The 72,089-nt window shown below is 38.1% G+C and overlaps 2 protein-coding genes across 4 annotated transcripts; one reads left to right on the top strand and one right to left on the bottom strand.

Moving 5' to 3' along the window:
• Positions 1 to 21,757: 21,757 nt before the first annotated feature.
• LOC145008119 (Transducin/WD40 repeat-like superfamily protein) lies at positions 21,758 to 25,190 on the bottom strand. 3 transcript variants are annotated; one of them, XM_078966736.1, is made up of 12 exons: positions 24,996 to 25,190; positions 24,773 to 24,909; positions 24,558 to 24,686; positions 24,345 to 24,475; positions 24,027 to 24,248; positions 23,750 to 23,922; positions 23,553 to 23,653; positions 23,322 to 23,477; positions 23,054 to 23,109; positions 22,446 to 22,503; positions 22,229 to 22,346; positions 21,758 to 22,162 (listed from the first exon to the last, which is right to left on the bottom strand). In XM_078966736.1, exons 1-12 carry the CDS (start codon positions 25,003 to 25,005, stop codon positions 21,981 to 21,983), a joined length of 1,473 nt encoding a protein of 490 aa, XP_078822862.1. In that variant the 5' UTR covers positions 25,006 to 25,190; the 3' UTR covers positions 21,758 to 21,980. The 3 variants fall into 3 exon arrangements, 1 of the variants encoding a protein (XP_078822862.1); XR_013663275.1 differs by having other exon boundaries at positions 22,027 to 22,162; positions 22,438 to 22,503; XR_013663276.1 differs by having other exon boundaries at positions 22,027 to 22,162; positions 22,442 to 22,503.
• Positions 25,191 to 27,831: 2,641 nt separating this feature from the next.
• Positions 27,832 to 29,318, top strand: LOC145011759 (pentatricopeptide repeat-containing protein At5g66520-like). Its single transcript, XM_078970491.1, has one exon. It carries the CDS (start codon positions 27,885 to 27,887, stop codon positions 29,226 to 29,228), a length of 1,344 nt encoding a protein of 447 aa, XP_078826617.1. The 5' UTR covers positions 27,832 to 27,884; the 3' UTR covers positions 29,229 to 29,318.
• Positions 29,319 to 72,089: the final 42,771 nt, after the last annotated feature.

The following is a 72,089-nucleotide window of genomic DNA, read 5'->3' as shown; positions in this document are numbered from 1 at the left end:
GATTGTTAACGATAATTCCAATCCAAGTAACAATTAAGTACCACAACGAGCAACAAACTACCACGACACCCCGAATCCCAAGCCCAAGAATAACAAACAAAAGTTTTGGGCTAAAGCTAAAGGCAAATCACCCCTAGGGGCGAGCAAAACACAACAAACTGTGGCAGCCTTCACGGCCACTACTTCTGTAGCTCCTACTACCATCTCTTCTAGTATCCCAATTATTTCTAACCCGGCCAGACAGTATGCTGGCAACCACCCAAAGTGCAACAAATGCAACTATCACCATCATGGACCTTGTCGGAAAATGCAGTGCTTAAACTGCAATAAAAAGGGACACACCGTCCGTTACTGCAAGACTCGGATCCAACACATTACTTCAACCACCAATGTCGGAATCTCTCGAATGTGCCATCTATGTGGCGTAATGGGACACTTCAAGAGGGACTGTCCAACAAAGGAGAATGACGGTGAATCTGGAGGAGTTTGACCTCTTAATGGAGAGAGGCAATGAAGGAACCTACTATAGTATAGGTTCACTTCCAATCGTCAGTATTATGTATGTTTTTAAAACACGTTTAAAACTAGTGCAACTCGAGTCTTATCTTTTGCGAGATCCCGTCAGGTAAGGGACCCTCATGCTGCATATACTTTCCTTTTATAGTATACTCTGTTCACAACAGTATTCTTGTAGTTACTCTAAAGTATTGTAACTCTGTTAAAAAGTTGCACTGTTGTGTTTTGTCTGTAACGCCTTTATGATCAAATCTAGTGCATTTATTTCCAAGTGATACCGATTTCATCATACGATCAGAGTCTATTTGATCCTCATAATACTAGTTTCGTGCGTAAATCTCTTTCTCCGAAATCATCTTTCTAACGAAACTATCACTTCAGAACTCTGAAGTACTCATGCGTAGAGTACCTCATGTTTCTTAAGTACTCATGCGTAGAGTACCTCATGTTTCTTATCCTTTCCAAAGAAACCTCAGCAAACCTCCCCGAAGTACCACTCGTGCAGTACGTCAAGTTCAATCCAAAGACCCACAGTTTCAATCTTAATTATATACGAATCGTATACCTGAGACTGTGATTGATGAACCTGGTATGGGTTCTACTATGAACTTCAGGGCGGGGACTGCCCAAGGCTAAGAGTGATCGTGCTTCCGTGAGAATAAACTTAGAAATACCTATCCTTTTCCCTAATTCATGAGTAGTCTTACTTTCTTTTAGATCTTCAGGACATCTAATCCACCCCCAAGGTTTTGACATCATAATCAGTAGGAGTTGGTTAAGTCTACATCGAGCCGACATCAGGTGCTTTGATAAAGCAGTTCATCTTAACCTCCCTATCAAAGAACCTCTTGTTATTTACATAGACAAATCAAGTACGAACCTTCGCATCATTTCGTGTATTTAGGCTCAAAAGTGCTTGCGAAGGGAATATCACACATTCCTTGCACACATCGTCGATACAAGCCAAGAAGTGAAGGACAGAACATCCCAAAAGTACGCGACTTTCCCAACACCTTTCCAGAAGAACTACCGGGATTACCACCACAACGTCAATTCGAGTTCAAATCGACTTAGTTACAAGGGCTACCCCAGTAGCCAAATCACCTTATCGTCTAGCTCCAACTGAGATGCAACAACTTCCTAGTGAGCTTAACAAACTCCTCAGAAGAGGATTCTTCAGGCCAAGTTTCTCACTTGGAGGAGCACCGCACTTGTCTGTAAACAAGAAAGAGCGTTCCAAACGCTAAAGTGAGCCTGGTGCACCGCACTGATATTATCCCTCTCAAAGGGGATAGAAGATTCCGTGGTGAAAGGCGATGCATCCAACCAAGGGCTTGGTTGTGTTCTTAAGCAAGAGGAAAGGTCGCTACATATACCTCAAGATAGCTTAAGACACAGGAAGTTAACTATTCAACACGTGATCTTGAGTCATGAGCAGCGGTAATTGCTTTGAAGATCTGGAGACACCACTTGTATGGTATACTCTCACAAACCACAAAACATTCAACATACATTCGACCAAGAAGAGTTTGCACACCAGTGAAGTCAAACGAAAGAAGCAAAGCCATATCCCGATAGCGAAAGGTTCGCTGGAATGCCAAGCGAGGACTTGATTTCACTTAAGAATGCGAGGATCAAATAAAACTTCTAACCGTAGCATGATTATCAATTCTTCTTAAACTCTAATTTCGGGATGAAATTCTCTCTAACGGGGGGATGATGTGACAACTCGATATTTAGAGACAATGTAATGTAAAACCAGTCAAATTTAGGTCAAAATATAACTTTACTAAAATCTTAGTTGGGTTAAATCAAGTGGTAGTAATCGTAACAAGGTTTTCATACATATAAAGAACACAAAAATCCGACTTATAACGAGGAAGTTATAACCATTCTAAAATTTTCGACAAAACCGGCAATACTGATTAAACGAAAAACGCAAAGTTTCAATACAATAGTTTTTAGCCTTAAATATCTAAATGAAAGTTGTAGATAACATTAAACCGCGATCGTACATAAAAAGAACGTCCAAATCTGACTTCATATGATGAAGTTATAATTTTTCCAAGATCTGGATATAGCAGTAGACAACTAAAAACTCGAAACAGAGATCGAGAGACTTTTGGCCTAAACAACCTAAATGAGAATCGAAGGTCTCAACAATAGTAGTGCAACGATGAAAAGTCTGACGAAAACGGACATTGGATGAAGAAGTTATGGATTTTTAACGGAATTTTCATGTCCCGGCCCGTTAAAAATAAATAATTAAAAATAAAGTCAAAATTAGCCGATGAAGTCTAAACGAGAGTTGTAGAGAATATTTTCAGCTACGCGTGCATATAAAGAACGTTGAAAATGGAGCTCGTATGCGAATGTTACGGATTTTACAAGTTCGAGGCCCGAAATCCGAGGCTGTCAGGTTTGCCACGACGTGGCATAGTTTTTCCGCGACCCGGCAAGTGACTGAGGGCGTACAATCAATGGAAGAGGATAAGACTTTCTCCCCACAACGTGGCCAGCCTTAGCCACGACGTGGCACACCAGAAATGCCCCTATAAATATATTTCAAGGGCTCTGAGTTTCATTGCTCAGTTCCCTTCTTTGTCGCGCCGAAACTCTGCGTTTAAGCCCTCGAGACCCTCCCAAAGCCCCGGTTTTCACCTTTAAGTCCTGAAGGAAGGTTTCGCATTCCTGAGATTCCCGTGATTTCCGAGATTCTCGAGAATCCCGAGAAAATCAACTTTTCCGAGTCGAAGTTCTACTCGATTTTCATCTCGCTTTCTTCAATCAATCAGGTGAGTTCATACCCCTATAACTACGTTTTCAAATGTTTTGTAAATGCTTTTATACACTTTTAGGGGGGGGGGGGGAGTACAATTAAACACACGACAAAAATCGTGTGAAACATCGATCTTTTTCTATACTTTTCATACTGTTGTTTTAACTATCTTATGAAGTTATTATCATGAAAAATACCTCACAACACAACTTTACCCTCTTGGGATACAATATATTTTATAAATAGAAATATGTTTTATTTATACTTTTGCATACTACATCATATCAAGGGTAACCATTTCAACTATAACATGATGCTTTTACAAGAAAACTCAACTCATCATTACGTCTTTGTAACACGGTAGAAAAGGAAATCATTTCATACAAACGATTTTTCATCATATTACTCGTGAACTCGTTGTTAGCAATCATGTGGTGTCATATGGATTTGTTTGTACCAAATGAAAGTCCCCACCTATAACCAGAGTCTCTTGCAAGGAGAGCGTGACAAGTGTGGATAGATCTATACGGGGCTGACAACTTCGCACCCTGACTGTTAACTACAGCCCGTCATTAGGGGTGACAAATGTCAACATAGGTATTGCGTCTAGTATGGTTATGAGGAACTCACAACACGCGGAAACAATGAATCAAGCACGTAGTAATACATAACTCAATCATGCTTGGGGGGCAATAACTATATTCTAGGGTATTATCAGCATAATGAAAAACTCAGGATAAACACTTCCACAACTAGTTTTACTTAACAATAAAACTATACATCTTCTGTTTTTGCATGTCAGAATTACTTACAGGTTACGGTCTTGGTAATTTGAGACTTCATTTCACATTTAGGAAGATATAGGATTTTCCTGGTCCATATACATTCATTTTGTACAATAACGATTTACAACATCATTCTTTTGAGCATGTCATAGTTGCTTACAGCTTACAGTCTTGGTCATTTGAGACAGCATTTCACTTTTAGGAAAATAAGGGATTTTCCTGGTGTAAATACATACAATTTATACAACAAATATTCTCATGCATTTCATACTTGTATAAGAAAATATCGGATTTTCTGGAAAACACACACGCACTTTCGAATGGCATACATTTCCTCAAAACACTACTTATGAACTCACCAACTTAAATGTTGACACTTTTTCTTTGAAATAACTTGTATTCTCATGAAACCGCTAAACCAGGTAGCAACTACTTTTGAAGAGTAATGCGCTGGCGTTAGTAACATATATTGGGTCACCATATTGTATTTGATTTCTTATGCAAACATGTAACACATACAATCATGTAAACTTTTCAAATATATTTATATTATGGTGGTATGTGCTTTCTTTACTATTCAGTTGTTATGATACTTGACATGATGTCCTCCGCCCCTGAACGTTCCGCCGTTCTGGTTTGGTGGTGTGACATTTGGGTAAGGCCTATATGGGTTTGACCTAATTTGGAAAATTAGGCCATTAATGGTCTTTTATGGATCCTATAGTTTTGGGCCTAGTTGGTTTTGGGCTTAGGCATTGGTTTTGAGACTTGATTAGCCAGGGGTAAAATGGTCATTTTACCCCAGGGTTGGTTTATGGATCATGGTTTGGAATTCAGTTGCTAATTGTATGTTGTTTTGGTAATTTTTAGTTTGGGAAATCGTCAGGGCAGCAGCTAGGGATTTCGTGTTCAAAATTCGAGGTCAGTCTTCCTAGTTTTACATTTGGGTCAAAGGCACCAAGGCCGGCCCATTGGATTGATATTACAGTAGTGATTGATATGCTCAGTATGAATTAGATATGCATGCTAGTTTGATATGTTAGTCTGGTAGATCTGTAGGACTACCTATGATATTGTGTGATTATCTGTATGTGTATTTATATGTTACATGTCGACATGCTGTGTGGGTTAGGTTGAGGTTGTATTGCTCCTTGTTGTAACCAACAAACCCTGGAGTGTGCCAAATATGTGTTGGATTAGTTTCTAAAGTCCATAACTATAATTCATATGTACTTGACCCGACTCGACATGGTCCATTTAGGTTGCATGACATCGAAACATTTGGATAGATCGTTTATGAGAACAAGACATTTGTGACATATTAATATATTATAAGTTCTAATATATTAATATGATATCATGTTATTTAATTAGTATTTATCAAGAATTAATTTGGACTTAATTTAGTGATCAAAAAGAGAATAATTAAATATTTGGGGATTGATTGTGTAAACCATTCATTCTTATATATGTGCGCTTATGATCCATGATTCCTTATGTTGGGTTTAACTCATGTGGTGACCCATGGATACTCCATGGAGGTTAAAACTCATGGATCATAAGGAATGGGTAAAGTCATGGGTTACATGGTGTAACCCTAATGTGACATTATATAAGGACCCCTTTAGTTCAATAAATTGGCACTAGTGCATAAAATGGAGGGCAGCCAATCCCATGTTTCATGTCTTCTTCTCATGGTTATTCTAAGTGTTGATGATGGTGTGTGAACCATTGAGGTGTCACACTTGGGGCACTAAGCTCTCCAGCTTCATGGAGTAGTAAAGCTACATCAACAAGGTATGTATTCTATCTATGTTATTTCCCAAGTATCATAAAGATTGTATGCTGGTTAGGGTAATACCTTGGAATATTTATATTTGCATGTATAATAGAGAAACATTAGATCCAAGGTATTTAGGGTTGCATGTTCACTTAGGAGTGTTAGAATGCTCCAACCCCAACAGTGGTATCAGAGCCATGGGTTGTTTTATGTTATAATGATGCAAATGTTTTATTTTCAAAGTTGAAAAAAAATATGATGTTTGTCAAATTTTAAGATAATTACTTGTTTTGTGAAAAACTAATTATTTGTAAAATTTGAATCATTTGCTCTATGAGTTGAATTAGGTCAAATTTAGTAAAAAAAATCAAATGATATGAATATTTTATTAGTTTTAAAAGTTTGAACTAAAGAGTTTTTTTTAAACCTCCATAAGTTATGGTTATGAAAAGGTTTTAAAAAAAATTGATTCAAAGTTTTTATGGAGTTACAAAATTTGGTGTTGATGTTTTAAAGAAATCCATAACTTATTCTTAACTTATGGAACATGAAAAGTTTCATCATAAAACAAGCATTCAACTCCATACGTTATGGATTACCAAAAGTTTTATATTTCCTTGATTTATGAGTTAGTTTAGATTAATGGAAAAAAATTGTGTTTTAGTTGTTTTCAATCCTAATTAATCTAGAGGTAGTTCATAAAATGTGTTTTTGTAACTTGTCCTCAAGTTACATATAAGGTCACATTTATGAATCTTAAAACTCATAAAAGTGTCATAGGTCACATAGAAAATGAAGAGTCTTTTTCATTAAATAGAATTATGACTTCATAACTTGTCCTCAAGTTATGGATGTTTAAGAGTCACTTCTTTAAAAGTGTTAATAAAGAATAAGAGGTTACATAAAAAAATGAAGACTCTTCATTTTAATGAACCATTAAACTCATAAGTTATGAAATGAAAAGTTTTGAATAGTTTCAAAAACTTGCCCTGAAGTTTAGGAATTTGTAATGTTTTCCCACGAATACTTTAATTCCAAGTTAATCCCTTACAATTTCAAAACTTAAAATTCAACCCCTATACTTTATAATATTATAAGTTAATAATATTTATATATATGTATAAGTGCAAGTCGTCTTACCATTAGTAGGTCTCATTCACGAAGCCGGTCTATAAGGGGGTATAAGGTTACTGCCTATAAAATGGTAGTTTAATGAGTATCCACTCTCACCCACTGCTTCCTTGACTGGTAGAGGGTTTTTAGCCAAACAGGTAGGACAAATACTTTAATTCTCCCTTCATTAAAAGTATTAATGATAATTATAAAGTAACTAAATGTTTTTTTATAATTCCCAATCTTAGTTACTTTAGGAAAATGGTGCTAATCCATGAAATTACACTTTGCACTTTGTTTAAGTCGGTTAGTGGAGCATGTATGGTTAACCGGCACACTAACTCGTATTTAACAAGGTAGGCAAAGGGTAACTTAATGTTTATCATAGTATCGATGGAGTGTGTGTGGTTAAACGGCACATCGATTGAGGGGTAAACACTTAAGAGTACCAAGTAATTTGCATGGTTGCTTCACACCTTGTTTTGTGATCCTCGGCATCCCAGTCACAAAACCTGAAGGGCACACTCGAGATTTAAATATGTCATTGAACAGTTCAATGAATCTAAAAAGGTCTACGAGTTTCAAATAAAAACCAAATAAATTATTTCGTTTTTCATGGTGGAAATTGGTGAATCGCCATTCACCTACCTTCAAATATTCTATAGCTTGGATTATGGCATCCCTCTTCCAAGATATAAAATATTGTGTTGGGTCCTAGCCTTAATACTTCATATTAAGTGTTATATTAAGGACTTTAAATCAACTATCTTGAATATCTCCCAAAAGATGTCTAATTCAGACATCTATGATCTTCCTAAATCTCTTGGAACTTCACTTCCTCCATCTCCTCCAATTATTCTCCCTAACCCACAAGTTCAAGGTCACTCAAGCCTATTGGCAAGAATAGTCTATGTGTGATCACATCTTAGAGATAAATTCACATATTGACAAGCCTTGAGAGTTGAGTGTCAAAGTCTTGAGAAAGTTGGATGTTCAATCACTTTCTATGTCACATAGTGATTTCTATTGGGACTACTATGGAACAGACTATGACATGACCGTTAATGATCTTATCTATTTGCTTGGTGCTTCTAAATCAACAATGATTAGGAGGACTAGTAAAGCAAATTTTATTAGAAGATCAACTTCCCAAACTTCCACGGACATTGACAATGGTACATGGTTAGGGGCATTGGTTATGAAGCTACCAAATTTATCTGAAAGATCTTCAAGTAAAGTCCACTATCAAACCCTGTTAAGTTTCTATTCTGAGATTCTTATTACATGATGTGACTGGGTCACATATTGATGTTTTAAGAATCAAAGAAAAAGTGAAGAAGGAAGTATATGTTGATTATGATCGCGAAGATGGATTTCGATCGCATGGTTCGGTGATCAAAATTTTGAGTTGTTACTTAGGAGTTATGTAATATTGCTTAGGAATAGATAACAACAAGTTTTTCATATGCTTTTGCATTGTAAGGATAAGGTTTCTGCAAAGTTTTAAAATAAAATTTCTGGTTTTATTTATTCTAAGTATCCTTAAAATGGCATTTGTGAAAATAATTGTTGTTTATATGATTCCATTGATAGCAATATTGGAAAGTGGATTTGATTCTTTCATTTGTGGTAGTGTCTAAATTTACCAAACAAGGAAAGATTCTCATCACCCAAGTTTCAGTTGGATAGAAACTTGGAATCATGAAATTTGTATGATGAATGAGAATTTTCATCTTTGGAAAATTAAGACTAATTCCTTGTTCACATGTTTAAGTGAATCAAGTGAAGGACTAAGGGATTGAGTACACATTCTTCTGCACTGGTCAGGTCCACCATAAAAGATCGATAAGACTATTCAGCATGATTTACTAAAGCTTGGTAAATATGTTTATACTTACAAGTTTAAAGTATAATTCTGAAACATTGGAAAAGTTTCGATGTATGGCAGAACGAAAGAGAAGAATCAACTTAAGAAGAAAGATAAAAGTTTCTCAAATCTGAAAAGATGGGAGAGTACTTTAGCATCATGTTTTGTGATCGTCTTAATGATTTAGAAATCATGTCAAAATTAGTCCTCTAGAGTCATCTTAGTGTTTTCTTATGACTAAGAGGAGGAATCTTGAATTGTTGAAATGATTAAATCAAGAAGATGAGTCATGCTTTGTTCCGAAAACAATTCTTAGAGTCATACTCCAAGATTGTAACTTGAATGACATATCTTAAAGGAAGGTTTCTTAATACTAGTCAAATGGAAGAGTAGAAGTATCATACTCTTGTACATTTGAAATTGGTAAGTTGTGATGTTTTGGATAAAACAAAGACCAACTAAGACCAATTGGGTGAAGTGTTTGTCTTGATAAATAATCCAAACTATCTCTTGAATATTTGACAAGTGAGTCTTATGTGTCAAGAGGATAGTGGGAGTCTTAAAGATCCTGGAAGAATTTCAAGATCTAATCAAGAATAAAAACATGTAGTTTAACATTATCACATGACGTGAGGTTTATGTAACGTCTGTGTTTCTGGGCTTGCCATTTTTTAGCAATGTAATAGTCTAGGTTAACCTTTGTAACCCAATTTGAAATATTAAGAACGTATTATTTGAGTATTATGTGTTTCGTGCTTAATTGCTTAATTATGTGATATGATTAATTAAGAATAAAATGAGCGTCAAAATTGAAGTGTAAAATAAACTCGATATCTTTGGATAATGTTGTAGTAGTTGAAACGAGATTTCCGAATATCTATATATATATATATATATATATATATATATATATATATATATATATATATATATATATAGAACGCCCAAATCTGACTTCGTATGTGGAAGTTATGATTTTCTGAAGTTTCGACTTGGCAGTATGCAGCCCGAATACTCGATTTGAGATCGAGCGGTTTTTAGCCGAAACAATCTAAACGAGAATCGAAGATCTCGTTGTTAGTAGCGAAACGATGAAAAGTTAGGTGAGAACGGATGTCGGACGAAGAAGTTATGAATTTATAATGAAGTTTTTCTGTCTCGGCCTCCTAAAAATAAATAATAAAAATAAATTCAAAATTAGCCGACGAAGTCTAAACGAACGTTGTAGAGCGTAGTCTCACCTACGCGTGGATATAAAGAACGTCGAAAACGGAGTTCGTATGAAGAAGATATGAATTTTCAAAGTTTATTAAATAATTAATATTTAAATTTATTTATTATATCTGATATTATCCGAAGGGGAGTCACCGGACTCATCCGAGTACGCCCAACGTACAGCGAAGCGTGACGAAGCCCAGCACTCGAGTACCTCCGATGACGCAAGCGCTGACGATCCGAGGCGTACGCCCCGCGTAGCCCTGTACGCCCAGCGTACGCGCGAAGGTCCAACCTCCTATAAAAGGAGATACGAAGGCAGCCTTAATCCTTTGCAAACTCTTCCTTTTTCTCTCATCATTTGCCTCGTTTATTGTGCCGTTTATACCCCGAAGCCCCGGTAATATTCCCGAGCCCCGAAGCAAGTCCCGAAGACCCGAAGATCCCAAGAAGTGCGATTCCGAGCCGAAGCTCTGCCCGCGAGGAACCCGGTTTTGTGAAGATCTTCCAGATCTACGGAGAAATACTACTTCTACAAGTCGTAGTGCTGCCCGATCATCTTCAGATCAAGTGAGTGTGTAGTTACCTTCTTCTAACGCATAATTATGAAGTATTTTATACGAAATATGTGTTATGTGTATATTTGGTTGTTATATGCGTGAATGCATATTCACTTTCTTCTATCTAATAGATCCGATTTATTCTCTATAAAATATGTGTTATGTGTGTGCCTCATTTGTTATGCGGAATATGTATTGATTGAACATGCTATACAGGTTTTAAACTATGTATAAAAAAAATATATATTTTTATCTACTAATATGTTGGGTAGAACATGGGTAGATAGTTGATGTGTGATAAACATATGAGAGGCCTCGATGATGTTGTTGTTGACCTAGTTATTCAGCGGAGTATGGATAATGATCACAGACTCCTTCTAGACAGTCTTGTGGAACGCTACCAAGTTCATAACTTGTAGGTATTGTGAACGATGCGTTCACCTGTGTACTCTATCCCCCTCATGGTTGCCTTTAGGATATCTATTGTTGAGGAAACCCCTTAGCAGTAATGTCCGTCCCGATGAAAATCCTAGATTAGGTCCCTTGAGATAGATGTTGTTTTAGGGACGTAAAGTGAGGATAACGGGAATGGGTAATCGGGTTATTGTTGGTTGGTGAAATTAAATATAATTTATTTATTGTGGGTTGAAAACCCTATATGCTCACCAGGCTCCCAAGCCTAACCCACTCAGTTTTATTTGTATTACAGGAAGTGGTGCAAGAGCATAAGATGGATGAATCATTGAGTTGTTTTGTTTACAAGTCTGTATATGTATATATTTTTTGAATGACTTGTAATGTTATCGTTTATGCTTTATGGTCTGTATCAGAACATGACATCCCGAGTTTTGATTATGTAATGAAAATGCATCTCTTGATGAAATGCTTTGATAAATATTATTTTATCATATTTTGTTTTTGGGAATAAATTCCGCAACTCTTTTAAATCAAAAGGATTTACTCTGAAATTATTTTAAAAAGCATAAATGACACGGTCTTTACAAGCCGTGATTTTGGGGATGTCACAGTTGGTATCAGAGCATTAGTTTAAGCGAACTAGGAATTTGTAGGATTTCTAGACTTAAACTTAGAATGCTAAGTGAAGTTTTGAGATATGTGTTTGTTATGTTTTAGACATGAGCACTAGTTTATTTTAGGAAAGTTTCCTAAAATGCTTTTATGTGCTAAATGTTATATGTTGCCATATATGATATTATGTGTTCGGATCTACGGTTTGTTGCCAACCGGATTTGAAGGTTTATGTGTTTAGGATTCTAAGTGTATGTCTACGATATTAGAACTAGCATGTAATCGTCTCAGAGTGATAAGTATGATTTGAATATCTATCGTGAATGAAGATCTAAATTTCACCTTATTCGGTGTATAGATCAAAAATGGTGAGAACAAGAAGCGGTGTTGGAAACGCAAATGAGAACAGGAATCAACCGCTTGTAATTCAACAAGTAGCTGTTGAAGCTGCTGTACCAGAACAGATCACCATGGCTGGAGTGCAAGCCATGATTCGGGCTATGTTAGCCGAACAAAGGGAGGAAATGTGGCAGATGTTGCATGGAAATAGGGACGAACCTATCATACCTAACGTGGAACCCGAACCGATTCCCGAATGATCGGAGGAAGGGAACAATAGTCACATTGTGAGTCAAATTGGGACTCAAGAAGAACGAAGGAACAATCCGGAAGGGAGAAACAACAACGATGGGCAAATGTACAAGAATTTCTTGGGTGCCAAAACGCCAAGTCTTTCTGGGAGCCCAAAGCCTGTTGAAATTATGGATTGGATCTCCAAAATGGAGATGGTATTTGAAAGTTGCAACTGTAGCAACAAATAGAAGACTATTTTCACAGTTAGACAACTGAAGACTGGAGTCTTGAGTTGGTGGAAGTTGTTGGCAGATACTATGCCATAAGGGGAAGCCCTGAAAATGTTATGGGAGGAGTTCTTGGAACGGTTAAGGGTGCAATATTGTTCAGAGATAGATCTGATTGATCTGAACAATGAGTTCCAAAACTTGAAGAAGGGGAGGATGAGCATAGATGACTATGCTACCGCGTTCACTGAGAAAATGAAGTTATTTCCATACCTAGTGCCAACGGAACTCTCCAATATTGAGAGGTTTGCTAATGGACTGCCTGTCGACTTTGGTCCGACAGTCAAGATGGCAATTACTCTGAAAACGGTTGTTTGAGCAGCTAAGAATGCGGAGGTCCAATAGAAGGAAAAGGGTCTCGAAAGGATAGATGTTGGTGAAAAGAGGAAGTTCGAGGGATCTTCAGGATCCAGCAAGAAAAGTAAATTCTCGAAATCTGGTTCGAGAGGAAGTGGAGGAAAGGTAGAGGCGAAATGGTGCGACAAGTGCAAGAAGAAGCATCATGGGAAATGTGATGGGGAAGTGGTCACATGCTTCAAATGTGGAAAGCCAGGGCACTATGCCAATGAATGCACCCTCTCTAAGAAAGTTTGCTATGGTTGTGGTGAGGAGGGACACATGTCGAGGGACTGCCCGAAAAAGAAGGAAGCAGCTAGACCCAACATTCCACCAAAGCCGAAGGCGAGAGCATTCCAGATGGCACTGGAAGCTGCTAAAGATGAAGCTAACTATGGTTTTGATAATTCACATGGATAAGAACACATACAACGTAAAATCTAAGGGTCATAAGGTTTCTCTCCAATTCATGAAAATGATGGTGAGGAAACACTTCCAGCAAATAGATTTAAAGTAGATAGCAAAGATCTAAACAACTGAGACTATGATTATAGCATCCCTTTTCATAATTCTAAAATTTTTTAGACACGCTTGTAAGCTATCTAAGATAAGGTGTATGATTTTGATAAAGTCTTATCCAGGTAATCTCGTCTCAGAAATCTAAACTTTGGTAAGAAAGTCAGTAAAGTATTAACTTCTAGAAGTCCAGTTGCTTTCTGAGTACATGTCAAAGCTAGTGGGAACATAAGTGTTATGCTAATAATCATCATGTTAGTGGGAGCATGATAATTATGATAATGGTCGCAAGTTAGCAATCTTAATTATAGAAAACAAAAGTTTCAATTCGTGGAGTTGTAGGGGTTGAAAAGTTGTTTTGTTATAATTAAGGGAGAGGAAATTATACTTCATTTCAATTCTAAAAGCTTAGATTGAAATTTTAATCATCTTTAGTCAAGAATATATAACGAATTTTATGTTGGTTTGGTTCAACTTAAGAAAATTCTATATATTGCGTTCTTAAAATTCGATTATGATTACGACATCCCTCTTTATAATCAAATTTTGAGAACATGGAAAATAAAAATATTGTAGCAAAAGACTGGTCTAGAATCATGTCTTTATGTGAGACATCATGAATCAGTCCCATTTGCTTTGGGTACAAGATCGATTGCATGTGTTATAATATTCATCCTTTCTAAAATTTTCCAAATGCATGGGGCATTAAGAAGGGAAAAGGTCTAGAATTGGATAAGACTAAAATGATTAAGCAATTGTCGAGGATAATTTAAGGTTTACCAAAGATTGGTTGCTCAGGGACAGTTGGAAGTATAGTGTTAATTTTTGGAAGGACCATATTGACATATTCGTAAAAAAGGCAACTCTTGTTCAGAAGTGATAGTCAAAATGGGAATATGGAAATGATTCCATAGGTGGAAGTTGTTCAATTTATGTAAGATTAGGAAAACATAATGCAAGAAGGTTGTTTCCATGGATTTGATCTCCATTGGAATACTCAGTAATGTCTGTTGACAAGTCTTTGTGACTTTGTGCATAATCATTACAAGAGGATCAATGCATATGAGTTTAAAATCTAACGGATTTCGATAAATGATAGGAATTTGGAATTCTTACATTTACGATAAGGATTTGGGAGTGTGAAAAGAGAATCATTCAAATTATGTTCAATCGATCTAGTTCACAAAGTAAGGATCATAGACGAACATAGAGTGCATACTTGGTATATGGAAAAGCTATTGTTTAGAAAAACATAGTGTACATGCTTGAAGCATAGGACAACTAGTGTTTTTAATTCAAGTATAAAGTTGATAGTTTAAAACAGTATACAATAAATAATGTGTAATCAATATGGTGATAAATAAAAGGTGTTTTATTTATGCTCATAAGTTCTGAGACCATATGTGATTTGATTATTATTGTGTTTCATTTTGCATGTTTTGACTTCCAAAATAAACAAGATCATTCTTCCCAAATGACTAAGTTATTTAAACCATCCACAGTCAGTCATATGTTGGAAGTAGATATGAATCAAGACTGTCATGGGTTGGCTTGTAGAGGTCTAAGATGTTGGACAAAGTGGTGCTACAACACTCATGAGTGCTCATAAGTTCTGAGTATTGTATTCAACCCACGCTCATTTGAATCACTTCATGGATTTTATCACGAGTGATCATGAGACGGTAATATCGTATATTCTTCAAACCTAGAGATATGAGTTGTTACTATGAGTTGGTTATACATTGATTTCATGAAAACGCGATTGTAACTCGACGTTATAAAACATGCCTTTGTGTATGATTCAACAAATAGTAGAACAAGCCATATGAGTCGAAGTTTATCCATTACTTTTACCTTCGGGTTAAAAGAGATATATGTGGGCCCCTCGATGATTTAATGATGATACATGTGAGTGCTTGGCCAAGCCGGGACTGATTTGATCTGTTTAATCAGTCAGTCATCATGAATCGGAAATCGGGAAACAACAAATGGATAGAGAGAATGATTTATAATCCATGTCTCAGTCTATATGATATCTAGAATGGAGGAATATATGATCCTTTATCTAATGGACAAGTCATTGACAAAGGTCAGAGTTCATCGACAAGGTCAGAGTTTGACAGCGGTTTTTGAGAGCTACGATTGCCAGTTGGTTCTTGAAGTCATACTTAATAATAGTTTTAGACTTATCCAACTGGGAGACTGTTGGATTAGTGTCTAAGTCCATAACTATAATTGATATGTACTTGACCCGACTCGGCATGGTCCATTTGGGTTGCATGGCAACGGAACATTTGGATAGACCATTTATGAGAAGAAGACATTTGTGACATATTAATATATTATAAGTTCTAATATATTAATATGAGATCATATTATTTAATTAGTATTGATCAAGAATTAATTTGGACTTAATTTAGTGATCAAAAAGAGACTAATTAAATATATGGGGATTGATTGTGTAAACCATTCATTCTTATATATGTGGGCTTATGATCCATGATTCCTTATGTTGGGTTTAACCCATGTGGTGACCCATGGATACTCCATGGAGGTTAAAACCCATGGAGCATAAGGAATGGGTAAAGTCATGGGTTACATGGTGTAACCCTAATGTGCAAACTATATAAGGACCCCTTTAGTTCAAGAAATTGGCACAAGTGCATAAAATGGAGGGCAAGCCAATTTCCATGTCTCATGTCTTCTTCTCATGGTTATTCTAAGTGTTGATGATGTTGTGTGAACCATTTGAGGTGTCACACTTGGGGCACTAGGCTCTCGAACTTCATGGAGTCAAGCTACATCAACAAGATATGTATTCTATCTATGTTATTACCCAAGTATCATAAAGATTGTATGCTACTTAGGGTAATACCTTGGAATATTCATATTTGCATGTATAATAGAGAAAACATAGATCCAAGGTATTTAGGGTTGCATGTACACTTAGGAGTATTGCTCCAAACCCAACAATATGAGCCAAGGCTAGGGAGGGCATGCCAGACTCATACTGAGGACTTATAAGCGTTCCAGATACTAGCTATGGGTCGGACAGGGCATGCCAGACTCGTACTGTCAGTTATATTCCAGTCTGAGGATTGAGGGAGCAAGCTAGACATAAGATGTGGGCCCGAGGGCAAGCCAGATGTATGTTGTAGGCTCGAGAGCAAGCCATATATGTTTCGAATGCTAGGGAGGGCATGCCAGACTCATACTGTGAGCTTAGGGGTAATCCAGTATGTAGAACTATGGATCCATTACATGTTGTTACTATGTGTATTATTTGTATGTACCAGTATTTTGGGGGAACTCACTAAGCTTCGTGCTTACAGTTTTGGTTTATGGTTTCAGGTACTTCAGTGGATCTTGACAAGGTAGAGGCGTGATTGTATACATCCTCGCGTTTTGGACTTATTATTTCTGGGAAACTCTGATAATGTGAATGTTCTGAAAACTATGTTGATAGAGATTCTGATTTTTTTTATTAATTTTTAAGGAACCACATTTTTTTTGTAAACACTTCTATAACAAAATGGTCGTTTTGAAATGTTTAAATTTTATAAGATTTTTGGGATGTCACACAACCGCCGTGCCTCCCACGGCCTAACCAACTTCCTCCCAACAATCTCGTGCTCTATCTTTCAGAAGACGGGATGCAATCCTGACCTTTGCCCACTCGTGACAACATCTAGTGCGGAAGGCATTCGTGACATCTGCTACCTAACACTTGCTCGCAATCGAATCCTTCTTCCCGAAGAAGTTTGGGGCTCCACATGTTTGGGACGCTCAGAAAGTCAAATTATGGGCTCCTACCATCGAAACCATCTCATAATAGAAAGCATCCAGGCGCTCATCCAGAATCTCCATAATACCCTCCTTGACTGTAGCAACGATCATCGGAGTCTGCTCAAGAATACTACAGGTAATCTTTGCTGAAATGAACTCCTAAATCTGATCATCCATGAACCCAGCCCCAAAGCTTGAACCCGAACTGTCACTGGTACCAGAACCTCCTCAAGTGACCACCATACTAAAAGTAAACCATATAAACCATCAGACTATATACTCGAAGAATCCCATATACTACAAGCTCCTTAGTATCATCGTGACTATCCTTGACTCGAGTACGGATCCTTTGCTTCCAGTAGTACGAGTCCGTACTACCTTCCACATCTATCCGTACTTTCCTCAAGAATCGTCCCGATTCCACCAAGTTACTTCCCTGTTAATCCAATTAACCTTTATCAAAACAATTCTCTCGATACCAAATCACCTTGTAGGTTTTCCTAGGGCTATCACCATACCACTCTTCGCTATCAGTTGCAGAAGGAACTCCCACCGACACCCTCTAAGTAGCTTACAAATATAATTACATACCACCGACACCAGATAATTCTTCGAATGAAAGGTCTCACTATACAATTGTTGGACTCAAACAAGAGTTACGCAATAGGGTTAAACCTAACCTTATGAAATTATCTAATCTTAGTAATATGTAACTTAACGTAATCGCTTACTAGTTAGCCAATGCTAATGGGAACTCCTAAAAGCACAAAGCAAGCAACATCCAAGCATTAAGTAATCGGAATCAAGGCATAACCTAAACATTCCATCCTATCACTAACTAATTAGTACTAGCATGCGAGTCTACAAGTTCATACAATAAGCATAAAAGGCATATCTCTTAGCATTCTACCATGCAAAATCCTGAGCAGATCCTTAGCCCTAGTCTAGCATGCATTTCACAAATTCATAATTCAAAGCATATCACATAGAACATGTATGGGTATTTTGGGAAAACTTACTTGAGCTCGGTCGATTGCATGCACCACACCCCCTTCTTTTATTAGAAAATTATTTTAATTAAAACATTCTTTTTAAAATTTTCCAAACCCTCAACTTGAGTTCAGACACACCTGAGAGTATGTCTGAATCCCTTAAACCAAGGCTCTGATACCAACTTGTAACGTCCCAAAAATTCATAACAAAAATTTCATTTTTAAATTAGATAAAACCACCAAACATTGATTGTGTACAGAAAACCATTAAGTGAAAATCAACTATAACGACACTCATCTAGAAATACATCATAGTCAACATGCATAAATCATAAGTGTATGTGATGCAATCAACTCGAGCCCTTCCCTTTGGAACTGGAAGTACCTGAAACATGTTAAACATAAACCATAAGTACAAAGCTTAGTCAGTTCCACAAAACACCTCATACCATACATATCATGCATATATACATACATTGGGCCCCACTCGGTATATTCATTAGGCGCCGCCTAGTATCGGGCCCCGCCCAGTATACATACAAACACATATAATACATGCAAGACTCATAAAGACAACTATCACACTATAACGTAATCCAATGGGTCAACATCGGTGCCTTAGACCCGTAAATACTATGAGGAGACTCACCTCGATCAGAAGATAGAAAATCTCACATCCGAGTCTATTGTACAACGGCTCCTCACACTGAACACAATCAATACCAACCCTATTTACTATCTAAGGTTAACCCCATGAATCATAAGGCCCAATAATGGCCCAAGCCCAACATAGGCCTACTAATGACCCAATCCCAACTAAAGAACCCTAAGGCCTAAAAGTTCCAAAATGGCCTAAAGTCAACGGTCCAAAATTCAAAAGTTGACTCTCACGTCATGACCAGCTCATGGTCACGTCGTGAGTATAAACCCGACCTGGACCCAACTCAATGGGTCAACTCAGCTAATCAATCTGCCCAGTTTCGATTCCAAACATTGTTACATCGTGGCCACCCTGGGTCATGTCGTGACCTAAACCAACAAAATAGTTGCGGATGGCATGCAATCTCACAACGTGGAAGGCTCATCCTCACGTCATGGCCGCTGTCTTGGCTACCTTTAAGCATTAAGTTGTTATTCCTTTAAGCCATTACTTGGGACTTTCCAGAGGGTCTTCCTTCACCCAAAGTTTAATAAAAAATCGTAGCTTTTTAGTCATGCAAGTCCAATGCATGACTTAAACACTCACTATATCAAAATAGAGAAAATAAGATCAAGACTCATCCTTGGAGTCTAAAACCAACTCCAAAACTCAGATCTAAATCTTATAATACAAAAGTTGTCTTAATGATCCATAAAGTTGCTAACTGTATGCATCCCATGCATGCCATCCAACTCAACCATGCAAAACAGAGCTTAATACCTAGATCCAGCATGCAAAAGGCAAAAAGGCCAGAGCGTTATGACTTACAAAGGTCCAAAAGCTCTACAAGAAGGTGAGATAGAAGTTGGATTGCCTTAAGAATGCCCACAAAAATCTTCTTCCACTTCAATGAGCCAAAAACTTCCAGTAAGTACTTCAAGTCAACAAAAATGGCTAAGGACCTCAAGCAATTTGAGATTATCAGGAGGCTAGAGAGTGAGGGAGGCTAAGGATAGGCAACCCTAGCCTTCTCAATCCATTATATACTCGAAATATTATGGTTTTGGTCATCAGGTTGTTCTCACGTCGTGAGAACTTATTCCTCACGCCGTGATACTTTAAAAGATGTCGGTCAACTGGTCGACGACCATTCACGACGTGATCACTAAGTTTCACGTTGTAACCCTCTTCCAAAAACTAGAATTTTAATAAATTAATTACCTCAAGTATTCAGATGTTACAGCTACGCCCAACTAGAGCCCATTTTCCCAAAAACTTCTATTAAGCTCTTACTATAGCAAGCAAAATTCTTAAACTTCCGGATCCGATATAAATGAATGTCTTAATGGATAAAGTCTCTAATTTCGTCTCTTTTCATCGCCAAGAAGAGCACAAAACCAAACTCTAAGTCCATATTGTCACCTTTTGCTCAAGAACTCATGCATGGATGGATGAGACTAAGCTCTCATTTTTTTTACTCTATAACCTCAAAAACATCAGAAGGAGGCATTCAAACGGTCTGGAATAACCCATACTCGGAAGGACTAAGATTATGGGGACAAAAGCATAAAACTCACAACCATACTAGATCTAGTATGTACAAGCATCAAGATGAAAGTTTTATACCTTCCAAAGATAGATGTTGGCTTGCAAATCCAAAATCTACATACCTTGAAGCTTTCCACTTAGTTCTACAAACACCTTCTTCCTTCAAAGAACACCCAAAACTCTCTAAAAGCTCCAAAAGTCACAAATGGTGGCTAGGGTTTCAAAGGAACGATATGAGGTGATGAAGGTTGGTCATGGGAATTATCCAAGAAGTTAGAGAGTGTTGTGTGTTCTTTGAAGGCTGGTCATGCCCAAAATCTACATACCTTGCCCTACGTTGGACGTAGGTGCTGATTTTTGGACACAATCAGCACGGGGTTTTCCTACGCCCAACGTAGGGCAAAAATTCCTAATTTCCAATTCAACTTCATATAATTATAACTTCTTCGTTTCAACTCCGCGTCCGTTCTTTATATGCACATAAATGTTTTAACAAGCCCCACAATTCTATCTAGTTACTTTTGGCTTAACATATGTCGAACTAAAACCATAATCCATGCAAAAAGCCCGACATATAACTTTTCTCATTTTTACCATTAGGTTCCAACACACAAATCAAAGGCTTAGATTTCATAACGAATATTATCAACATGCAATAAGGTCTAAACTTTATTTCTTTAAAGTCCAAAACCTTTACATGACCGAGATACGGACCACAATCTTGAATTAAGAAACATCCTGAAACTGAACATTACAAAAATATATAAATATTTATAAATACTTGAATATACTCTGATGTGTATAATGCATATTAATCTCAAAAGTATTGGGACACATGATACTGATGATAAAGTGAAAGTGTGAGATGGTAAACTTGATTACAATTAACAAAATTACAAAATATTTAACAGGGACACAGGGTTCTTTCTCACAACTCACAATTAACAAAATAATAAGATGTCACTACTTAAGTACTTAACTACAACAATTATGATATAGTGAAATAGTGAATCAATTATTACAAATTTACAAGTAACACAAAACGCATCACTGATCACATTAGGATTAAAGGGACGATTTCTAGTTTTCTACACATACAAGACATTACATACTGATGATATCTGAGAGGAGAGTAGAATAGAAGTAGAATTGAAAGTATGAAATCGTGCCTTACTGTTTAGTAAAAGTATAATAATTTAAAAGAAAACTCTGTAGTTGTAAATTTAGAATCATTATTATGATTATAATCGTAATAAATATAGTTTAAAAAAAAAGGTTTTAAAAGAGTACTGATATGACTAAGTACTTCACTTTAAATATGATTATTAAATCTTGTGAGCATATGTTTATACAATTTAATTAATATAAACCCTTTAAAAATAGTTAAATTGAATTTTATCATCACTTTTATTAGACTTTAATATGCTAACATCACTTTAGGCGTTTCTATAGATTGCATGTTACATTCTCTATCGACAAAATTTTGTACAAAACAACATTTGGAAACCACAAGCACAAGGACCCTTTCCATAATTTATTCTAAATTTTATAAATCTAACTCCAAAAATAATGGTAAGCTAAAACCAACCCGATATTTCCTAACTAAAAAATGACTATAAATAAAAATGACATACATATTCATTGAAAAGAGAAAACGATCAAGTGGTATTCACATAAAACATCCCTTCTTGAGACCCCAACCATGCCCCCCCTCCAAAACGGTTTCCACATCTTGTTAAAGGCCAACATACAGATGTAGCCACAGACTTCATGAATTTATCTTCATACAACATTTCCCCCGACTTTATACTCCATACCCTCAAACATAAATCCTCTCCCCCTAACAAATACAGATATCAGATACAGATACAGATACAGATATAGATATAGATATAGATATAGATACCTGATATGAAAAATCTCTCTGATGGGTCGACGCCAATTTGTATACGAGTATGCGAATTCACGTGTCCTTCGTAGAACTGTACTAAAGCCCCTTTAAAACGATGATCATAAAGCCGAATCTATACATACAAAAGAAAGTCCAAAGTCCAAATCCAATCATCATGTGCCACATCATCAGATAAAAATGTGATATGCAAAAAAGTACACCACCTACATACAGTTCCATCCATGGAGCTGGCCAGGAAATAATCATCATACGTCTTAAGTCTCGCCAGACTGCAACAAATTTACTTCTTGTCATGAATAATGCAAGAAATAGCAACACACTTTCATTTATTTATGTGTTATAATTTAGGGAAATTTCCGATAAAGTCCTAATATTTTGGGTTAGTTTACGGTTTAATCCTAACTTTTATTTTTTGAATAAAAAAGTCCCGATTATCTGATTTTATATGATAATCTATCATTTTCTGTTGAAAAAAAAATAATGATTGTTTCCTGAATTTGGGCAAAATATAAAATAATCGGGATGTTTCTGTTCAAAAAATAAATGTTGGGATTAAACCGTAAACTGGCCCAAAATATTGGGACTTTATCGGAGATTTCCCTATAATTTATATCATCTTATTTCCATTTTGAAAAATCTACTCAATGACATTGCTATATAATGTATATATGGGTAGATTTTTTAAAGTAGAATGTTGTAATACGAAGAAATGAAAGTAGGATGCTATAATAAAGAACGTTTATGAAATACGCTGCTTTTTTTGTTGCATTTAACCAAAAAAAAAAAAGATTAATGAAGTTCGAATATTTGTTTACTAACCATGAAACTGATGAAGGCATAGAGATTGTTCTAGATTGATGAATATTCCCTCTGAGCTGCATATGAAAATACTTCACTCATATTACAATCAATGAAATTCAGTTAAAAAAGGGTATTTGAGTAATTTTAATGTTGTTCCATGGATTTTAGGATGGATCCTTCGGTTAGATTTTGTGAATTTAAAGGGCATTTGAGTAATTTGCAACAGAATCAAACGAACTAAATGCCGTTTAGAAGATGGTAAGGAAGGGCAAACAAGTAAATTTACCTCAAACCATTGTTTCTCACGTTTTTTACCTCTTGATGGAAGAGGAATTTGATGTCTAGGAAGTATTGTATTTGTATCATGAAATTCTTGAAATTTTTGGCGAATGTCAATATTCACAATACTTCCATTTCTAAATCCACATAAAACATTATTTCCCTAAATTCATAAACAATAACACATCAGCAAAAGCACATTCCTATTTCTTGCATTCAATTCACATCATGTTCTTACCGAAGAATCAAATTGCAAAGATAAAACATCACTTTTGGAACGACATATCCATGATTTTCTTCCAGAGTCTATGTTCACCAATGCAACTCCAATATTTGTGCCTAAATATTCCAAATTGTCAATAAATAAAACGTATACATGAAAAGAAAGTAGAAACAAATATTGAATTCATTCTTTTAGAACCAAACAAACCTTACCAATGACTGCTTGATTCCCATTGGAATCAGATGTCCAAATTGTGGATTTGAATCTTGAAATCTCATCAATTCTTCTACTCAACATTGCAACTCCTAAATCATACTCCAATGGATCACTAATGTTCATTGAATAAACCGATCCACCAGATGATTCGGATCCAAGTGTAGTTATTCTGTTTGCTTTTCAGTTAAAGAGCAACTTTGAAGTTTGAATTCTTTCAATTTTTTTCTTATCAAGAAATGAAAGTAGGATCAATATCAACTATGTGAAGGATACAAAGCATGTGAAGTTGATGAATCAATGGAATGGTAGTTTCTTGGTAAGTTTATACAAGATACATTTGAAGGCATTTGAACTAAAGCTCCAATTGGTCTCCAAATTAGCCCTGGTGACTTTAATGATGCTGTTTCCTTTTCGATGTTCATAGGATGAACAAGATTTGGCATACATTGTAACCCATTGATAGCATGTTCTCCAATAGATCCAACTTCATAACAACTGCATACCATAAGTATAAAAAGATGATAATCATAACTATTGAGATGAAAACGATGAATTAATGTGATTTTGAGTCATTATTAATTAATTACATACCAAAAGGTGCCATTAAGACCACCAGTGAGTAATATTTCTGTTTCAGTAAGACCATTTGGAGTCTGAACATCTAGGCATATGTGTTCCAATGCAGCATCAGCAATCCTCTGTGTCCCTTGATATTTCCAAATCTAATGCAAGATATAGATTCATTACATCAGAATTGATATGTTTAGACTTTAGTTTCTCAATCGAATCAGATGTTGAACTTACTATAGGTTTTGATGTCTGTATCTTTTGGTATTGCTCTTGAAAGTTCACCTTCTTTTTGTTACAGCTGATTGAATTACCACATAACTCCCTAACATGAAGCATCGTAACAACTTTGGCTGCATATTTCGTCTGTATGAATGTTCAAAATCGAACCTTTAATTCATAGTTATTATCATATCGGAAGTGTGCTAGGGTTACGGGTTAGCTGGTGTTACCTTGTTGCTGGGTTTCGGGGGTGGTTTTTGAGCGCTGGTTGAAGCGGAAGAACTGTTTCTAGAAGAAGAACCCGGAATTGGTGATTTTACAGGAAAATATCGGTTCTTCTCGGCATCATAATAGAAACCTGGAAGGTCTATCAGCAATAGAAGATTCATACAGTCAATTTGGTTCATAGTCGTTGATGAAATTAGCTAAAGCAGAAAAGTTAAGAGGGAAAACCTTGTGGCATCTTGTGAAATTATTTAGAGCAAGAGTAACGAATGAAAGCTGAGGTAAAAAAATCGTGAAGAAGTGAGCTGCAGATGAATGATGAATCAAGATGCAGGCGGCTGTGGCGAATGGCGATGGCGGTTCTAAAGGGTCGAGGAAGGTCGAACTTAACGGCACGAACAGGATTTTGTTTTCCCCTATTGACGTCCCATATTTTGTTTATTTGGTATTCTATTCAATTTTGTTTAAATTTAAATTTTAAATTTACATATTTTTTGTTGTATTTAAAATTATATACAAATGATTTTGAATATAATAGTAATTATTTATAATATTATATTGTATATTAAATTAATTTAAATTAAATATATATGAATAGTTTATTTGGTTATAGTTATGTGATGAGATAATTTAAAAATGTATACACGGTATATTTATAAAATGCTAATAAATTGTTTTTAAAATTTTTTATAAGTTATAAAGATGGAGTATACTAGAACATATTTTCTTTTATGTATAATTTGGTTTAATAGTTTGTAGATGAAACAATTTTATATTGTTTTGATGCATAAAATGATGTTGTAAGTTGAAGATTGCATAAATATCCATAAATCTTTTTAACTGTTCGATTTTTTAACATAATAGTAAATACCATAAAAGTTTTAACTAGGGCGAACTGTATTAAAATTATTATAATTTTATCTCTCTTTTTTAAGAAAAACCATCATAATATTAAAATAAAATCATTCTTGATTTTTCAGCATAAATGCCCAATTTAATAGTTAATCGGTCATGTTTAATTTGAAAGATGAAGTGGAATATATGCGTAAACAAAAATATAATGATATTATTAATCTATATCTAGAAAATTAAACATGGGAAAACCAATAATTAAAGGCTTAAGACTATGTAAGTATTAACTAGCAAGGGTTTTCATTGAATTGGTGATACTATCTATATAAAACGATTGGTTTTAGGGTTGACATTAATATTTTTGCAACTCAAAAAGAGCATTCACACAAAGAACATCCATAATGTATAGTTTTATGAAAAAAATTAATATAATATATATAATTGACATCCAATAAATTAAATTCTACAATTATATGATATTATGTTGACATTTAATAGATAGGGTAAATAACACTGTAGCTCTATAATGTTTTGGGTTTTGAACGAATCAGCCCCTTAATTTGATTTATTGCTTTCTAAGGGAATAAAATGTATGTTGACCTGTTTATTTGGTCCCCTTAACTTGGAATAACCGGTTCTATCTTCCAAACAATCAATGGAAGATGACGTGGCTTGTAAGTCAAAATTAAATAACTGTAGAATGGATCATATAAACATACATACACCATTACTGCACACACCGATTTATCAACTATCAAGCTTTAATCATCACGTCATGAGTTTAACCCCCCCTCTCCACTGGAAATTGTTACAACCGTTTAGTCGCTTTTGTTCTCAAACATGTTTTTGAGCTTTTACCATTTGCATCTGTTCATAATAAAGGACCTAGAAATTACAACACAAATTGTCTTAATCTTCCTTCAAGCAAATAATAGCGCTACTGTTTCGAAGATTTTCTATAAAACACACTTACAGACTTCCCTTGATTTCAAGTTCAAAAGCAAATACAAAAAGAAACATTACAGAAACACACACATGCACAAATAATACGAGAATTATGAAGTCGATAGTGCTTCAATACACAAGAAAAACATTACATACACACCCTACTGGCACCCAATTCACCTCCGATAACCACTATCGGTACAAACTCAAAATCAAACAAACACAAACCTCATATATGCAATTCAAACCTCGAATCAAAATTACAAATTAGAATATACTTAACACAAACCTCATATGATCATATATTTACTTAAAATATAATGAGAAAACTAATCACAAACGAAATGCTTCATCATGGAGTTTGCAAGATTAATGCTGGTCTAAAGGTCAGTGATGGTCAAGAGGTCGAGGAGTGTGGTGGATCCCTATGGACCCTAACACGATCTCATTAAAGATATCTCCTCCTATTGGAGAATTATGATGCATGGATTGAGAAACAGCTTAGAGACCTAAACATCATCGATGATGGTGAACAATCAAGGGAGGCGTCGAATGCAATCTGCAACCACCGCCGCCAGTCCGACATGAAATGTGGAGGTTTCAAATGTGGCTCCATTTCGTTTGATTCTTTTTTAGGTTTATGGAGGTTGGAGATATAGGAAGTGGAACACAGATTTGGATTTGTTGAAGAAACAATTTTGATAGGCAGAGTTGTCGAGGGTGGAGGGAATTTTTCAAGGGAGATAGTGTTCTTTTTGAGATAAAGACGATGGACCCAATGAAAGACAATAACAAAAGATAATAAATGGAGTAATAAGGTGAAAATGAGTTGGAAAACATATTTGATAATTCATTTAACGAGGGGGCAATGGGTAATCAGTTTACCCCTTCATATTTTACAAAATGGCCAAAAAGACCCGACAAAATGGAATTTATTTCCTTAAAAAGCAAGAAATTAAGTTAAGGAACTGATTCGATCAAAACCCAAAACATTATAGGGCTACAATGTTATTTACCCTTAATAGATACTAACTTCAATGATCACTCAAACTCAAACTAACTCGTAACGATATTTCTTTTAACCACATTGATAAATCGTATATGTCTTATAGAGTATATATTTTTTGACACGTTATATAATCCACAAGAGTTTTTATTTCCACTATACACCAATACCATAAATTTGTTTAAAACCTTTTACAACTAGTTTGCTAGTTGCTTAAAAGTTATAATCCATATCAATTTTAGGGCAAGAGTTTTGAGACCTTTTAAAAAAAAAAAAACAAAAACTCATCCTCTAGAGTGTCGAGAGTTACACTCATGCCACTGAGTTTGTATCGCCCATCAAAGCGACCACTAGTCTATGAAGTTGTTCGTCTCCTAACATCAACAATATCAACATCATCATCAGCATCAGCAAAATGGATTTCAGCCATCAAAAACACATCTTCTCCCACCAAATCTTTGCAAATCTACACGCAAATGCATCGTCAATCCATCCCCCTGGACAGCTTCGCCGTTCTCCACACACTTACATCATGTACCCATTTGCAGAACCTCCCTCTTCTTCGTCACCTTCATGCCCATATTTCCAAACTCGGATTCACATCCAACGTTTACATCATGTCCTCTCTCCTCCATGGCTACTCAAACGCTTGTTTTGACGATGCACGTGTCTTGTTCGATGAAATGCCTGAAAGAACAATCGTCACCTGGAATACCATGATCACTGGCTTCTCAAGATCAGGAAATCTAAACAAAGCAAGATCCTTGTTTGATGAAATGCCCATAAGGAACACAGCTTCTTGGTCTGCAATGATCGCATCATACATCAATTCAGGTTACCAGAAAAAAGGAATAACACTCTTCCACAAGATGTTAATACACGAAAAGCTAAAACCTGATCATTTCTCCTTGTGCACAATCTTAAGCGCATGTGGACACATGGAAACAATCGGATTGATTCTAGGAAAATCCATTCATGGGTTTATCATAAGAAACAAATACAATCTCAACGTGGAACTTGGAACTTCATTAGTCAACATGTATGCAAAATCTGGATTCTTGAAGGTTGCTTCTATGGTGTTTAACATGATGCAATACACAAATGTCGTTTCTTGGACTTCATTGATTTGTGGAGCAGCTCAACATGGATACATAAAAGAAGCAAGAACTCTTTTTCATGAAATGCAAGAATCTGACATTAAACCTAATGAGTTCACTTTCACAGGGATTCTAAGTGCTTGTGTTCATGCAGGGTTAGTTGATGAGGGAAGAGAGTACTTTAAAATGATGAAGGATTATGGATTGAAGCCAAAGATTCATCATTACTGTTGTATGGTTGATTTGTTTGGGAAAGCAGGAGAGTTAGAAGATGCGTATGAGATTATTATAAAAATGGAGGTGGATGCTAATATAAACATCTTCGGATCTTATCTTTCTTCTTGTAAAGTTCAATGTAACTTTAAAATGGCTGAAAGGGTGATTGATAGAGTGGTGGAGATGTTGAATCCAGAAAAAGATGGAGGTGTTTATTGTTTGATTGCTGATTTGTTTGCTTTGGGTAAGAAGTGGGATGATGAAGAAAGGTTTAGAAGGTTAATGGTTACACAAAATGTTAGGAAAAGAAGAGGAGTGAGTTTTATTAGAAGTGTTGATAAATGACTATAAATGAATGTTTTGAGGTGAAAATCACATCTTGTTGTATGAAACGTAATTTTGTTTATACCTATGAAGTAATTAGGTCTTGTTTTCTTTATTATTCTTTGATATGTAAGAATGTTGGTTTAAAAATATTGGAGAAAATGAGAGCACACTTACGGAAATGTAAGGGAAAAAAGTAAAATAAAGAGAGTTTAAATTTGCAAAAAGTTGGAATTTAATTAGGAATAATTAGAGTCCGTTTAGTTACGAAAATATTAGTCGTTTTTTAAAAAAAAAAAAAATTGAACAAAAATGTGAATTTTTAAAACGAATTTAGTTCAACAATTTTTTTTAGAATTTTCACAGTAAAAAAATTTTCCTTGGTTCAAAATTACAAAGAACTTATAAAATGTTAGAAGATTGATAATTATTATTCATATTTTGCGATTCAATTTTTTTTTTTAAAATATAAACAAACACCTACGTTCATGACAACCCTCCCACCCCACCCTATCCATACGCATCACCCCTAAGCCCCAACGCCCCCACCCACCACCACCGTTACTGCAATCACTGACTCACCATCACCACCACTACTAGTCCGTCACTACCGCCGTCACCACCGTCGCCGCCATCACCACCACTCCACCTTACCCACTACCATTGTCGCCACCACCCCCACCCCTACCAACACTACCGCCGACACCCCCATCATTACCACCACCATCCTATCCGACCCCACCCACCCCCATTGTTACCACCACCTATAACACCAATCTTTTCTAAAAATGGAAACCGATTAGAAAAATACATATATAAAAACATTCTCTAATTTTCTAAAACCAAAAATGATAAATGAATAAGTTTTAACTAAATGATTTTTCTAAACTTTCAAATGAAAACTGAAAATAAAGACTTATTTCATTTTTTTAAAAAATTAAAAAACAGAAAACGAAAATTGTTTGAGCCGAGTCGTCTTCGCGTTGCTACCATTACATGGTCGTGTTGCTACTTAATGACGTGGCCTGCTTCACGACATTAAGAAGACGTGTCAAGTTCTGCCAAAAACCCTAAAACTCAAAATTAATTTAAATCAACACGAAAGCATTTCATACCTGGAAAAAGAGGTGTTACAATTACACCTACTTGAATCAAATTTCGTCTTCGAAATCCGCCTTCGCCTGAGCTGACACTACATTCCTCTATTCTAATCACCTTTGCTCACAAACTCCAAAACTAATGGACTCCAAGCGTAACAAACATATCCTAAATCCTTTTGATAATATCTCAAGACTAGAAAGTCATATGTCTACACCCTGAAGCTACACTTAAAGACTAATGATCATCTTCCTGACACATAAACCAACTAGATTCTCCCACAAGGAACTTTGATGATCCACTAAATAGAAAGCACCATAGCTAAGTCTAACTACAAACATTCTCGACGAAATCCGCATTCCAAAACTGTGTCCAAAAGACTTCTGATGTTTGACTTGACTTCCTGACAAGACAACACCTTCCCATAGAACAAACATAATACACTAACTAACTACTCACACTCCTCATCATAATCATTCTCTTTTTCAAGTTTAGGCGCTCAACTACATGATTGATCATCCAAGGGTACAATTGCGAGCGTATCGATTTGTAATCTGCAGAACCAATACTCTAACACTAACAATCAAATTCCTAATATAAAGCGCTCGCTTACATATGAGAGTCCATAAATACAAAATTTCAACATGGAACTTATGATGCACAAACATGACCTTTCCGACAAATCAACATTCATCAATAAGCCTGACCAAATCATGTCAGATACATAGTCACTAATAGCCATCCTATAGGGCTCTGGACACCCAAATTGCATTATGATTGAAAAGAGAACGAAGACCTATGTGTCTCAATAAAACAACTATTTGGTTCCACCCACACAAGTTGCATACACAGGTTCACAATATTTCATGACACAATCCATCTACTGGAACTATAGGCTCACACAACAATACCACTCTTACCACAATTCCATATGCAACCTGAAGACTCACAACCAACACCTCGCTAGGCATGTAGGCGAACGACCGTCATCCCACCGTCCTAAAGGAACCCAATCATCATCCATCCCCAACACCTACTGTAACGACCCGATTTTCAAAAGAAAATTTTCATTGTTTAATAGTCAACAACATTTTCCATAAACCATAAAATCTCAATACATTTGTTTTCAAATTCATAACAATAACAATATTATTCCAATCATTAGATTGTACCATAAAAACACGTGAGAGAGTGCATGCCGCGTCATCAAGCCTTGCCATTGCCCTTAGTCTCAGATGTACCTGAAACAAATCCACCAATTGTAAGCTAATGCTTAGTAAGTTCCCTAGAGCATATCCCACACACAACCCACATAAACACATAATCATATTAGCTATAGAAGCTACATATACCATATAAGTCATGCATACAAACATATAAGGATGTTGTGGGCTCCTCCCAACGTCTTACTCCAGGATGTCATAGGCTCCCCTACATGGTCTTACACTTAAGTGCCATGGGCTCCCCCATGGTCTTTAGATGGAAAGCCATGGCTCCCCCACATGGTCTTACATCCAAGTATCATGGGCTCCTCCCATGGTCTTTACTTGAAAAGCCATGGGCTCCCCCCATGGTCTTCCCTGCAAGTATTACATATATAGCTAGCATAACACTTCGTATAACTAACTATCTTACCATGTATATATACAAAAACAAGTGTACCACATATCACAAAATGGGCCGGCCTTGGTGCCTTCGACCCATTGTTATGATGAGGAGGCTCACCTTTCAGGAATGCTGAATTGCTAAGATAAGATCAAATAACTCCCACGCAAAGCTCCAACTCAACTGCCTATAATCATCATGTGATTAACTTGTCACAATCCTGAAATACCATAAATACCCTCAAAGTCAACTCTGGTTAAAGTCAAGGTCAACAGTCCATTCTGACCTCAACTCGTCGAGTGCATCCAACAACTCGTCGAGTTACCTGAGTAACTCGTCAACTCTCCGAGTTACCTATGTAACTCGTCGAGTTCCTCAATATCCAGGAGCCCGAAAATTCATGTAGACTAAAAACTCTAATTCTTCACTGAAATCACTCAGAATCTCGAAAACAGGTAAACCCTACCCGACTGGTCGAGTTGTCTAGGGGACTTGTCGAGTCCCTTCAATCCTTTTTGTGTTCAGACGTTTTTAAGCTACCCCAAAGCTCCAAATTGCAGATCTAGCCTCCTTGGGGATGGTTTCCACATAAGGTTGTAAATTTTACGTGCATGCAAGCTCTTAAATGCCAAAACCAAGCTAAAGGAAGAGTTTTAGCTAAAGAGAAGGGCCAATTCTTGATAAATTCAACGACTTTATAACTCTAAGGATTTAGAGGAGTCCAGATCTGAAGTTCCAACTTCAGATCATGCCCAATACTCGAAAATGCTCTATAATATACTAAAAATGGCCTTAAACCCAAGAAGAATGAGATCTAATACTAGAATGATCAAGGTAACAGTTTGTTACCTACAAATGGAAGCCCAAACGATGTAGATACTGGACGTACAAGCTCCTTCTCGTTCCAAGCTTCTCAACCTTCAAACTTCTTCAATAAAATGCACCAAAAACACTCTCTTAGTCCAACAAGCACAAGGAAGCAGCAAAGAACGGCTAGAGTTTCTTCTCTGGGTAATGAAGTGGTAAAGGAGGCCAAAAGATGTGGATTAAGTCCTTTATATAGGATGCAAAACCTAAAAATCAAGGTTTTCCTTTACAACGCCTACTCTTTAAGTTGGGACCTTCCGACTCGTTAAGTAGGATCTAAATCTTCCGTCCTCATAAATGACCTCTACTCGATGAGTTGGATCTCCCCAACTTGTTGAACTATAGCACAAAAACCTAAAACTTAAGAAAATTAAATGATACCTGGAACAGGTGTTGCAAATCTCCCCCACTTGAACTAGACTTCATCCTCAAAGTTTGCTGACGCGAATAAGTCCGGATACTGATCTCGCTTCTCCTTTTCCGGCTCCCATGTCCATTCGGAGCCCCTTTGGTGCTGCCATTGCACCTTTACTAGCTTCATTTCCTTGTTCAGAAAAACCTTGGTCTTCCCATCTAAAATCGCAACGGGCCTCTCAATGTAGTTCAGACTCTCGTCCACATGAATATCGTCCAGAAAAACGACCGCGGCATCGTCTTTGACACACTTCCAGAGCAGAGACACATGGAAGGTGTTATGTAACTGACTAAGCTCGTCCGACAAATCCAAGAAATAAGCCACCTTGCCCTCTCGGGCCGAAATCCTAAACGGTCCAATATATCGGGGCCCTAGCTTGCCCCTCTTTAGGAACCTGATGAATCCCTTCCATGCAGACACTTTCAGTAACACAAAGTTCCCCACCTGGAACTCAAGGTCTGATCGACGCCTATCAGCATAACTTTTCTAATGGCTCTATGCAACTCGCAGCCGGTTGCACACCTGCTAAATCAGCTCGGTAGTCTTGGGCACTACTTTGGTTCTCCCCATGACTCGGTGTCCTACCTTGCCCCAACAACTGGGGTCCTACATTTCCGACCATACAACATCTCAAACGGAGGTTGGCCGATACTGGCATGGTAATTATTGTTGTATGAAAACTCTACTAATGGGAGGTATGTATCCCAACTACCTCTAAAATCCAAAACGCATGCCCGAAGCATATCATTGAGTATCTGGATCAACATCTCGTTTTGGCCATCGGTCTGGTGGTGGTATGCCGTACTGAAATATAGTTGAGTGCCATGTTCCTCGTGGAACTTCATCAAGAATATAGATGTGAATTGAACATCCCGATCAGAGACTACTGACACTGGCACTCCGTGCCTAACCACCACCTCTCGCACATAAACATCCGCCAATTTCTCCATGTAGATGCTCTTAGAGATCGAAATGAAGTGGGCACTCTTCATCAATCTATCCAAAATGACCCACATGGCATCCACACCCCTCACTGTTCTCGGTAACTTCGTGATGAATTTCATGGTGATCTATTCCCACTTCTACATGGGAATGTGTAGCGGTTGAACCTTGCCATGAGGCCGTTGATGCTCGACCTTGAACTTCCGGCAGGTTAAGCACCACTCCACAAACCAGACGATTTCCTGCTTCATGCAGGGCCACCAGTAACTCAATTTCAAGTATGTATACATTTTTGTAGCCTTTAGATGTATAGAGAACTTGGACTTGTGTGCCTCCTCCAATATCTTCTGCCTCACCCCTCTAGATACGGGAACCCACACTCGGCCACACTGAGTCAATAGATCCCGGCCAACTCGAACGAACAAAGGAATCTGACCCTGTATCCGCTCTAACTTCCAATTCTCCATCTTTAAACCCTCCACTTGAGCCTCCTTGATCATATCCAACAGTGGAAAGATCATTTTCATCCTCAAACAAACGTTCTCAATCGAGGAACCTGCCGTCTTGCTGCTCAAAGCATCAACCACTACATTGGCCTTCCCTAGATGGTATAAGTGATGGGTTTTGAGCATTCTAACACTTCCTAAGTGTACATGCAACCCTAATAACCTTGGATCTATATTTGTCTAATTGTCATGCAAAGTTGAATTCCAAGGTTATATTCCTATCTAGCATACATGGGGAACAATTTTAACATAAAGTATAGATAGAATAACTTACCTTGTTGTTGTTTGTGTTCCTTGAATCCTTGTGAGCCTAGCACCCCAAGTGTGATGCCTCAAATGCTTCACACAACACCAAATGCTCTTGGAAGAACTTATGAGAGTATACACACTTCTCAAAATCGGCCAAGCCCTCTTGATTCTTAGTGTAGCCGATTTTGGGTGGAGAACATGTTACTTATATAGTGTTGACACATCTAGGGTTAAACCCTAATGTGTCATGACTCTTCATTTCCATGACCCATGGGTTTGTAACTCCCATGGAGCATCCATGGAGCATCCTATGGGTGGAACCCAACTTGATAGTCCATGGAGCCTTTTAGCCCACTATACAAGATATGGATGATTTACATAATCAACCCATATATTTAATTAGTTATCTTTTGATCACTTAATTAATTCTAAATTAATTCTTGATCAAACTAATCAAATAATATTATTAATATATTAGAACTTATAATATATTAATAATCTCCAAGTGTTATTTCTCTCATTTAGTCTATCCAATTGCATGGTGCCATGCAACCCAAATGGACCATGCCGGGTCGGGTCAAGTACATACCAGAAATAGTTATGGACTTAGACACCTTATCCAACAGTCTCCCACTTGGATAAGTCTAATAACTAATACTGCAAGTATGACTTCAGGAACCGATCGGCAATCGTAGCTCTTTTCAAGGTTTCTCGAAACTGAGAAAATGATGGTACGCCATTTAAGATAAGTGATCATATAATCCTCTGTTCTAGATATTAGTCGGACAAATACATGGAACAATGTCTTACTTATTGTCCAACAATTTGTTTCCCGATTTCCGATTTGTTTGACAAAGAACTTCATTGAACACATCAATTTAGTTCTGACCGGGCCCGGTACATAGGTCAAAACAAAATCATCGAGGAGCCCAGATATCAGCTTCTAATCCAAGAAGGAACAGATAAACTTCGACTCATATGTTTGTTCTACTACTCATTGAATTACACACAAGAGCGCGATTTTATAACATCGAGTTACCAATGCGTTTTTCGTACAATCAATGCATAACCAACTTGTAAGTAACAAATCATATATCTAGGTTTAAAGACTTATATGATATTACCGTCTCACGATCACTCGAGATAGAATTCCATGAAGTGATTCCAGTGAGCGTGGGTTGAGTCCAATGCTCAGAACTTATGAGCACTCATGATTGTTGTAGCCTTGTCCCAGACCTCTACAACCAAACATGACAGTCTTGATTCATACCTACTTCCGACATATGACCGACTGTGGAGGTTTGAATAATATGTTATACCAAACAAAATTATTCTGGAAGTCAAAACATGCAAAAGAAATATAGTAAACGATCGACAAGAGATAGTAACACTTTACTCATAAATAAAACACTTTTATTCATCATCAAATGTCAGTTACACTTTACAAATTTCGAGATTATCTAACTACTAAATCTAATATCATCCTTCAGCCCTATGCTCCGAGCATGCTGGAGATGCTTAACCCGAGTCAGTCCCTTCGTGAGGGGATCTGCCGGATTCTCATCTGATGATACCCTCTTTCCCACGAGGAGTCCTTCTTCGATCCGATGTCTGATGAAATGGTATTTTCTGTCGATGTGTCTGGATCTCCCGTGATCCCTTGGTTCCTTGGCTAAGGCAACAGCACTTTCACTATCACAGAAAATTTCCATTGGCTCTTTAATAGCTGGTACAACTCCAAGGTCTCCAATGTAGTTCCTCAGCCATAATGCCTCCTTTGCCGCTTCGCTAGCTGCAATATACTCTGATTCACAAGTAGAATCTGCCACTGTCTCTTGCTTGGAACTCTTCCAAGAAATTGCTCCTCCATTTAGGGTAAAGACCCAGCCCGACTGAGAGCGGAAGTTATCCCTATCAGTCTGGAAGCTAGCATCACTATACCCTACAACTCTCAAGTCATTACTCCCACCGAGGGTAAGGACCCAGTCCTTAGTCCTTCGTAGGTACTTGAGAATATTCTTTACCGCAGTCCAGTGTGCCTTGCCAGGGTTCCCCTGAAACCTGCTAACCATGCTCAAAGCAAAAGCTACATCAGGTCGAGTACACGTCATAGCATACATGATCGATCCTACAGCCGAAGCATAGGGTACTCGACTCATTTCTGCTATCTCAGCCTCAGTGTTAGGGCTTTGTGTCTTACTCAGTTTGGCGTTACTCTGGATGGGTAACTCTCCTTTCTTGGAGTCCTGCATGCTGAATCTCTTCAGCACCTTATCCAAGTAGGTACTTTGACTAAGTCCAATTAGTCTTTTACTCCGATCTCTCAAGATCCTTATCCCCAAAATATAGGCAGCTTCACCAAGGTCCTTCATAGCGAAACACTTTCCAAGCCAGGACTTTACTTCCTGCAGGGTTGGAATGTCGTTTCCTATGAGTAGTATGTCATCCACATACAATACCAAAAAGCTAACTATACTCCCACTAGCCTTGACATATACACAAGATTCATCTTCACTCCTAGAAAAGCCAAATTCCTTGACCTTTTCATCAAAGCAAAGATTCCATCTGCGAGGTGCTTGCTTTAATCCATAAATGGACTTCTCAAGCTTACACACTCTATTAGGGTACTCGTTACTGACAAAACCCTCTGGCTGACTCATGTAAACATCTTCAGCCAACTTCCCATTAAGGAAAGCGGTTTTGACATCCATTTGCCAAATTTCATAGTCATGAAATGCGGCTATGGCTAACAGAACCCGAATAGACTTAATCTTGGCTACCGGAGAAAAGGTCTCATCATAATCCACTCCAGGAATTTGAGAGAAGCCCTTTGCAACCAGTCTAGCCTTATAAGTGTGCACTTTACCATCCATGTCGGTCTTCTTCTTGAAGACCCATTTGCACCCTACAGTCTTTCGACCTGGTACATTCTCAACCAAGTTCCAAACTTGATTGTCATACATGGATTGTATCTCGCTATCCATAGCCTCTTTCCATTTAGCAGACTCGGGGCCTGCCATGTCTTCCTCGTAGCTGTTAGGGTCATCTTGACTTACTAGTGTCTCATCACTAATAAGTGTCTCACCTTCTGCAGTAATATGGAATCCATAGTAATGCTCAGGTGCACTCCTAACTCTCGTGGAACGCCTCAGAGGTACAGATTCGTCAATTGGCTCAACAGGAGTTTCCTCCTCAAGTTGAGGGCTAGAGTTTGAAGTTCCTTCACCACATGACTCTTGAATTTCTTCAAGATCAACTTGCCTCCCACTGTCTCCTTGGCTTATAAACTCTCTTTCTCGAAAGACTCCTCTTCTTGCTACAAAGACCACATTGTTACTAGGTCTGTAGAAGAGGTAACCAAAGGATTGTTGTGGGTAGCCGATGAAAATACACCTCTCGCTTCGGGGTTCGAGCTTATCATGAGTCTCGCATCTCACGAAAGCCTCGCAGCCCCAAATCTTGATGTGGTCTAGTTTAGGTACTTTACCAGTCCACATCTCGTGAGGAGTTTTGGCAACTTTCTTTGTAGGGCCTAGATTAAGGATATGGGCGGCAGTCTCTAAGGCATACCCCCAGAATGAGATTGGTAGCGAAGCTCGACTCATCATGGAACGAACCATGTCCAACAAGGTTCGATTACGCCTCTTAGCCACACCATTCAACTGCGGTGTCCTGGGAGGTGTCAATTGTGAGACAATCCCACATTCCCTTAGATAGTCGAGGAACTCTGAACTAAGATACTCACCACCTCGATCGGATCGAAGCATCTTAATGTTCCTGCCCAATTGATTCTCGACTTCCTGTTTAAATTCCTTAAACTTCTCGAAAGTCTCTGACTTATGTTTGATTAAGTAGACATATCCATATCTACTGTAATCATCAGTAAAAGTCAAATAATAACGATTAGCATCCCTTGTGGCATGTTTGAATGGTCCACACACATCCGTGTGTATAAGGTCCAACAAACCTTCACCCCTTTCACACGAGCCTGTGAAGGGTGACTTTGTCATTTTTCCAAGTAAGCATGATTCGCAACTATCATTTGACTTTAGGTCAAACGACTCCAAGACTCCATCCTTTTGGAGTTGGCCTATGCGTTTCTTGCTTATATGTCCAAGACGACAATGCCATAATGATGCTTTATCCAAGTTATTATTATTAGTAGAATCAATACACAAAACATTATTTCCTAAGTTATCTACAATAGATACAGCTTCATACACACCATCACAAGGTAATGCTTTAAAATAAAGTACATTATTAAAGAAAGCATTAATCGAACCAACTTCATTATCAAACGAAAAGGTGAAACCTTGTTTGTACAATGCATGAAAGGAAATAATATTTCTTGCCATTTCTGGCGAATAACAACATTTATTCAAATCTAAATTTAACCCACTACTTAGCGATAAAGTATAAACTCCAATCTTGGTGACAGGTGTAACTTTCCTATTCCCCATGATTAAGTTTATTCTTCCTTGCTCCACATTCTCACTTCTTCCTAGTCCCTGCAAGTCATAACAAATATGAATACCGCAACCGGTATCAAGGACCCAAGATTTCGAATGGGGTGAGTTATTAGAAATGATAGTGTAAATACCTGCATGGTTGGGTTTGACTTTCCCATCCTTCACATCCTGCTGGTACTTTGGGCAGTTCCGCTTCCAATGAGCTTTTTCATGGCAATAGAAGCATTCAGCCTCTTTTGGGTCAGAAGAAGGAGTAATGAAACCTTTCTTGGTTCCACTTGAAGAAGAGCCATCAAGGGTCTGAGCCTTGGTACCCTTTGAAGATCTCTTTCTCTTCCTCCCTCGACTTTGCCCGATTGCCAAGACCGGAGTTGAGTCTGGAGTAGGAGTGATAGCAACCGACTTCCCCTTAAGACCTGTTTTTGCGGTCTTGAGAAGTCCCTGAAGTTTGCTGAGGGTGACCTCTTCCTTGTTCATGTGATATGTCATGCGGAATTGATCATAGCACGATGGTAAGGAGTGCAAAATGATATCTATTGCAAGCTCCTCAGGGAAGTTCACATTGAGCTTCAGCAAACGATCCACATACCTTTGCATTTTCTGCATGTGGCTCGTGACGGACTCTCCGTCCTTCATCATGGTTGTTATCATGGAGCAGATGACTTCGTACCTCTCTTGTCGTGCACTTTGATGGTATCTTTCCATCAAATCTTTGTGCATTTCATAAGGGTAGAAATCTTCATAAGACTTTTGGAGTTCAGCTGTCATGGTGGCCCACATGATGCAAGCCACCTTGGTTGCATCTCTTTCATGAGTATGAAAGTCAGCGATCTCCTGTGGAGTTGTAGTGGACTCATCAATTTCCTTAAGCTCCTTGTCAAGGACATATTCTTTGTCCTCGTAGCGGGTAATCATCCTGATGTTTCTGATCCATTTATTGAAGTTGGATCCATCAAAGGTGACTTTCCCACACAAACTCATAAGAGTAAAGGAGCCATTAGGATTCGAGCCAGAAGCATTATTTGAAGACATCTGAAAGAGAAGAACAAGTTTAGTTTAGATTTAAGAGAGTCCTTAATAAAACACCCAAATGTAATATTAAGGCTAGGATCCAATCACAATATAATATAACTTAGAAGAGGTATGCCGTAATCTAAGCTATACCATATTTGAAAGGTAGGTGAATGACGATTCACCAATTTCCACCACGAAAACCGAAATATTAGATATTTAGTTTTTATTGGTTTTAGAAATTCCTAGATTCTTTGAGATCCAATGAACTTTTCAAAGGCATGTTTCAATCTCGGGAGTGCCCTCCAGGTTTTGTGACTGGGATGCCGAGGATCACAAAACGAGGTGTGAAGTAACCATGCAAATCACTTGGTACCCTTAAAGTTTATCACTCAATCGATGTGCCGGTAAACCACACACGCTCCACCGATACTATAATAAACCTTAAGTCACCCTTTACCTACCTTGTTAAGTCCATGTTAGTGTGCCGGTTAACCACACACGCTCCACCAACGACTTAGACAAAGTGTAAAGTGTAATTTCATGGATTAGCACCTTATTCACATTTTCCTAAAGTAACTAAGATTGGGAATTTAATAAACATTTAGTTACTTTATTTTATTCATCATACTTTGAATGAGAATTTATAAGTCCTTGTCTTACCCGTTCGGCTAACGACCCTCCACCAGTCAAGCAAGCGGTGGGTGAGAATATACACCCATTAAGTCACCATTTTATAGGCAACAACCTTATACCCACCTTATAGACCGGCTTCGTGAATGAGGTGTACTAGCGGTAAGACGACTTTATTCTTATATATATATATAATTATTAAATCATCATAATATAAGTATAAGGGTTGAATTTTAACTTTTAAAATTCTAGGGGTTGGAACTTAAAGTTTTAACTTAACTTTACTTGTTCCAAAACTTGAGGGCAAGTTTTGTAACTTTCAAAACTTTTCATTTCTTGTAACTTATGAGTTTAATAGAGTAATAAAATGAAGACTCTTCATTTTTCTAACTCTTGTGTTTTCTTAATGGTTTTAACTCAAGTGTGACTCTTGGTTTTCCATAACTTAAGGATAAGTTATGGACTCCATTAAAACACATTATGATCAAGAATTGATCTACCACATAGGTTACAAATAATTCCTATGATCATCTAAAACATCATAAGAACAAGAACATGAATATGAACACAATCAAAAATTACATTTAAAACTTTGTAATTTTGATAACTAGTTGTTGTAAATGAATTAGTAAAGACATTACACCACCAAAAAACAAGTTTTCAATTACCAAAACAGTTTAGGGTAATGTTTCTAATTCATTTCCAGCAACTGAATCGAAATTCTGCACTCAGTTGACCCTACTCGCCGAGTGCATAAACTGACTCGCCGAGTTGGTTGAAGATACTCATGGACTCGACGAGTCCCCCCTATAGACTCGACGAGTCCATTCGCAGACAGCAAAATTTCCGATTCTGTTTTCAACTTTTAAGCACAAGTAAGAGCAAACAAGCCTAGGCTCTGATACCACTGATGGGTTTTGAGCATTCTAACACTTCCTAAGTGTACATGCAACCCTAATAACCTTGGATCTATGTTTGTCTAATTGTCATGCAAAGTTAAATTCCAAGGTTATATTCCTATCTAGCATACATGGGGAACAATTTTAACATAAAGTATAGATAGAATAACTTACCTTGTTGTTGTTTGTGTTCCTTGAATCCTTGTGAGCCTAGCACCCCAAGTGTGATGCCTCAAATGCTTCACACAACACCAAATGCTCTTGGAAGAACTTATGAGAGTATACACACTTCTCAAAATCGGCCAAGCCCTCTTGATTCTTAGTGTAGCCGATTTTGGGTGGAGAACATGTTACTTATATAGTGTTGACACATCTAGGGTTAAACCCTAATGTGTCATGACTCTTCATTTCCATGACCCATGGGTTTGTAACTCCCATGGAGCATCCATGGAGCATCCTATGGGTGGAACCCAACTTGATAGTCCATGGAGCCTTTTAGCCCACTATACAAGATATGGATGATTTACATAATCAACCCATATATTTAATTAGTTATCTTTTGATCACTTAATTAATTCTAAATTAATTCTTGATCAAACTAATCAAATAATATTATTAATATATTAGAACTTATAATATATTAATAATCTCCAAGTGTTATTTCTCTCATTTAGTCTATCCAATTGCATGGTGCCATGCAACCCAAATGGACCATGCCGGGTCGGGTCAAGTACATACCAGAAATAGTTATGGACTTAGACACCTTATCCAACAATAAGATCTCACAATCATAATCTTTTAGTACATCCAACCATATCTTCTGTCGCATGTTGAGGTTGTGCTGACCCATCAAATAGTTCAAACTCTTATGATCAGTATAAAAAGTTCACCGTACCCCATACAAGTAGTGCCTCCAAATCTTGAGTACAAACACCACTACCCCCAATTCCAGGTCGTTAGTGGGGTAGTTCGCCTCATGAGGCTTCAACTGCCTTGAGGCTTAAGTGATCACATGCCCCCTCTACATCAATACCGCACCTAACCCCGAGATTGACTCATCATAGCACACTACCAAATCGTCCAGCCCCTCAGTTAGTACTAGAATCGGAGCCTCACATAACCTCTGTCGCAAGGTCTTGAAAGCCAACTACTGATTTGGGCCCCATCAAAATGTCACATTCTTCTTGGTCAAACACATCAAAGGCACAACGATCTTGGAGAAATCCTGGGTGAATCTTCGATAATATCCTGCTAGACCCAAGAAGCTACTAATATCGGATCCATTCCTCGGTACTTCCCACTGCATCACTGCCTCAACCTTGGTTAGATCAACCAAAATACCCTCCTGGTTGATTATGTGCCCTAAAAACTATACCTCTCGCAGCCATAAATCACACTTTGAGAACTTGACATAAAGCCTTTCCGTTCTCAGTGTCTTTAATACTTCCCTTATATACTGCTCCTTGGTCTTGGAATAGACCAGGATATCATCAATAAAAATGATCACCGGCCGATCCAACATCGGTCTACACACTCTATTCATGAGATCCATGAACGGTACTAGGGCATTGGTAAGTGCAAATGGAATCACCACAAACTCATAGTGCTCATACCGAGTCTTGAAAGCTGTCTTCGGTATATCCTCATCTTGAATTCTCATCTGATGGTACCCCGACCGAAGATTAATCTTGGAAAACCCAGATGCACCCTGCAGCTGATCAAACAATTCATCGATCCTCGATAGCAGATAATAGTTTTTCACTATTAGTTTGTTTAGCTCTCGATAATCGATACACATCCTGTGTGACCCGTCCTTCTTTTTCACGAACAGGATCAAAGCTCCCCACGTAGAACTGCTGGGACGGATAAACCCTCGGTCTATCAGCTCCTGAAGCTACGTAGATAGCTCCTGCATCCCAGGCGGATCCAGCCAGTATGGTGCATTGGCTATCGGAGCAGCACCCAACACCAAATCAATTTGAAACTCCACTTGCCTCTCAGGAGGCACTACATGTAACTCCTCGGGAAAGACATCCTGAAACTCCTGTATGACCAGTACCCTATCCAAATCTATTGGGATCTCAACCCTCGTATCCGAGATATATGCTAGAAATATCGTACAACCCTGCTACAGAAATATCCTAGCCCTTGCAGATGAACAGAGGGATCGCCCCTGAGGCCGCCCTGTCACCATAAATAACCAGTTGTCCCTCACTTGGGGTTTGAACCCTCACCAACTAGTACTCGCAATCTATCATGGCCTATTGGCCCCTAACCAGTCCATCCCGACAATCACCTTCATCCCTTGTAACGGTATCAGAACTAGATCAACACGAAACATCTCCCTAAGCACATTCAAGACACAGTCCCGGTACACCCTTGCAGTACCCACGGTACGATCGTCCGTAATCTCAACCTTAAGCGGGGAATCCAGGGTCCCTGATGCATCCCAAAACTTCTTGCTAAGTGCAAGAGGTACAAACGATCGGGTAGCTCCTGATTCGAACCAAATGTGAGTAGACATACCATTGACCAAAAAGGTCCCTATACATAAGCATAATATATAACACAAGCAATGCAATAAATATAGAGCATGAAGATAAAATACGTACCAACCACAACGTCTGGCATTGCCCAAGCCTCCTCGGTGTTCAATTGAAATGTACGGCTCTTCACCGTACGAGCATCGACATTTGCAGGGCGGCCATCTGTGATCCTCATTGTGGTGGGCACAGGCACTGCCACTGCTCCTCCTACTCCATGTTGTTGGATTAGGTGTCTAAGCCCATAACTATTTTGGTATGTATTTGACCCGATTATGAGCATGGTCCTTTTGGTTTGCCTTCACCATAGAAACTGATAGGATGAATTAAAGAGAAAGAGGATTAATTATGATTTATTAATATATTATATGAATAATATATTAAAAGAGAAATTATATTGTTTAATTAATATTAGTCAAAATTTAATTAATAATTATTTTGGTGGCTAAAAGAGAGTAATTATATAAAGGGGACTGATATTGTAATTATAATATAATTGCATAAATGGGCTAATGGACTCCATAGAAATTGGAGTGGATGAAATCTATGGGGAAACCCATAAGAATTCATCCAATGATTCTAAGGAGGGAGTCTATGGGCTGCTTAGAGCTTAAGCAGTCAAATTATGATTTCCTTGTTTGATAACCCTAATAGCCTCACTATATAAGAAAACCCTAAGGCCCTAAAAATGTGGTGAAGTAATCCCTAAGGATTCTTGGACGTTTTTGTGCCTCCTCCTCCTTCTCCTAAGTCATCTTCTTGCTCATGGTGTTTGTGATTCCATTAGAGGTGCAACATTTAAGGCACTAAGCTTTCAAGAGTTAAGATCAAGTAGATTTATGATTGTTATTTCTACGTAACAATCAAGGTAAGATCTAAACCCTAATTCATATGTTAATTCGATTATTGTATGCTAGATCTATGGTTTATGAGCTTTAGATGATTATTGCATGTTCATTAGACAAACTAGATCCAAAGCTTTAGGGTTTGCATACACGCCATAGGATTGATGTTTTGCTGAAAACCCATCAGTGGTATCAGAGCCGAGGCTGTTTGTTTGATGTATTTGATGTTTAATTATTCATTGCTTGCCTAAAATCAATTTTTTAAGTTTGGAATGGTTATCCTCATCAAAATTGATGGATTTGTTTAAATATAGATAATATAGGATTATTATTTGTCAAATATTTGACCTAGTAAGTTTGAAAAGTTTCAATTTACACCCTAGGTTTTATGGTTTAAATTTGAACTTAAAAGTTTTAGTTTTGAACTTTAAATAGTTAAACCTTAATATTTTGGAAAAGTTTCAAAAATTTGTCCTCAAGTTTTGGAATTTAAAATTTTGATTAAAAGTTTAATTTGGAAATATTAAATTCTAAAACCCTAGTTTTTGAAAAGTTCATATTGCACCCTTGTGGTTTTATTAAGTTAATTAAATGTATAATTAAAAGAGAGTTAATAAATCCATAATGATATGGTTTGTATTTAATTAAATTAAAAGGTATAATTTATTAAAATAGACCACCCAGTATTTTAAAAGTATAAAATACACCACTATACTATATATACAATTAAAAGTCTAATATTATAGATGTATGAGTAAAAAGTCAGTCTTACCATTAGTAGGCTTTATTCACGAAGCTGGTCTCTAAGGGGTGTTTAAGGAAATTGCCTATAAAATGGCGATTGAATGGGTATCCACTCTTACCCACCGCACTCTTGACTAGTGGAGGGTCGTTAGCTGAAAGGGTAGGATAGGATGCAACCTTCCATTACAAGTATAATGAATGCAAAGAAACTAAACACTTTTATAAAATCCCAAATCTTAGTTACTTTAGTAAAAATGCGGTCCATGAAATTGCACATTGCACCTTTATTGGTCGTTAATGGAGCATGTGTGGTTAATTGGCACACTAAAATGGTACCAATGAAGGATGGCAATGGGTAGCTTGATGTTTATCATAGATCAATGAAGTGCATGTGGTTAACCGGCACATTGATTAGGTGATTTGTAACATCGAGAGTACCGAGTTAATTTGCATGGTTATTCACATCTAGTTTGTGATCCTTGGCATCCCAGTCACAAATGAAGGGCACAATCGAGATTTGAACATGCCATTGAAAAGTTCAATGAATCTTAAAAGATCTAGGAGTTTTAATTTATTTAAAACTTAAATTTCTTTTTTGTTTTTTCATGGTGGAAATTGGTAAATCATCATTTACCTACCTTCAAATGTTCTGCAATTTGGATTACGACATCCCTATTCCAAATTATAGGATATTGTGTTCGGTCCTAGCCTTAATATCTCATTTGGGTGTTTTATTAAGGACATAATCAACTAACTTGAAATTTCTCCCATTTTGTAGATGTCAAGGTCTAACAACTATGGTCTTCCTGAATCCGTTGCAAAAAGTTTTCCACTTGAAGATGATGTTCCATGATTGGATTGTGGAAATGGAAATCATTCTTCAATACGTCCACCTCCTCCAATAATTCTCCCTGACGCACGTGTTCGAAAACTTGAAAAGTTCAAGGTCACTCAAGCCCTATTGGCGAAAAGACACGAAGATGGAAAGTCGGTATGCGCTCATGTCTTGGATATGAAGTTGCATATTGATAGATTGGGAATGTTGGGTGTCGATGTCTTGGAGAAGTTGGCTGTTGACTTGGTTTTCACTCACTTTCCAAATTATATGGTAAGTTCATTAGAGAGTACTATATGATGGAACACGACATAACCCTCATTGATTTGACTTATTTGCTTATTGCTGCTGAATCAGAAATGATTTGGCACACTGGTCGAGCAAATTTTTATGTTAAATCAATATCCCAACCTTCTATGGGAAATGGCCACATTGGAAATCCAGAAAAGTTTTCTCATCGCAAGAGAAAGGTTTAGTCTGAGATAGTCTCGTGTACCATTCCAGAAGAATCCATATGTTTCTACTACCAAAAGAGGGGGAATTGGTTACGAAGCTGTCCTAACTACCTGAGAGATATAAGAGATGGGAGAGTCAAGACGTATGACTCTGTTTCAGGTAAAATCCACTATCTAACTATATTAAGTTCCTATTTGTAGATTCTTAATACGTGATGTGATCAGATTGCATTTTAATGTGTTGTAGGATCGAAGAAAAGAAAGGAAGATTAAAGGAAGAAGCGTGTTGAGTCTGATCGCGAAGATATGGATTTCGATCGCATGATTCGATGGTCGGATTTTTGAGCTGCTGCTTAGAGTTATGATAGATTGCTTAGGAATATGTAATAACATAGTTTTCATTTGAATTGCATTGTAAGGACAAGTTTTTCCGCACCTTTTATAAATAAAATAAATTTTGGTTTTTGTCTTATTTATATATTTCCTTGCAATTGCATGTATGAAAATTAATGTTTGTGTATTTCTATTTTTTAACAATGTTGAAATGGATGTGATTCTTAGTTATGTTATTTGTGGTAATGTTGACAATTTACCAAAATAAGGAAAGATTCTTGTCGCCCGAGTTTCAATTGGACAGAAACTTGGAATCATACAACTTGTATTGTATGATAAATGAAAACCTTCATATTTGGAAAATTAAGACTATTTCCTTGACAAGAGTGAAGTGAAAGACTAAGAGAACTGGTACACAATGTTGTGCATTGGTCAAGTCCACCACAAAGAACAATAAGATTATTCGTCATGATTTACTAAAAGTCTAGTAAATGTGGTTATGCTTACAAGATTAAGTATAATTCTGAATTATTGAAAAGTTTCAATGAATGGCAGAATGAATAAGAAGAATCAATTAGGCAGAAAGATAAAAGTATCTCCAATCTGAAAGGACGGGAGAGTACTTTAGTATCATGTTTTATGATCGTCTTGTTGATTATCAAACCATGTCACAATTGATCCTCTAAGGATACCTTAGGGCACTAGTATGGCTAAGAAGAGGAATTAGAAATTGTTGAAATGGTTAAATCAAAAAGGATGAGTCATACTTCATTCCAAAATCATGTCTTAGAGTCATACTCCAAGATTGTGACTTGAGTGACACATCTTAATAAGTTTTAACACACTCATCAAATATGGAGAAGAAAAATGTTTTTCTTACTCTTTCACGTTTGAAATTGGTAATTTGTGATGTCTTGGATAAGGCAAAGACCAACTAAGACCAATTGTGTGTAGTGAATCCTCACTAACTCTTGAATATTTGTTTATCAAGAAATGTTTCTTGACAAGAGAATTGTATATGTCAAGAGGTTAGTGGGAGTCTAAATGATATTGAAAAGTTTCAAGAACAAATCAAGAATAAACCTAGTTGAACACTAGCACACGACTTGAGATTTGTAACCTATCGTGTTGACACATACTTTTTTTTTGTGCCATTCCAGTTTGGTCAACTATGCATGTGAGTTCTATGAGTTCTCAATTGATTTCATAGAGGCAAGACAACTTAATCAATGGAAATTACAATGATAGGTAGGGGTGAGTTGCTCAATAACTTGGAAGCAATGGTGTGACCCTTGATGGCAAGAAATTAAGAATGAACAAGTTGATTAAACCTCGTCTTACGATTATGGTTATGACAATTCACATGGATAGGAACACATACACCATAAAATTTAAGTGATAAGGTTTCTCTCCATCTCATGAAAATGATTATGAGGAAATGCTTTCACTAAGAGACATTTTAAGGGGATAGCGATTGTGTAAATTGTATTCTCAAATTCAATTATGATTATCGCATCCCTCTTCATAGTTCGAATTGTGAGATTTAGCAATTTGTTTAAACATTTAAGGCTTATTGCTATAAGTGTTGAAATTGTTTAGACACACATATGAGATATCTAAGGAAAGATGTATGAGTTTGAGAAGATTAGATAAAGTCATATTGAAGCATATCGTATTAGAAATATGAACTTTGGAAGTCAATTAGTATCGATTTCTAGAAATCCAACTATTTTCTGAATACGTGTCAAAGCTAGTGGGAGCATAATTGTTATGCTGGTATGGATATAATCATCATGTTAGGAGGACCATGATTATTATTTTAAGTGTTTCAAGTTAGCAGTGTTAATTATAGAAACAAAAGGTTTCACTTTGCAAAGTTGCATGGGGTTGAAAAGTGTTTTTGCTATAATTAAGGGATAGAATATTATACTTTGTTTCAAAATCTAAAACCTTGTATCGAGAAATTTTAATCAAATTTAGTTAAAGGACATATATGGATGTTATGTTGAAAAAGTTTCAACTTAAAAGGATTCTATATATGGCAATATTATAGCAAGAAACTGGTAAAGTATCACATTTTTCATTATGAATCATGTCCCATACGCTTCAGGTATAGGATCGATTGCATATGTTGTAATATTCGAACGTTCAAAATTTTCCAAATGCCTAGGGCATTAAGAGGGAAAAGGACTAGGACTGGATTGATTAAAGTAATGAAACAACTGTCAATGGCAATCTAAGGTTCGCTAAGGATTGGTCGCTTGTGAGAAATTGGAAGTATGGTAATGAACGGACCATATCAACATTATGAAAAGATAAGACTCTATTCACAATAAGTTGTCGTATGGAAAATATAGGAATGTTCCATATTGGGAGTTGGATGTCGAGAATCTATGTTTAGATTAGAAACTTTTATGCAAGAAGGATGTTCAAAGGAATGTACTTTGAATGTGAGACTTCATGTCTATGGAATTGTCTTGTAACAATCTCCAATAAAGCACTTTGTAATTTCATTGGCAAAGTCTTGGTGATTTTGGGTCTATGACATTACGAAAGGATCGTTGCATAAAATGTTAGAATCTATCAGTGGCAAGAATTTGGTATTCTTACACTACTGATAAGGATTAGGAATTGTGAAATAAGCATCATTGGAAATGTTTTCAATTGATTTATTTCACAAAGTGAGGATCATAGGTAAACATAGTGTGCATGCTTGGAGCATGGGACAACTATTGTTATAATTCAAGTAATAAGTTGATTACCCGAAACATTATACAACGAATAATGTGTAATAAATATGGTGACTAAATAAAAGGAGTTTTATTTATACTCAAAAGTTTGGGGCCATATTGGATTCGATTATTCTTGTGTTTCACTTTACATGTTTTGACTTCTAGAATAACTAGATTATTCAAACCATCCACACTCGATAAATACTTTGGAAGTAGGTATTGAAGCTAGACTATCATGAATCCGTCTGTAGATTGTCTAAAGTGTTTAGACATAGCACAAGTTTGTTGCAGAGTTCATGACTGCTCCTATAAGATTAGAGTATTGGATTAAACCCACCCTCACTTGGATCGCTTCATGGATTTTATCACAAGTGATTGGTGAGAAGATAATATCTTATATTCTTGAAACTAGGACGTGTGAGTTGTATTCTGCAAGTCGATTGCACATTGATAATATGTAAACACACCAATAACTTGGTGTTATAAAACATATTGTTGTGTGTGATTTGATGAGTAGATACAAGCGATAATTTGAGTCGAAGTTTATCCATTCCTTTTACCTAAAGTGGGATAAAAGTGATATATGTGGTCCCCTCTATGATTTAGTGATGACACCATAAGCGCTTGGCCAAGCCGAGACTAAGTTGATGTGTTCAATTGTAGTCTGTTGTCAGTCATCATTAATCGGAAATCGGGAAACAACACATGAATAGAGAGTATGATTAAAATCCATGTCTCAGTTCATACGATATCTAGAATGGAGGAATATATGATCCCTTATCTAAAGGACGCGTTATTGATAAGATCAAAGTTGACAATGGATTTTGAAAGCTACGATTGTTGATCAAGTTCTGAAGTAGTACATGAAAATATTTATTAGACGTATCCAAGTGGGAGACTATTGGATTAGGTGTCTAAGCCCATAACTATTTTGGTATGTACTTGACTCGATTATGAGCATGGTCCTTTTGGGTTGCCTTCACCATAGCATCTGATAGGATGGATTAAGGAGAAAGTGGATTAATTATGATTTATTAATGTATTATATGAATGATACATTATAAGAGAAATCATATTGTTTAATTAATATTAGTCAAGAATTAATTAATAATTAATTTTGTGGCTAAAAGAGATTAATTAAATAAAGGGGGTTGATATTGTAATTATAAGATAATTTCGTAAATGGGCTAATGGACTTCAAAGAAGTTGGAGTGGACGAAATCTATGGGGAAACCCATAAGAATTCATCCAAGGCTTCTAAGGAGGGAGTCTACGGGTTGCTTAGAGCTTAGGTAGTCAAATTAGGGTTTCCTTGTTTGATAACCCTAATAGCATCACTATATAAGAAACCCCTAAGGCCCTAAAAATGTGGTGAAGTAATCCCTAAGGGTTCTTGGACATTTTTATGCCTCCTCCTCCTCCTCCTAAGTCATCTTGTTGCTCATGGTGTTTGTGATTCCATTAGAGGTGCAACATTTGATGCACTAATCTTTCAAGAGTCAAGATCAAGGAGATTTGTGATTGTTATTTCTACATAACAATCAAGGTAAGATCTAAACCCTAATTGATATGTTAATTCGATTATTGTATGCTAGATCTAGGGTTAATGAGCTTTGGATGATTTTTGCATGTTCATTAGAAAAACTAGATCCAAAGCTTTAGGGTTTGCATGCACACCATAGGATTGATGTTTTGCTCAAAACCCATCACCTACAACCTCGGACAGCCGCCCGCTTATGGCTGATCTAGTTGTAGTGAAAACAAATCAAACCCTTTTTGGGGAAATCCCTACTCAAGTGACCCGGCTGGCCACATGCGTAGCATCCTGAACTCGCTATTCGACAAGCCCCACTGTGCGGTTTACCACACTTGGCACACCGGTCATGACCCTGATGGCCCTTAATAGAAGAATCTAAGGTCTTAGGCTTTTTACCCTGACCTGCTGTTGTCTGTGCCTGCTCCGACTTCTGCTTGGTGCGGAATTCAAACTCCATCTCCCGCTCACGGGCCTTCTCCACCATCTCATTCAGGGTTTTGCACCCTTTAAATCTCACAAACTCTTGGGATATCATCCCTTGGCATGGAATGATACCTTGTCCTCCTCATATCCTCTTCCGTAATATATTATCGGATCACCAGTGCTTGTTCCTAAAACTTGGCGGTGATCTCTGCCATAGTCTCGATGATCTGTTGGAGCTCATGAAACTCCATCACTAGGCATTGCACCTCAATAGGTGGTGTAAACTCCAAATAAAATCACATGACCAACTCAACCCATGTCATCTCAACCACACCGGTTGCTACCACCTGGCTAGTCACCCCCCACCAATCTCGAGATCGATCCCTCAACATACATGAAGCAAACCCCAACTTTGCTGCATTAGGGCAAGAACTCGTGCATTCGGTGTTCTCTATGTCCACCACCCAGCGTCGGCTAAGAATGGGGTCCCTAACCTCGAAGAACTCTGGCGCCCCACATGTCTTGAACTCACAAAACGAGGGAGTTCGGGCCCCAACCTAGCCCGCAACAATCTCAGATCTGAATGCCTTGAGCCTTTCCTCCATGATCTCCATCATACCCTCCTTGACTGTCCTAGAGATAACTGGGGTAGCATAAAGGATGCCCCTCGTATCCTCTGTAATAATAAGCTCACACATCTTCTTATCAATGGGCTCGGTAGTGTCACCCGACCTAGGTCCAAGATCCTGATCCGATCTTGACCCCCCTGCTCTGAACCGTGTCACCACCATACTATACCTCAATACCACAAAACATAATGATCAGGATGTCCATAGAGGGGATCCTCTCACACCAGTCATCCTTAGAGCTTCCAGATCTAACATTGGTTTGGGTACATTTCCTGTGTTTTTCAGTAGTACGGGCCCAATAGTACCTTCCACACCTATATGTACCTTCCCCAAGGCTCTACCTGATAACTATAATTAGTCCTAAAACAAATCATATCTTACATGCTACCGTATAGCTCAAATCCTAGGCCAACATAATATTAACTCCATCCATATCTGTCACACCCCCAAACCAGAACGGCGGAAACGTTCGGGGGCGGAGGACGTCATATTCAGTATCATAACAGTTCATAGAAAGGAAACTACACACCACCATATATATTAAAGCTTCCAAGATGTTTACATAATTGTATTCATTACATATTCAAAAGATAAATACATAAACATCATTCAAAAGAAGTAATTAACGCCAGCGCGTTAATCCCAAAAGTTGATTCCCAAACCTGCTTAGCGGTTCCCTGAGAATACAAGTTATTTCAAAGAAAAAGTGTCAACAATTAAGTTGGTGAGTTCATAAGTAGTTTAGAAAAATTGGATGCCATTCCAAAATGGGTGTATATTTTCCAGAAAACGCAGCATTTCAAATGTAGAGAGTTGTGATTTGTTTTGTTGAAAGTGAATGTATTAAATCCAGAAAATCCCATATTTTCCCTAATGGTTGAGATACGAGTTGTTGTGTTTCCCAAGAAAAACCCTTATTTTCTTATAAAAGTATGAAATGCACATGAATGTTCGTGTTATAAGTTGTAAATAATTGCACCAGGAAAATCCCTTATTTTCCTAACATAAATGGCAGTCTCTAAGACCAAAACTTTGCAAGAAACCAACGTTCAAAAGTTGTGTCATAGTTTTATATAATAAAGCTATACGAAGATCGCATTTGTTAGATGAAGAATAGCTTTAATAGCTACTCGTTCATAAAAGCATAATACCATAATAATTGTATATCCGATGAGTTTTATAACCATACTAAACATAATATGCCTGTAACGACGTTCTTCAGGCATCGTAGCGTTATGACAACTGTCACCCCAAAAGATGGACTGTAGCTAACAGTCAGGGCACGGGATCATGACTTCCCGTATAGATCTATACACATTTGACACGTTCTCCGAACGGGAGACTCTGGTTATAGACAGGACTTGCAGCATTACTTTCTAATAAAGAAAAGTAACGTTTGAAGATATACATGTCTCATGGATTCTCAATTAAGCCCGTATTAAAGTGATAGTTTTCTATGCAAAGTTTATCCTTTTTCACAATGTTTGACAAATCAAAATCATAAGTTTTTAGAATGTATAAAACGACTTAGCAATGAAAGGTACTTTGAAATCGTTATATACTTTGTATAAGTCTAATGCACACAAAGTATGACAAGAGTTTTCCATAATAGTAATGAGTTCCAAGTGATTTATTCGGTAAAACAAGCTAAGTGAAACTTTATAAAATACACGATAATGACCGTATGTTTACTTGTATTCCCCCCTAAAAGAGTGTAAAAGCATTTGAAAATGTATTTAAAGTGTGTTTGAAAGGGGTATGAACTCACTTGAAAGCTTGAAGATAGCAAGATGGAAAACCGGGCAGAGTTTCGTCTCGGGAAATGGATTTTTCTCGGAAATCTCGGGATTCCTCGGGAGAAAAATCGACCTTCGGGACTTGCAAAAAATGACCAGGGCTTCGGGGTAGTGCGAGCACGGAAAACGAGGTAAAATGCAAGAAAAAGGAGAGAGAATGGGCCATTTTCCCGGGAACCCTCGCATGCTATTTATAGGGGGGCCTGAGAGGCCTCGTACGCGGGGCGTACGCTCGTACGCAGCGCGTACGCGTACGTCATGCGTGACCGAAGCCTCGACTGCCTCGGCCTCGGATGGGATGGCTCAGGCAGTCGGGTCGGATGGGACGGCGGGTCGGACGGGCGGGTCGGGTGCCTCGCATAGGGCGACGTGGACGGTTTGAGGCCAAGTTCCTCGGGTACGCGGGGCGTACAGGGGTACGCAGCGCGTACCTCGGATGAGGACGCTGACTCCCCTTCGGATAATACCGAAGTTTTAATAAAAATTATATATAAATTATTTATCAAACTTCGAAAATTCATATCTCCTTCATACGAACTCCGTTTTTGACGTTCTTTATATCCCCGCGAAGGTGAGACTACGATCTACAACTTTCATTTAGATTCCGTTGGCAAATTCCGGAATTATTTTTATTATTTTTATTATTTATTTATTAAAATGACGTGATTAAGGAATTTCTTTAAAAATTCATAACTTATTCATACGATGTCCGATTTGAGCGTTCTTTTTATGCATGTCTGTAGTTTAGCGATATCTACGACTTTCATTTAGACACCTAAGGTTGGAAAGTGTTTTATTGAAACTTTGCGTTTTTACGCAACTTCGTATTGCTAGTTTTTTTTTTGGAAAACTTAGAATGAGCATAAGTTCTTCGTTATAACTCGGATTTTTGTGTTATTTATATGTTTGGAAACCTTAAGACGATAACTACCACATAGTGTACTCCAAATAGAGTTTTTGAATACTTCATTTTTCGATGATATTCTATTTCCTTTCTCAAAGAGGTTACAGGACTCGATTTTTACTGACTTGAAATAACGGGTTGTTACATCATCCCCCCGTTAGAGGGAATTTCGTCCCGAAATTTTAATACAAAAGAAGAGTCTTAGGGGCTGGGGAAGAGATGTGGATACTTCTGTTGCATTTGATCTTCTCGTTCCCACGTGAACTTAGGTCCCCTCTTAGCATTCCATCAGACCTTTACTATTAAAATGCGACTCTGTTTAGTTCGTTTAACTTCCCTATCCATGATCTCGACGGGTTCTTCCACAAAGTTAAGATTTTCATTTAGTTCGATCTCATCGAGTGGAATTACAAGTGTTTCGTCGGACAGACACTTCTTCAAGTTTGATACGTGGAATACTGGATGTACTTTGTTAAGCTCTATTGGAAGTCGGAGTTTGTAGGCTACTGGACCAACCCTTGAAATGATTTCGAAGGGTCCAATGTACCTAGGATTTAGCTTCCCACACTTTCCAAAGCGTTCATTTCCTTCCAGGGTGAGACCTTCAGTAGTACCCGATCGCCAATCTGAAATTCCAAGGGTTTACGTCTTTTGTCGGCATAGCTCTTTTGCCTATTCCTCGAGGATCTCAGTCGTTCTCGTATTTGCACGATCTTTTCAGTAGTTTCTCTGATGATCTCTGGACCAGTGAGGGTGCTATCAGGGACTAGACCTTTTGCTAGTTGTGTGTCGCCCACTTCCGTCCAGCACAGAGGTGATCTGCATTTACGGCCGTAAAGGGCTTCAAATGGAGCAGTATTGATACTAGTATGATAACTATTGTTATAAGAGAACTCAACCAAAGGTAAGTGAACATCCCATGCTTTACCAAAGTCGATTACACATGCTCGCAACATGTCTTCCAAGGTTTGGATCGTTCTTTCGCTCTGTCCGTCAGTTTGGGGGTGATAGGCTGTACTCATGTCCAATCTTGTTCCCATGGATTTTTGCAATGATTGCCAGAATCTAGATGTGAATCTGCTGTCTCTATCCGAGATGATAGACATTGTCACTCCATGAAGTCGTACGATCTCTCGGATGTAGATTCTCGATAGCTTTTCCATTTTATCAGTTTCCTTGATCGGTAGGAAATGAGCGGACTTGGTTAATCTATCGATGATTACCCAAAAAGTATCTTGGCCACCCTGAGTTTTGGGCAGTTTCGTTATGAAGTCCATGGAAATCTGCTCCCATTTCCACTCAGGAATTTCAGGTTGTTGGAGTAGTCCTGAGGGTTTCTGGTGTTCTATTTTGATCTTGGCACAAGTCAAACACTTGCTCACATATGTAGCGATCTCTGCTTTCATGTTTGGCCACCAGTAGAGTTGTTTGAGATCTTGATACATCTTGTCTGACCCGGGGTGTACGGAGTATGGAGTCTTGTGTGCCTCGCTCATAACTACCTCTTTAAGTCCACCTAACTTGGGCGTCCATATTCGGTTCATGAGGTAGCGTGCTCCGTCACTCTTGATTTCTAAATTCTTGTCCATTCCCCTAAGGGTCTCACCTGTCACGTTTTCGGGTTTCAGGGCCTCTATTTGTGCTTCCTTGACTTGTGTCGACAGGTGTGAATGGATTGACATGGCTAATGACTTCACTCTTCAGCCAGAGTACTCCTTACGACTAAGGGCATCTGCCACGACGTTAGCCTTTCCTGGATGATAGCGAATCTCACATTCGTAGTCGTTGAGCAATTCGACCCAACGTCGTTGTCTCATGTTCAACTCCTTCTGGTCGAAGATGTGTTGTAGGCTCTTGTGGTCTGTAAAGATAGTGCATTTGGTACCATATAGGTAGTGTCTCCAGATTTTAAGAGCGAAGACCACCGCCCCAAGCTCTAAATCATGAGTGGTGTAATTGACCTCATGCGTTTTCAGTTGTCGTGAGGCATATGCAATAACCTTTCCCCTCTGCATTAGTACACAGCCCAGCCTTTGCTTCGAAGCGTCGCAATACACCACAAAATCTTCGGTCCCTTCTGGGAGAGAAAGGATGGGCGCACTGCAAAGGGCCTGTTTCAAAGTCTGAAATGCAGCATCTTGCTTTTCTCCCCAATTGTAGGTCACACCTTTCTGGGTTAAGGCGGTAAGAGGCTTTGCGATGCTGGAGAAATTCTGGATGAACCTTCGGTAATAACCAGCAAGACCTAGAAATTGGCGAATTTCTGTTGGTGTAGTTGGCGCAGTCCAATTTTTGATAGCCTTGATTTTTGATGGATCCACGCGGATTCCTTCCTTGCTGACCACGTGACCGAGGAAGTCCACCTTTCTAATCCAAAATTCACATTTTGAGAATTTTGCATACAGTCTCTCAGTCCGTAACGTCTCTAAAACTTGCCTCAGATGTTGACCATGCTCTTCTTTATTCTTTGAATAAATAAGTATGTCGTCTATGAATACTATCACGAATTTATCCAAGAATGGACGACATACCCGATTCATTGGATCCATGAATACGGCTGGGGCATTGGTTAGTCCAAACGGCATCACTACGAACTCGTAATGTCCGTATCGTGTTCGGAAGGCCGTCTTGGGAATATCACTCTCCAGGACTCGCAGCTGGTGATATCCCGACCTCAGATCGATCTTGGAGAAGTAGTTGGCTCCTTGGAGTTGGTCGAATAAGTCATCGATTCGGGGTAGGGGGTATCGGTTCTTGATGTTAAGTTTGTTGAGTTCTCGGTAGTCGATGCACATTCTGAATGATCCATCCTTCTTTTTCACGAACAGTACGGGTGCTCCCCATGGCGAGAAGCTCGGCCTGATGAATCCTTTTCCAAGTAGTTCATTCAGTTGGCTGGATAGCTATTGCATCTCTGCCGGGGCTAATCGATAGGGTGCTTTGGCTACTGGGATAGCTCCGGGAACTAGATCGATTCGGAACTCAACTTGTCTTGCGGGTGGTATTCCCGGAAGGTCCTCGGGAAAAACGTCGGGAAAATCGCGTACGTCGGGCACACTCTTGATGTCTTGGACTTCGCGTTTCACATCTACAACATGTGCCAAGAATGCGTGACACTCCTTGCGTAGGCATTTCCGAGCTTGGATACTTGAGATGATACGAAGAGTGGTACTTGGTTTGTCGCCCAAGACAATGAAAGTTTCGCCGGTTGGCAGATTAAGGCGAACGGCCTTATCGTAACATAGAATGTCCGCATGATGAGAACTCAGCTAATCCATGCCAATGATGACATCGAAACTCTTAATCGAGACTGGCATGAGGTTGATTGAAAAGGGATTATCATTTAAAGTTAGGGTGCAGTTTAAGTATATCTCCTTAGTGCCTTCGGTTCTCCCGTTGGCCATTTCTACTATGAATGGTTCACTTAATGATTGTGGTATTGATTTTAGCAGGCCTTTAAAGTCGTGACTCACAAAACTCCTTTCCGCTCCACTATCAAACAAAATTCATGCATACGAGTTACCGAGAAGAAACGTACCTGTAACAACAGTAAGGTCCGCAATGGCTTCATCTTGTCCCATTGCGAAAACTCGGCCCCTTCCGCCGGTATTCCGGTTGTTTGCCTTTGGGCAGTCCCTGCGGTAGTGCCCCGTGTCTCCGCACTCAAAGCAGGCACGGCTTACCCCGGTATTAGTAGTGGGGACGGATGGTTGGGTTGGCCTTTTGCAATAGCGGGCTGTATGTCCCTTCTTATTACATTTGGTGCATTGAAGATCAGGGCAAGGACCGTGGTGGTGGAAGCTGCATCGGTTGCATTTAGGAAGTTTCCCATTATATGAGCTTGTGGGGGCAGGGTTCACAGGTACAGTCATAGCGTGGGTCGCTATTACTTGTTGTTTCTTGGGGTTTTCCTGGAGAGTTTGTCCCCTCCTTTTGTTCCAAGGCCTACTCTGGCCCTGAGCCTCCCTAGGTGGATTTGCGGTTGTTGAAATGATACTGGGTTTTATTCCATGGTCGATGAGTCGCTGAGCCAGGCGTTTAGCGCTGTTGTAGGTAACAGGGCCGGAAGCTAGGACATGCCCTTGAATCTGGGGTGACAACCCCCAAATGTACCTTTCAACCTTCTTTGATTCTAGGTTGACCATGGTAGGGCACAGTGCAGTGAGGTCGTTGAACCTAGCTGTGTAGGTGACTAGGTCAGACCCAGTCATTTTCAGATTCCAGAGCTCCTGCTCAAGCTTTTGCACTTCGCCCCTTGGGCAGTATTCTTCCAGTAGTAGAACCTTTAGATCGTCCCAACTCATGGCGTTGGCGACAGTGAGCGTCACTGAATTTACATGGCTTTTCCACCAGGTGAGGGCTCGATCTACGAAAGTGCAAGCAGCGAACTTGACTTTGCTTGCTTCTAGGCATGAGCAGATCTCGAAGACCGTTTCGGTCTTCTCGAACCATTGCATTAGTGCAATGACTCCCCCAGTTCCATTAAAAGTTTTTGGCTTAGCGTTAGAGAACTCCTTGTAAGTACATTCTCTTCCTTGGCCATGACCAGTGCCATGATTTGGATGATTCGTGTTGCTTCCCGCCCCTCCATTTCCGTGGGAGTTTATTTGCGAGAGGGCTGCAGTTACTGCTGCTGTGATAGCAGCCTGAACCATGGCTGGATCATAAGCTGGTGGTGGAGGTGGTGGTGGTACCGTGCCCGGCCTGGGCCTTAGGTTTGGATGAGGAGGCATCGTGCTGCCAAAAGAAAAAAATATGGAAAAATTTATAAGTTTTGGCAGTTCAGAGTTGAATGATATTGAGTTAACTTCTAATAGTTCTAAGAAGTTGGGTTTGACTGACACAATGTTTTGAGCTTGAAAGTAAAGTTTGAATAGATGTACCAATGAATCGAACGATTTGCGCATGATTAACAACAACAAGAAAAGGGGTATACCCTTATATATTAAACATATAGTTGTGTTACAGCGGGGTCTAGACAAAATTTCTTGGCCTTTCTAAAGGCCTCCGATTACAGAACAATTTAAAGAAAATAATACTTTTATCCGAAGTCCTAATTTATAACGAAATTTGAGAGTTGGGCAAGTACTACTTGCGGTGCGCTTTGCGTTTGGAGCTTGACTCCGTGTCGGACTGCTTCGACTCCATGAGGCGTCTATCAAACGCAGCTTGTTGTTCTCTTAATTCTGCGAAGGCCGCATTTGCTTGTGCTTGAAACGCTTCGGCGCGAATGTGGATGTCGTTCTACAACAACTCTAGGCGGTTGATATCGGCCGTGTGGATTTGTACTTCCACATTGACCTCTCGGATTCGGTTGGCTTGCACTCCGGATTGATAGCACTGGTTGGCGAGTTTGCCAACCATGACCGGAAGTGCGCGGTCGGCTGATCCCCCGCCTCTCACATCATAGAAGTCTCGACACATGCCGTAAGGAGGGCGTAAGCTTTGTTGTTGGCTCCAATGATGGAGGTGACTTCCCCATACTGGATTGGGTCCTTGGAAATTCCTCACGTGGACGGGAGATAGTGGGATTGGTGGATTTATAATTTCTGGCTCCGAATTCGTGCCAGAGTCATCCCCTCCCTCCAACTCTATAAGCTCTTCGTCTTCTTCAGGATCTTCTTCGATCCACCCTCCATTACCTTGGTTGGGGTAGTAGGGGTCATTGGGGTGATGGAATCCCGCCATTTAGACTGTACGAGAATAGAGTTAAAAGTTTACTATAAGCTAGAGCACATGAAACTTACCCTTAAGTTTAATGGTTGACGGCACTCGAATACTCCCTCAGTATTCTTTAGCGATATGCTTTTGGTAAGTTTTAAATTTGTTGTCCATTACAGGCACTCCTTGGCATACGTTAGTCGCCTCTTGGACAAATATAGTTGATCAGGCTATATTCTTCCCAGTTCCGATTACATGTCCCAAGGCGTACCAGTACTGTACAACTTATTTATAATACTTCTAAAGTTATTTACTATGAAAATGTTATTAGTATAAATGAGTGCATGCTTACCTTAAAACTAAATAGGTTTACTTTCGAAAGTATGAATTTTTCTCAGAGTGTTTTTGCCCAGTTGAGTTTATAGTTGTATATCAAAAAGGAATGGTTTTGATATACTTAATTCCCTATAAACAAAGCTCTGATACCAATCTGTCACACCCCCAAACCAGAAAGGCGGAAACGTTCGGGGGCGGAGGACGTCATATTCAGTATCATAACAGTTCATAGAAAGGAAACTACACACCACCATATATATTAAAGCTTCCAAGATGTTTACATAATTGTATTCATTACATGTTCAAAAGATAAATACATAAACATCATTCAAAAGAAGTAATTAACGCCAGCACGTTAATCCCAAAAGTTGATTCCCAAACCTGCTTAGCGGTTCCCTGAGAATACAAGTTATTTCAAAGAAAAAGTGTCAACAATTAAGTTGGTGAGTTCATAAGTAGTTTAGAAAAATTGGATGCCATTCCAAAATGGGTGTATATTTTCCAGAAAACGCAACATTTCAAATGTAGAGAGTTGTGATTTGTTTTGTTGAAAGTGAATGTATTAAATCCAGAAAATCCCATATTTTCCCTAATGGTTGAGATACGAGTTGTTGTGTTTCCCAAGAAAAACTCTTATTTTCTTATAAAAGTATGAAATGCACATGAATGTTCGTGTTATAAGTTGTAAATAATTGCACCAGGAAAATCCCTTATTTTCCTAACATAAATGGTAGTCTCTAAGACCAAAACTTTGCAAGAAACCGACGTTCAAAAGTTGTGTCATAGTTTTATATAATAAAGCTATACGAAGATCGCATTTGTTAGATGAAGAATAGCTTTAATAGCTACTCGTTCATAAAAGCATAATACCATAATAATTGTATATCCGATGAGTTTTATAACCATACTAAACATAATATGCCTGTAACGACGTTCTTCAGGCGTCGCAGCGTTATGACAACTGTCACCCCAAAAGATGGACTGTAGCTAAAAGTCAGGGCGTGGGATCATGACTTCCCGTATAGATCTATACACATTTGACACGTTCTCTGAACGGGAGACTCTGGTTATAGACAGGACTTGCAGCATTACTTTCTAATAAAGAAAAGTAACGTTTGAAGATATACACGTCTCATGGATTCTCAATTAAGCCCGTATTAAAGTGATAGTTTTCTATGCAAAGTTTATCCTTTTTCACAATGTTTGACAAATCAAAATCATAAGTTTTTAGAATGTATAAAACGACTTAGCAATGAAAGGTACTTTGAAATCGTTATATACTTTGTATAAGTCTAATGCACACAAAGTATGACAAGAGTTTTCCATAATAGTAATGAGTTCCAAGTGATTTATTCGGTAAAACAAGCTAAGTGAAACTTTATAAAATACACGATAATGACCGTATGTTTACTTGTATTCCCCCCCTAAAAGAGTGTAAAAGCATTTGAAAATGTATTTAAAGTGTGTTTGAAAGGGGTATGAACTCACTTGAAAGCTTGAAGATAGCAAGATGGAAAACCGGGCAGAGTTTCGTCTCGGGAAATGGATTTTTCTCGGAAATCTCGGGATTCCTCGGGAGAAAAATCAACCTTCGGGACTTGCACAAAATGACCAGGGCTTCGGGGTAGTGCGAGCACGGAAAACGAGGTAAAACGCAAGAAAAAGGAGAGAGAATGGGCCATTTTCCCGGGAACCCTTGCATGCTATTTATAGGGGGCCTGAGAGGCCTCGTACGCGGGGCGTACGCTCGTACGCAGCGCGTACGCATACGTCATGCGTGACCGAAGCCTCGACTGCCTCGGCCTCGGATGGGACGGCTCAGGCAGTCGGGTCGGATGGGACGGCGGGTCGGACGGGCGGGTCGGGTGCCTCGCATAGGGCGACGTGGACAGTTTGAGGCCAAGTTCCTCGGGTACGCGGGGCGTATAAGGGTACGCAGCGCGTACCTCGGATGAGGACGCTGACTCCCCTTCGGATAATACCGAAGTTTTAATAAAAATTATATATAAATTATTTATCAAACTTCGAAAATTCATATCTCCTTCATACGAACTCCGTTTTTGACGTTCTTTATATCCCCGCAAAGGTGAGACTACGATCTACAACTTTCATTTAGATTCCGTTGGCAAATTCCGGAATTATTTTTATTATTTATTTATTAAAATGACGTGATTAAGGAATTTGTTTAAAAATTCATAACTTATTCATACGATGTCCGATTTGAGCGTTCTTTTTATGCATGTCTGTAGTTTAATGATATCTACGACTTTCATTTAGACACCTAAGGTCAGAAAGTGTTTTATTGAAACTTTGCGTTTTTACGCAACTTCGTATTGCTGGTTTTTGTCGGAAAACTTAGAATAAGCATAACTTCTTCGTTATAACTCGGATTTTTGTGTTATTTATATGTTTGGAAACCTTAAGACGATAATTACCACATAGTGTACTCCAAATAGAGTTTTTGAATACTTCATTTTTCGATGATATTCTATTTCCTTTCTCAAAGAGGTTACAGGACTCGATTTTTACTGACTTGAAATAACAGGTTGTTACAATATCTAACCAGAACTCAGTCATAACAGGTTACCTTATGCATGTAAATTATACACAAAACAGGATCAAATAGACTTTCGAATAATAGACTCTACCCTAAGACCACAACCAAACAAGGAACTAGAAATAAGGCCAAATCAACCATTCTGAGGCTATAAGACCCTAACTGTATATAATTCTCAAAGCATACACATAGCAAGGTTCATACGATTATCATAACTCACATATCAGTATACCATGGCTAACATACTAGGGGAACTACTTACTTGGCTCGACCGATCGCACGAATTACACTCTCTTCTTTCTCATTCTAAAAAAATTTTAACTTTTATTTTTTTGAAAACAATTTTTACCATTTCCTTAGTTTGAATCCTGACACACCTGAGAGTGTGTCTGAATCCCTCAAATCAAGGCTCTGATACCAACTTGTAACGACCCAATTTTCAAAAGAAAATTTTTCATTTTTAAATAGTCAAAATCATTTTCTATAAACCATAAAATCTGAATACATTTGTTTTCAAATTCATAACAATAACAATATTATTCCAATCATTAGAGTGTCCCATAAAAGCGTCTGAGAGAGAGAGAGAGAGAGAGAGAGCATGCCACGCCATCAAGCCTTGCCCTTGCCTGAAACAAATCCAACAACTGTAAGCTAATGCTTAGTGAGTTCCCTAGAGCATACCCACACACAATCCACATAAACACATAATCATATTAGTTGTGATAGCTACATATACCACATAAGCCATGCACGCAAACATATAAGGATGTAGTGGGCTCCTCCCAAGGTCTTACTCCAGGATGTCATGGGCTCCCCCACATGGTCTTACACCTAAGTGTTGTGGTATCCACCCATCGTCTTTATCTAGAAAGCCATGGGCTCCCCCACACGGTCTTACATCCAAGTGTCATGGGCTCGCTCCTCCCATGGTCTTTACTTGAAAAGCCATGGGCTCCCCCACATGGTCTTACATCCAAGTGCCGTGGGCTCCCCCATGGTCTTCCCTGCAAGTATCACATATATAGCTACATATGCCACATAATCCATGCACGGAAACATATAAGGATGCAGTGGGCTCCTCCCAAGGTCTTACTCCAAGATGTCATGGGCTCCCCCACATGGTCTTACACCTAAGTGTCGTGGTATCCACCCATCGTCTTTAGCTAGAAATACATGGGCTCCCCCACACAGTCTTACATCCAAGTGTCATGGGCTCCTCCCATGGTCTTTACTTGAAAAGCCATGGGCTCCCCCACATGGTCTTACATCCAAGTGTCATGGGCTCCCCACATGCTCTTACATCGCAGGTTATACAATCCTAATCATGTACAACTCTAAAGCATTCACTTAACAACTTATTAACATTAGCATGCACTTCAAATTTCACATAATAAGAAATTCCTTAGGCTAAAAGGTATCTTAACTACAAGATAATTCTAAAATGCAATCACTGAAAAAAATTAGCCTACATACTAGCATGCATTTACATATCAACATATATAACAAGTATGGCTATAGTGGGAATTACTTTCCTTTTTGAGATTCGACTAATTGGACACAACACATCTTTACATTTTTATATATACTAAAATTCATTTTCAAAAAGGTTTGTAAAAATTCTCAGCTCCTAGTTTGAGTTTGGAATCACATGAGTGTTCACCCAAATCTCTCAAACCAAGGCTCTACTACAAAATTGTAACTTCCTATATTTTCAAACTAGTTTTTTCGTTTTTAAAAAAAGAATAAATCATTCCAAACATACATTCAAAGATAATAAACTCATTGTTTGACAATCATAAAATCCAAGTATCAAAAAAGCAGAGTGAATATCATAATCATAACGAAAGCCTCAAATTATAACTAATGTCGACGTGTGTGTATAGTCAAGCCTTGCCATCCACCAATCTGAAGAAGTTCTTGAAAAACATTTAATCTACCACTGTAACCCAAAACTTAGTGAGTTCCCCAAAATACCACATATAGCAATACACATACAATACATATAAGTAGAGGCTCTTAAATCTAGTGTCGCTCCACTTGAACAAGTAACGACTTACGACCTTAGTGCATGTCTAGTCATGATTGACAGCTCTAGTGCATGTCTAGTCATCCTAACATTTACAGATCTAGTGCACTTTTAACCTTTTGGCTCTAGTGTCAATCCACCATCAACTCCTGAAACATAACATGTCAAGATATTACAGAAACTATCAATCAAACAATCAACAGGAAAACACAAAACTATTCTACCTCCCTAATAATCATATTATAGCACATCTTCATAGTAACGTACAGAGGACATATAATATAACATATAGTATAGCGAGATAACTCAACTAAACATGAATACTAAAGAATCAATAATACAAGCTTGAACGTATGAGGAAAATGTCTCATGAACCACCTAGATAACAAATAAAGGTCAAATCTCAGCCTCTACCTTAAACTCCCTAAGTTTAACTAAAAGTCAAAATGGTCAAAAATTCAACGGTCAACTGGTAAAAGTCAATAGTTAACGGCCAAGAGTCTCGCATCGTGGCATTTCACAAACCACATTGCTAACACAATCGCGTTGCAATACCCTAATGTCCTGCTAACACAAAATTTGAACCAATAGCTAATGACCGTCATAATTCCTGTCGCAACACACTAATGTCCGCACCTCGAGTATCAGTAAATCTGCCAACTTTTATAAAAGGTATTAATCCTTTAAGACCCAAGCCCAAATCATAAGATCTGATACTCAAAGGGATTTTAAGTGATAAAGTCCCCAACTTGATCCAAATCCAAGGTCTAATCAAACACAATCTCTAACGATAACTCCTAATGGGACTAAAAAGGCCAAAACTCATGTATAACATAGATTTTATGCATGAAGTCCCAACTTTCTAGCATAAGAATGGTCCAAACGTCATTCTAATCCATACATATTGTTTTAAAGTTCTCCAAACTCCAAGAACACCATAGAAATACGCCAAAAGGGGACAAAAACACATACAATGCCAAGATCTAACAAAGTAAAGATCAAGTTTGGAACTTGATGCTTATAAAGGTCCAAAGAATTGTTAAGTTTGTTGGATTAAGGTTGGAATAAGGATTTAATACACCAAGAAGCACTTCCTTTACCTTCAAGCTAAACAAAAATATGGAAATATGAAGAACACTAATGTAAACTGGGGTTGCATATTGGGGGGGGGGTGTTGAAGTGAAGGTTGAAGGATGGCACACACCCTAAGATTTAGCCCACTTATAGAGGGCCCAATGCACGGGATCTAGGGTTTTGAGCCCAACCATCTTCCCATCGTGACCATTACAAGGCCACGCCACTACTTAATGGAGTGGCTTGCATTACGACATCAATAAGTCGTGTCGCATTCCGCTAGACACCCTAAAACTCAAACTTAAGTCGAGTCAACACGAAAACATTTCATACCTGGAAAAAGAGGTGTTACATGATGGGTTTTGTAGGTTACTAAAACATGTAAAGTAGAAAATCCTAACTCTTAAGTTCACATGCAACCTACTTTGGATCTATGTTTTCTCTAATTAATAGCAATAAAAAATGAACATCAACAACCCAAACAAACCCTAGGTATTTCGAAAGTACAAGAAGGATTAGGGTCTACATACCTTAGGTTTGTTATATCAAGTAAATATTCCTTTCCTTGTTGGTCTTTAAAAAGAAAGCACCAAAAACTTAGTGTCTCTAATGGTTTGTACCCGAAACCCTAGAAACCCTCTAGAATGAAGAGACAAGAGACGAGAGGGATATAAATTTCATTCTTAATCTTGTAGGTAAAGGTATGAACGACATTTATTGGTTTTGGGGTCCTATTTATAGTTTAGGTAAATTACAAGCAAAGCCAAATTTGAATTAATTAAATAATAGATTTAATCTCAATTCAAATCCTTTCCTTCTCTTCATCCAGGATTTTTCCATAAAACCTATGAATCAAATTTAAACCATCCATACCATGGATGGTTCAAGAATTACTTTTTTTTTCAACTATTGAACAATTACAATTCACCCATTGCACGTTTAATTAATTCCAATTAATCCCAGATTAATTTCAGATTAATTCTGATTAATAATTAATTAACTCTTATTGATTTCTAATTAATTTATCAATTAATAAATAAATTATTTAATCACGATATCATGTTAATTTATTAATCACATGAAAAATTAATAGATCAGTTATATATTTCCAACTAATATATGAACATAATATATTAACAAATCATTTGTCTCTGTCACACCCCGAAAACCAAAGGCGGAAACGTCTCCGGGGTTGACTACCACGTTGTGTATCAAATCCAATGTACATAGTATTCACAGTAAACAAACATTACATTACATATATATATATATATATATATATATATATATATATATATATATATATATATATATATATATATATATATATGAAAGTTTACATGTGTTTCAAAAGTAAAGTTATACAAATATACATATGCATCATGTTAACAAAAGTTGAGACGAGTCTTCTACGCACTCCGTCTTCGCCAAAAGAGATCACCGGGTACCTGTCTAACTTGGACCTGAGAATACAAGCGGTTTGAAAATCAGCATAAAGCTGGTGAGTTCATAAGCGGTTTTGTTTTGTGAAAATGTATTGGTTTCCTTTAGTTTCCGAAAAGATTTGTTATCCAAGAAAATCCCATATTTTCTTATGTGAAGATGGTTAAGTTATCATTTGTTACCAATTCGGTTATGTATTGTATTTACCCCAGGAAAATCCCATATTTTCCTAATTGTAAGATCAATGGTATATCACAAAGTATAGTTTAGCACGCAAAACTATATAATGAAAATCTTGGGATCACTATCCCGAAAGACATATAAGTTAGTTGAGATATTCGAAAGTACGGTTCAAGATCATGGGACTATCATCCCGAACTAACACGAGATAAGTTAATGTATGTATATAAATATAGATTTGAAACCATGGGATCATTATCCTGAATAAGATACAAATTTTAGAACTCATGGGATCACTATCCCGTATAAGATATAGATTTAGAAAACCATGGGATCACTATCCCGTATATAGATTTAGAAAACCATGGGATCACTATCCCGTATAAGTTATCGATATGAAACCTTGGGATCACTATCCCGTATAAGATATAGTTAAAGATCATGGGGAAAGACATCCCGTACAGATAGTAGACATAAAACCATGGGATCACTATCCCGAACTAGATACCAAATAGTTTAGTTAATACCATGGGATCACTATCCCGAAAGAGATATAAGAATAAACCATGGGATCATTATCCCGTATAGGACATAGATATAGAATAGTTTGATAATACCATGGGATCACTATCCCGAAAGAGACATAGAAACAATACCATGGGATCACAATCCCGAAGGAGACATAGAATATAGATACAAAACCATGGGATCACTATCCCGAACGAGATAAAGATTCTGAACCCAAACTGTGAATAAGCTGGTATTAATACATATTGTGAGTCGGGTAACCATACTGATACGACAACGTGACCTCCTTGACGTTTGTCAGACGTCGAACGATATCCATAAATTTGTCACCCTAGGCGTGCCCGCCTAACTGTAGCTAGCAGTTAAGGTGTTGGATTGTTAGTCCCGAATAGATCTATTCACAAATTCCGCGCTCTCCCTCCAGGAGACTCTGGTTACACTTCCGGAGAGGATTTACTGATCATCCATAAAGGGTAGTGACTATCTCACAAGCTAGTACTAAACTATTCACAGGATTCTTATAAGATATTGACATACAGAAAGTTATGAAACATAGTACAGTAAAGTATAGATACATACATGAAATCATCGGATAACATATTCAAATGATACGGAGATAAACTGAACAGACATAGTTTATCTAATAATTTAGTATAGATGTCAGTATACGATAGAAAGAACAGTAAAGACCCCCAAATTATTCCCATAATAATTTGATTAGTTTGATTGTTTCTTAACTAAAATCCATTTAGTTGAAATCGAGTAGTCATTCCTTATGCTCAGCATAATACATAAGGAGTAAAAGAGTTTATAGATTTGTCATATATTGTTTGAAACACATCAATGTTGTGATTGGAAAACGGTTATGGTTTGCTTGTATTCCCCCCCCCCCCCCCCTGAAAACATTGAAAACAGTGAAAAAGCCGTAGGGGTATGAACTCACCGAACGAGGTACGAGACGGTTTGTGTAACACTGATTTTTCAAACAAAATTTTCAATTTTTATATAACATAATTCCACTAATATTCATAAAAACACCCATTTTACTTGTTCAATAAAACAGTACAAAATCCCAAGATCAACATGTAAAACTTCAAGCGTGTGTGTACGGATCAAGCCGGCGCCTTCCCGCGGTCGTCGCTAACACCTGAAACAAATAACATCAACACTGTAAGCACAAAGCTTAGTGAGTTCCCCAAAATACCACATAAAACACATATTAGCCACTCGAGGCTATAACTCCGTGGGTCCGTGCACCCAAACTCTGTGAACCCTCAGGTTCTAGCTCTGATAAACATGCACCACATAAATCACATATAAATCATGCAGTACAACACATAACATACATAGCATACAAATACTCTAACACATAACTCTGGTTACCTACTCAAGGTAAAGTATAGTGAGGAGACTCAACTCGTGTGTCTCGGTAACTCGTAACCCTGAAATCACTAAACACCCGATCCGCCGAGCTGTAGTCCCCCTATAGCACAATACATCTCTAATTAACACTCTCCCAATCTAGAGTTGATCACACTATAACAATTCACTCTTGGTCAACGCTGGTCAACGGTAAACGGTCAACTTTGACCGGACTCGGCGAGTGCACTATGGCGACTCGGCGAGTCCGTGCGCATGCACCAACTTCCCTGGAATCCTCCCTTGACACGTCGAGTATTTCCCCCAACTCGACGAGCTCCACCTGGCACGAGTTGTGGGGCCACCACGACTCAACTCGCCGAGTCTCAAGAACAACTCGGCGAGTCCAGTTTGACTCGGTCCACCTGTCCATCCTGACTCCCCCTTTGACCCACTGAGTTCACTCATCCCAACTCGGCGAGGCCACTCACTGAGTGGTCGTGCAACATTCAAGCTACTCGCCGAGTCTGTTCTTCGGACTCGGCGAGTCCATGCCATGCACTGACTCAATCTTGCTCAAAAGGCCAGATCCAGTCCACTAATCCATAGATCCAGTCCCCCCATGCTTATTTGGCACGTAAAGTTACAATCTTGATGCATAAATATCCTCTACATGACCACAAATGATGATTTTGACTCTATTACTTCAACACAAGGCCAAGGACTCCATTTTCACCCAGAAAGCTTGATGAGTGAGGCCCTCTGGACCTGTATGGATCCAGATCCATGGTCTCAACTCAAAGAGGGAATGAAAAGGACACCAAATCACCCCAAAAATGATCATAATAAGCCCTAACTTGCATCAAGTTCATCAAACAGGAAATGGTCCGAAAATAATACCTCTAGAGTGATGATCCAAGCTCCAAATCCACGAAATAGCAACCTCCTTTGCTTCCTCTTGCCTAGAGCCTCCTTCTTCTTGCTAAACAACACTTACAAGGTCAAGATTTGCTCTCAATCCTTCACCAAACGCTCAAGAACTCTAGGGACACACTCTGGGGGTTGGATGAGCGCAAATGACGGCCATAAGGCCCTTTAAATAGGCCACAAACCCGGAGATTTAGGGTTTCACTACACAGCGTAGACTCGCCGAGTCCATACCTTGGACTCGCCGAGTCCAAGCGCGCACCTTCGCTCAATCCCGCGTCTCTACTCAGCGAGTCTGAGCCCCGACTCGCCGAGTCCCTC

The sequence above is a fragment of the Lactuca saligna genome, chromosome 8, assembly GCF_052625555.1.
Source record: "Lactuca saligna cultivar CGN05327 chromosome 8, ASM5262555v1, whole genome shotgun sequence".
Lineage (NCBI taxonomy): Eukaryota > Viridiplantae > Streptophyta > Magnoliopsida > Asterales > Asteraceae > Lactuca > Lactuca saligna.
This window is presented reverse-complemented; position numbering and strand designations above follow the sequence as displayed.

Coding starts and splice junctions, on each gene's coding strand:
- LOC145008119 (XM_078966736.1), bottom strand. Junction 24,249..24,344: donor GGTCTTAATGGCACCTTTTG/GTATGTAATTAA, acceptor TATGGTATGCAG/TTGTTATGAAGTTGGATCTA. Junction 23,654..23,749: donor TGGGAATCAAGCAGTCATTG/GTAAGGTTTGTT, acceptor TGGAATATTTAG/GCACAAATATTGGAGTTGCA.
- LOC145011759 (XM_078970491.1), top strand. CDS start 27,885: ATGCCACTGAGTTTGTATCGCCCATCAAAGCGACCACTAGTCTATGAA.